Source organism: Geotrypetes seraphini, chromosome 2 (assembly GCF_902459505.1).
Source record: "Geotrypetes seraphini chromosome 2, aGeoSer1.1, whole genome shotgun sequence".
Classification (NCBI taxonomy): domain Eukaryota; kingdom Metazoa; phylum Chordata; class Amphibia; order Gymnophiona; family Dermophiidae; genus Geotrypetes; species Geotrypetes seraphini.
Window position 1 is genome coordinate 325639653 of NC_047085.1, and position 72089 is coordinate 325711741.

The 72089-nt window shown below is 41.0% G+C and overlaps 1 protein-coding gene across 2 annotated transcripts; it reads left to right on the forward strand.

The window, feature by feature from the left end:
* Window positions 1–22378: 22378 nt before the first annotated feature.
* LOC117353798 lies at window positions 22379–26604 on the forward strand. Of its 2 annotated transcripts, XM_033930157.1 has the most exons (4): window positions 22379–22700; window positions 24764–24849; window positions 25271–25406; window positions 25516–26604. In XM_033930157.1, the coding sequence occupies exons 3-4, from the start codon at window positions 25384–25386 to the stop codon at window positions 26489–26491; spliced, it is 999 nt and encodes a 332-aa protein (XP_033786048.1). In that variant the 5' UTR covers window positions 22379–22700; window positions 24764–24849; window positions 25271–25383; the 3' UTR covers window positions 26492–26604. The 2 variants fall into 2 exon arrangements, with proteins under 2 accessions (XP_033786048.1, XP_033786050.1); XM_033930159.1 differs by lacking the exon at window positions 24764–24849.
* Window positions 26605–72089: the final 45485 nt, after the last annotated feature.

Sequence of the window (72089 nt, forward strand, 5' to 3'; positions counted from 1 at the left end):
ACTTTCCTCTCCCTCCACCACCCTTCCATACATGTATCTTGCTCCTTTCTCGCTCCCTCCATCCCAGTGCCATGGAGCAAGATCCAATGACTGTGGCTGCCGTCTCTGCTCTGGAACAAATAAGTAATGTTGGAAGGAGGTGAACCCGGCAGCCATGGCAGAATAGGATGGGAAGTTCCAGACCCAGCGTGCACCCAGGGCAGGCCCCCCCCCCCACCCCTTCCCTTGGTACACCACTGCTGTCAGGTACTTGTGACCTAGATTGGCCACTGTTCTTAAATAATGAGCTGATAACCAAGGTTAACTATCAATAATTGGCACTAATTACCCACTAATTAATTATTATGGGACACTTTAACTACCCCAGGATGGACTGGAGTCTTGGAAGCTCAAAATGCGCTAGGGAGACAGAATTCCTGGAGGCTATACAAGATTGTATCATGGAGCAGCTTGTTAGAGAACCAACGAGAGGAAATGCCACTCTGGATCTAATCCTAAATGGGTTAAGGGGACCTGCAAAGGAAGTAGAGGTAGTGGGACCATTGGGAAACAGCGATCATAACATGATCAAGTTCAAGGTTGAGGTAGGAATACCGAAAGAAAAGAGAACCATAGCGACAACTTTCAACTTCAGGAAAGGAAACTACGAAGCAATGAGGGAAATGGTAAGGAAGAAACTTAGGAACACTTCCAAAAAATGGCAAACGGTAGAACATGCCTGGTCTTTTCTGAAGAACACGGTGAGCGAGGTGCAAAATCTGTATATCCCCAGATTCAAAAAGGGGTGCAAAAAGAGTCGAACAAAAGACCCAGCGTGGATAACTAAAATAGTGAAGGAAACGATAGGCAATAAGAAAAATTCATTCAGGAAATGGAAAAAAGGACAAAACTGAGGGAAACTGAAAACAGCACAGGAAGTATCAAAAAGAATGTCACCGAGTGGTTCGAAAAGCCAAAAGAGAGTATGAAGAGAGGCTAGCTAGGGAAGCATGAAATTTCAAACCGTTCTTTAGATATGTTAAAGGGAAGCAACCAGCTAGGGAGGAGGTGGGACCGCTGGACGACAGAGACAGGAAGGGAGTGGTAAAGGAGGAGAAAGAAGTGGCAGAAAGACTTAATTTGTTATTTTCGTCTGTATTCACAAACGAAGACACATCCAACATACCGGAACCTGAGCAATTCTTCAATGGAAATCAAGCAGAAAAATTAACATCCATGGAAGTGAGCCTTGAAGAAGTACGCAGGCAGATAGAAAAACTAAAAACTGACAAATCCCCGGGTCCGGACGGAATCCATCCAAGGGTTCTAAAGGAATTAAAGGAGGAGATAGCGGAACTACTGCAACAAATTTGCAATCTATCCCTGAAAACAGGCATGATCCCAGAAGACTGGAAGATAGCCAACGTTACGCCCATCTTTAAAAAGGGATTAAGAGGTGACCCGGGAAACTACAGACCAGTAAGTCTGACCTCGGTTCCGGGGAAAATGGCGGAAGCACTGATAAAAGAAAACATCGATGAACATTTTGAAAGAAACGAACTTCTGATAACCAGCCAACATGGTTTCTGCAAAGGAAAATCGTGCCTAATTTACTTATTGCACTTCTTCGAAGGAATTAACAAACGGATGGACAAAGGAGATCCCATAGACATCATATATCTAGATTTCCAAAAAGCTTTTGACAAGGTACCCCATGAACGCCTACTCCGGAAACTGAAGAACCATGGGTAGGAAACAGAGGGTAGGAGTGAAGGGCCACTACTCGGACTGGAGGAGGGTCACGAATGGGGTCCCGAAGGGCTCGGGCCGCTGCTATTTAATATATTCATAAATGATCTAGAAACAGGGACGAAGTGTGAAATAATAAAATTTGCAGACGACGCCAAACTATTTAGTGGAGCTCGGACTAAAGAGGACTGCGAAGAATTGCAAAGGGACTTGAACAAACAAGGGGAATGGGCGACGAGATGGCAGATGAAGTTCAATGTTGAGAAATGTAAAGTATTACATGTAGGAAACAGAAACCCAAGGTACAACTATACGATGGGAGGGATGTTATTAAATGAGAGTACCCAAGAAAGGGACTTGGGGGTAATGGTGGACATGACAATGAAGCCGACGGCAGAGGGCGCAGCAGCCCCTAAGAAGGCAAACAGAATGCTAGGCATAATCAAGAAGGGTATTACAACCAGAATGAAAGAAGTTATCCTGCCATTGTATCGGGCGATGGTGCGTCCGCATCTGGAGTACTGCATCCAATATTGGTCGCCGTACCTTAAGAATGATATGGTGTTACTCCAGAGGATTCAGAGGAGAGCGACGCGTCTGATAAAGGGGATGGAAAACCTTTCATACGCTGAGAGATTGGAGAAACTGGGTCTTTTTTCCCTGGATAAGAGGAGACTTAGAGGGAATATGATAGAGACTTATAAGATCATGAAGGGTATAGAGAGAGTAGAGAGGGACAGATTCTTCAAACTTTCGAATAATAAAAGAACAAGAGGGCATTCAGAAAATTGGAAAGGGGACAGATTCAAAACGAATGCTAGGAAGTTCTTCTTTACCCAACGTGTGGTGGACACCTGGAATGTGCTTCCAGAGAGTGTAATAGGGCAGAATACGGTACTGGGGTTCAAGAAAGGATTGGACAATTTCCTGCTGGAAAAGGAGATAGAGGGGTATAGATAGAGGATTACTGCACAGGTCTGGACCCGTTGGGCTGCCGCGTGAGTGGACTGCTGGGCACGATGGACCTCAGGTCTGACCCAGCAGAGGCATTGCTTATGTTCTTATGATATTCTATAAATCACTCATGTAACATCCGTAGCATGAAACTGCAATGGGGGTATAGACCAGGGGTAGGGCATAGTTGGGTCAGAGGCATACCCAGAACTTGTGCACACATATTATAAAATATGTGCAGTTACGTGCCTAACTGCCTACAGATAGGTACAAGCATTTATACCAGCCTTTGAGATGGAATGGTACAGTTTAGGGGGTGAAGAAGTTTTGTGCATGAAAGAGCAACAGGACTTGGGTGTCATAATATGTGATGATCTAAAGGTGATGGCAAAAGCTAGAAGGATGCTTGGGTGGATAAGGAGAGGAATGGCCATTAGGAAAAAGGAGGTATTGATGCCCCTGTATAAGACTTTGCTGAGACCTCATTTAGAATATTGTGTACATTTTTATAATATAATTAAGTTTTTCACTTCACTCTGCATTTTGCATAGACTCAAATATTTTCTGTTTTCACATATTTATGATATTTATCACTTTTTTCACCAACTCATTTTTATTAGTGCCATTTACATCACTGTGTCCTTTATCACATATCTTTCATACTCTTTGCATGTCAGATATCATTCACAGTTTCACATTATATCACCACTACTATTCATAACTTACATGCATTCTTAATGTACCCCTCATTATTTATAGGACCCCTGAAGAAGACTTTTTGTTGAACGCGGACCGTGTTGGGTCCTGTATCCCTAGTGGACTAAGTCCTTTAAGGCTCTTATGTGGATGATTTATTTTTATGTGGATGGAATTATTTTATGTTGATGATTTCAGTGTACCTTTGGAACTTTGACACTTTCAAATAAAGTCCATTTAGGAACACTGTCACTCCACAGAGTTTTTTTGGTACAATTCTGGAGACCACACCTTCAAAAAGATACAAAACGAATGGAGTCGGTCCAGAGAAATGCTACTAAAATGGTTGGTAGTCTTCGTCATAAGGCATATGGAGACAGACTTAAAAGATTCAATATGTAAACTTTAGAAGAAAGGCGGGAGGGGGGGATATGATAGAGATGTTTAAATACCTACATCCACCTATATATTTTTCAAGCCTGTGCAAAAATTATTATGGAATCTTCGCCTGATCTTAACTTTAGCAAATCCTCTGTTGTTGAACCTCTGTTCTACTAATATTTATTTATACTCTGGAAATCAGGACAAATTTAACATATTGTCAAAAACAAACTGTTATCATGCAATGGACATTTTAGTTCTGTCTAATATGAAGACAAGCTATTTGAATCTAATGGGTAATTGGTCACAGCATAGAATAAATTGATGAAAGTTGAATCCAGTTACAGCTCTAAGCATGCCAAGAAAAAATGAAGACTAATGTCATATATAATTTATAATTAACTTGTCAATGCAGAAAAAATGTCATGCATTAGAACTGGGAGTTATGGTGAAAGGCAGCATAGGATCAGTACTAAGGAAGAAAGAATGGGACAGTCTGTAGTGTTTTTATTATTTTAAATGCAGTGTCTTGGCGACTGGCTGTAGTTTTTTTTCTCTATTTTATCTGCGTCTCTACCATCAAATGCTCTGAAGCAGATTCTGGGACTGCACAGGAAAGTGTAGTGGTATTCTGGCCCCATATCCCTGTGTTGACATCATCCATCCTCATCTGAAGATCACCATAAAAGCACACCAACTTTGAGGCACGCTGCCTCAGGTGCTCTGTCGAAGGGGCAGAACAAAGTGAAGTTATATACATAACTACAAATTAGTGTCAATTTTCACCAACAATCACCATTTAAAGGTGATTATTGGTACGTAAAGTCAATTGACCTCAGACGAGGGGCGGGACCACGGCAGAGGAAAGAGCTCCGAAGCTGTTTGCAAACATTGCTAACACTGCGATCTTCTGTGCAGGCTGCTCTTCAAAGGTAAACTGTGTGGGAAGGCCAGAGGGGAAGCCGGACACCAGTGGGAGGCTAGGGGGAACTCGCAGGCCTTCCGGGGGGGGGGGGGGGGGGGGCGTGAGCAGTCTTTCGGTGTGGGGGGTGGGACAAGCTTCGGGGGAACAGGCAGGCAAGCCTTCAAGGGGGGAGATAGGCAGGCCTTCAGGGGTAGGATGCAGGCATTTAAGGGGGGACAAGCCTTCAAGGGGGAGACAGGCAGGCCTTCAGGGGGGGAGACAGGCAGGCCTTCAGGGGGGGGAGACAGGCAGGCCTTCAGGGGGGGGAGACAGGCAGGCCTTCAGGGGTGGGATGTAGGCCTTTAAGGGGGGGAAACAGGCCTTCAAGGGGGGGAGGACAGGTCTTCAAGGGGGGACAGGCCTTCAAGGGAGGGGGCCCTGGTGTAGAAGTACACGGAGGGAGGGAGGGAGAGAAGGGGGTTCAAAGAGACGTGCTTATGCTGGACTTTGGGGTGGAAGAAATAATGGGTCTAAAAATAGAGGAGAAGAAGGGAGATGATGGGCAATGGGATTTAGGGAGGGAAGGAACAGAAAGGGAGAGAAGTTGAACACAAGGGATGGTGTGGAAGGGGGACAGAGATACTGGATAGGAGGGTGGTTGAGAAAAGAAAGGGAGAGATGGTGGACCCTGGGGTGGTGGGGAAGGAGGGAGAGATGCTGGATGAAAAGGTAGTTAAGAAAAGGTGTATCTGTGGAGGGAGAAGAAAAAAAGGAAAGATGCCAGAGGACAGAGATGGCAGGTGGATGGTTAGCACGGAGAAAGAAAAAAGAAGGAGACCCTGGCAAGCAAGTTATCAGAAGACATCCAGAGCCTGGGAGCAACAAGATTTGAATAATGACCAGACAACAAAAGGTAGGAAAAAAATTTTTATTTTCTGTTTTGTGATTACAATATGTTAGATTTGAAATGTATATCCTGCCAGAGCTGGTGTTAGACCACAAAAGTGAGCTAGGATTTAACAGAGAGATGAAAAGTCTTTTTTGTTTGTTGATTTTGTTTACACCACAGCGCCACTGTTGTTAGGAGAAGGCAAAGGGGGTGAAGAGGCTATAAAATAAACCCACCAGGATGTTTGAAAAAAGCACCCAATTAGGAAGGAAAATCGATGCATTGAATCGAATCAAAAAATTTTTTTCTTGCATCGGGCAGCACTAGGGTGTGATAATCAGTTAGTGCACCTTAGTAAAAGAGGGGGTAAGTGTTTGTGTCCTATATATGTACCTACATGCTTATAATGCCAGTATATTGCCTAAGTGCTATTCTGCAAATACCTGCTTCACATACATAGTTCATATTTACAACGGGGGTATGTACAGGGGTGGAGCATGGGTGGGGTATAGGTAGGGACATGACATAGCTTATAGAGTGGCATAGCATACAGTGAGGGCTTCAGCGAATCCCCAGGTCTACAGCCCTGCTTTTAATTTTTTTTGTTTACTTTTTTGCTTGATGCAGTTTGATTTGTTGAGTAGGCTCTGATGAAGGTATTGACGTCTCTGAGAAAGGGGGACCATGTGTACGACACCATTTGCTTGATACCCCTGAGAGAATTAGGAGAGAAATAGAAAAGGATGCTGGGGAAGGTGAAGGAGAGAGATTGAAAGCATATTATGGCACAATACTAAAATGCTTTAATTCACAGACCGCTTTAGTTTAGAGATTGAACACGACCTGCTGAGTACAGGCTTTTCTGATACCAGTGAAGCAAAGTGAAGTATCTGATACTGGTCAAGGTTGTAATGTCTGGAAAAGAAGACCCTGCGGATGTGGCAGTCATAACATAACAGTAGGCTATAGTTAAAAGTCATAAACAACTTATAAATAACAGAAACACATGCTAGTGATCAAACTGACCTGATAATATCAACCTGTTCCCTTGACAATGCTTGGGAAGCAAAACTTATCTGTTAATATGAACTAACCTATTTTTCACTTACTAAGTAAGGGGAAAATATTGATGAGCTTATAGTTATGAGAAACCATGTGATTGTAATTAATGCAAGTACATTGCTGAAGTATGCAATTTGTAATTGGATGGTATTTTTGAGCTTGTAATTTGATTGGAGATTGAATTAACCATGCATGTTTACTAATGAATGAGATGATGTCAGGATATCAATAAAAGGGGTAATCCTCAGGGTCTGGGGTGGCTCTTAGTTGGAACACTGCCATCTAGCAGTTTCCTAAGAACTCCCAGTGAGGCCTTATTTAATCTGAACATATCTTGGTGTTTCTTAGAATTTGGAAGAAAAGTGCTGAGAATTTCCCCGAGAGTCTCCTGTTCCAAACAGCTCAACAGTTTGACTGCTCAACCAGTCAAACTGCATCAAACACAAAGGAACACCCCTCCCTCCCAAAAAGTAGGGCTCTTGGACTGGGGATTCTCCGAACCCCCCTTAAGGCCCTGACAGTACTGATCTGAACTTGATTGGCTGAGCAGCATCTGCTTGTTGCCTGCTCAACCAATCAAATTCATAACAGTGCCCTCAGGGCCTTTAGAGAGTGGGGCAAATCCCCAGAAGGCCCTGACCGAATGCCACTGGAATACTGTAAGTCAAGTGATCCCTGCTGTATTTAGGCACCCATGCTTATACCAAATCTATGATTAGTGTAAGTGTGAGTGTCTAAGTATTTCAAATGCCAATATCGGGTTATTCAAGTATGCTATAATGAAACCTAATTATCTAGGTTCCATTATAGAATAATGTCCTGTCACCTGCTTTCAGGGTTCCTAAGTGGAGGTGTCCAGCTATAGAACTGCCACCCAAGTAAATGCTTAGAATAGCAGCTAAGCACTCAGATAGCAGGAAATAACCCCCAGATTCTATATGGTGAGAACAAAAGGATCACTTGACAGACTGTCACTTCTGTCTGACAAATGTATCTGGTTTCTCTGGTAAAAATAAGAAATCAATTGAATATTCCAGTCGTCCTTCAGCCATGAGACCAGTGCCTCATGATGACGGTCCTCCGGTATCGAAGCCACCAGAGAAATGGAGCTTAAACGAAACCGATGAAGAATCTGCAATGCTGCAGCCAATCACCGAGTGACATTGATCCTGATTTTGAACCATGTACATCTGGTTGAGCTTCATCTTGTCAGAATTAAATGACCCGGTCAGGGACTTAGGTTTGTCAAAAGCAAAAGCAGAATTATTGGGTTCAAGACTGCAGGGATGGTGCTTGCTCTCACCAGGTCTGAAAATTTCTATCTTTCGAAGCCAAGATGATTTAACACATTTCTTTGCACAGGTTGAAAACCTCTTTATTTGCACTGATATTGAAGGGCTGTTCACAGCTTTGGGCTGTAGGCATGATCCACAGGAGTGGCGTCTTTTTATTGATTCATCAGTGTTAAGCCTCAAGGCTGTTTTGTTACACAGTGGCAATGTCTACCCATCAATACATATTGGCTATGATAGAAACATGAAAACATGGAACTTCTGTTAAAGCATATCCAGTAGACAAAGTACAACTGGAACATCTGCGGTGACCTTAAAGTAATAGCTCTGCTACTTGGAATGCAGCTTGGCTATACCAAGTACTGTTGGTTTATTTGTGAACGGGACAGCCGTGCTAAGGAGTTGCATTACATTCAAAAGAACTGGCCAGTACGTAAGAATTTGGTTCCAGGACAGAAAAATGTGGTACACGAACTACTTGTTGATCTGATAAAGATATTTTTGCCTCCTCGTCACATAAAACTTGGGCTGATGAAAAATGTCATAAAAACGATGAACAAGGAAGGCAGAGGTTTTCTTTATCTAAGACAGATGTTTCCAAGAATAATTAAAAACTGATTTGTTTGACAAATTTGTAAACTGATATTCCAGAATATCGACTGGTAAATTGCATATTGATCTTATAGTTAGTACCTGGTTGTGGAATTTTTATTATATTTTAGTAAACTGTATTTTATTCATTTATTGTATAATCTTAGCACTGTTTTTTTTAGTATATTGCATTTTTTATTCATTAATTGTATAATTTTAGTACTGTATGTGAACCGCCTGGAACTATGTGGTAGGGCGGTATATAGAAAATAAAATTATTATTAACTGATGCCAAGATTAAGGAAGGCATTTTTGTCAGTCCACAGATCAGACACATCATGAATGATGAGAGATTTGAAGATCTGTCAGTTAAGCCAGAGAAAATCACCTGGAAAACTTTCAAGGATGTCGAGAATTTTCTTGGCAGTTATTGAGCACCAAACTATATTTAACTGGTCGACAAACTTCTTAGAGCAAACAAAACCATGAAGTGCAACATGGCATTGAAGATGAATTTTCTACATTCACACTTGGACTTCTTCCCTGCAAATCTTGGTGCAGTCAGTGACGAAAATGGCGAAAGTTTTCACCAGGACATTGCAACTATGGAATCCATCAATGCTGGCCTATGTTGGACACTGCAACGAGATGCACCGGACACTGAGTACGAATGAAAATCAGCAGGAAAACACTTTTAGCCACGGCAAACTACCGCAGCATATCAGAAACTGTGCATTAAAACATGTTATAGTCAATTAAAGATACCATCATGTTTCTCAAAATTCCTACGTGATACAGTCAGTGGGAAATTATATTTGTGTTTATTTTGAAGGGGACTATCATAATCACCAGTTTGTATTAAGGAAGCAAAACCTTTGGAAACATTTGTTGTCCAGTGTTATTGAACTTAATTGCCACCCATAAAAATTTGCACATGCATTGGGCTGCGCACTATTCTATAAGTCATGATGCCTAACTTTACTAGCACAAATCTCAGAAGGGAGTGTGGCCATGTGCATTTCAGGGACACTCTGAAAAGTTGCACACATAGTTACAGAATACTGCCTCAGTTCATCTATTTTGGGCACCAGCCTTTATACTAAGTTTCAGCAAGTGTTAAGTTTGGCGCCCAAAGTTAGCTGCAGGAATTGGCACCAAGTGCAATTCTATAAAGGGCACATGCTGGGGGGGGGGTCTCCAGTACCAAATTTTGAGGACCATTTATAAAAATTTCCCCCTCAGTGCTGTCCTGTAAAGGAAGAACAGGCACAGGCATATACAGCATAGCCTGCACCCATAAGCACATCCAAAAGGGGTGGAGAATGGGCATGAGCTGGGAAGGCAGGTCTGACAAGAATAGAAGAAAGATGTCTCTAATGAAGAATGACAATTAAGTTCACAAACTCATCCTAGAAAAAGTGCTACATACCTCATTGCTGAATATCACTATGGTCACCTTCAAAATACTCCCCTTGGATAGCTATGCACCGAAACCAGCGCCTATTCCACCCTTCAAAGCAATTTTGGGACTCTTTTTCTCATATGCCCATCAGAGCTGTCGTCGTATTACCACTGATGTTCTGAATGTCATCAAAATGTCTTCCTGTGAATATTTCCTTTATCTTTAGAAAGAAAAAAAGTCATTTTCCAATAAATAATTATTATTATATTCCTCCAAAAAAACTTGAATCTGCCCAGGGGGAGGACCATCTGACCACACCAGAGGTAAATTTGACTGAATTTCTAGAAGACACACAGGATGTGATTCAGACTCGGTCCACCCTGGTAATAACATGCATGAGCGAGATGGATAAAATGTTGATAATGAGACTTTATTTCAAAAATAGGTTAATGAAATTTTGTGGGGATTTGGTCAGGATTTTTCCGGATGTATCCAGAACCACACAGCTGAGGAGGAAAGAATTTTTGAAATTGAAGGATAGAGTGTTGGCACTGGATGCATCCTTTTACCTGAAATTTCCCTGTAAATGTATGATTAAACTACAAGATATCGAATATTCTTTTTGGGATCCAATACAACTACAACAATTCTTAATTGCAAGAGAAAAGAAATAGAAATGAGATTTGTTTCACCTTACTGAGAAATATGAGGAGAATAAATATAAATAGTATTCCAGTTTAGGGAATGACTCCGGGTTCATTAATATGAACCAAGAATCATTATCCTTTATATTTCTTGAATTTTATTTTATTAGAAATAGCAAGATAACTCCCCATTAATGTGGGCTTGAAAGGAGCTTTGTATGTATGATTTGATTATGTATTGTTTTATGTGATTTCCTTTTTTCTTTTGAATTGTTGGATATTGTAAAGTATTCCAAATTATAAATAAAAAAAAGAAAGAAAAAAAGTCATGGGGGGGGGGGGGGCAGGATCAAGTGAATAGGGAAGGTGTTCCAATAAAGTTATTTGTTTTCTGGTTAAAACCTCCCTCACAGACAGTGCCATGTGAGCCAGTGCATGATGCAAGAGCCATGAGTTGTTGGTAAAAAGTACATGTCATTTTTGTCTAACTTTTTCACGCAGCCATTTCAGCACTTCCAAATAGTAAACTTGGTTAACTGTTTCTCCAGTTGGTACAAATTCATAATGAATAATCCCTCTGATATATATAAAAAAAAAAAAAAAAAGTTAGCAACGTTGCTTTGACTCTTGCTTTGGACTTACTGAACTTTTTTGGTTATGGAGAATTGATTGACTTCCATTGTGCACTTTGACGCTTTGTTTCAGGGTCATATTGGTACACCCATGTTTCATCAGTGATAACATGGCCCCCAAAACATTGTCTTGCTTCTCCAAAAGACCTTGGCAAATGTCAACTCTCCTGTGCTTTTGTTCATCGGTGAGCTCCTTTGGGACCATTTTTGCATACACCTTTCTCATGCCAAGATTTTCAGTTAAGATTTTCCTAATTGTTTACTTGGTCTACTAAGCTTTTAACAGTCAGCTGATGGTTTTGACAAACAATTTGATGAATTTTTGAAATGTTTTTGACCGTTCTGCTTATTACTGGCTTCACTGACCTTTCTTCATCAATGATGCTTTCTCCTCACAAAAACACAATAGCAGGTGGGAGTTATCTCTGATATATAAACTGATTTCATATGCGTAACGCAACGGGATATCAGATATGACCTACGAGTAGTAGCACTCTTCGGTTTGTGTTTATGTCATTTCCTCATTCATCCCTGCGTAATGCATTTTTTTGTTTTATATATAATGCTTTTTTTTGTGATTTTCTTATTCTTTTATACTTAAGGAGTGAATTAAATAATTTAAATAGGTTAAATGAACTTAGCTTCATAGCAAACATGCTTCAACTTTAGAATGAAGCTCCCCAGTGCCAACGCGTTTCGCACATCTTTATCAAGGCTGGGGATAAAGATGTGCGAAACGCGTTGGCACTAGGGAGCTTCATTCTAAAGTTGAAGCATGTTCGCTATGAAGCTAAGTTCATTTAACCTATTTAAATTATTTAATTCACTCCTTAAGTATAAAAGAATAAGAAAATCACCCCCCCAAAAAAGCATTATATATAAAACATAAAAAAATGCATTACGCAGGGATGAATGAGGAAATGACATAAACACAAACCGAAGAGTGCTACTACTCGTAGGTCATATCTGATATCCCGTTGCGTTACGCATATGAAATCAGTTTATATATCAGAGATAACTCCCACCTGCTATTGTGTTCTTGTATTCATATATTTATCATAAATATTAAAGAGTGACAAGGATGGCTCAATTCTCCTCACAAAAACATTTAATCCATTTGTACACTGCCGTTTTCTTCAGGGCATTATCCCCCAAAACTTGGACTAACATGTCTCCGATTTCACTTCCAATCTTGATAAGTTTAACAAGAAATTTAATGTTTGTTTATTGCTCTAATTCAAGCTGACATTCTCGCAACAGCACACAAAAGCACGCAATAACAATAATGAACGTCACTTAGCAAGACACCGCCACATGTCGACATGAACACAGCTGTAAGACACCGATATACCAAGGTTATGAAACCTTAATGAGTTGTTTGTACAGTGCAGTCAATGTAATCACACGGAGGTAAGTTCACAAACTTAATTGCCAGACCTTGTATGTATTCAAGCACTGACTGGTGTTAGTTTGTTTTTTGTTCATTAGGTCTTTTCTACAATTTTTATATGTTCTTTTCAGATTGGTTTCACACATTCATTTTAATAAAATTGATATGCATTTAAATTTAATGCAAATTAAATGACAATGTGCATTTAATTCACAAGTTAATGCATGTTAAATAAGAACATAACATAAGAATAGCCTTATTGGTTCAGACCAATGGTCCATCAAGCCCAGTAGCCTGTTCTCACGGTGGCCAATCCAGGTCACTAGTACCTGGCCAAAACCCAAGGAGTAGCAATATTCCATGCTACCGATCCAGCGCAAGCAGTGACTTTCCCCCATGTCTTCTCAATAACAAACTATGGACTTTTCCTCCAGGAAATTGTCCAAACCTTTCTTAAAACCAGCTTCGCTATCCACTCTTACCACAACCTCTGACAATGCATTCCAGAGCTTAACTATTCTCTGAGTGAAAAAAAATTTATTCATATTGGTTTTAAAAGTATTTCCCTGTTTCTTCATCAAGTTTTATTTTTTATAATTGTTTCTACTATTTTCTCTGGCACTGAAATAAGGCTTACCGGTCTGTAATTTCCCGGATCTCCCCTGGAACCCTTTTTAAAAATTGACATAACATTGGCTACCCTCCAATCTTCAAGTACTACAGACAATTTTAGCGACAGATTACAGATCACTAACAGCAGGTCAGCAATTTCCTGTTTGAGTTCTATTAATACCCCGGGATGTATACCATCCAGTCCTGACAAATTATCACTTTTTAACTTGTCGATTTGGCTTAGTACATCTTCCAGATTCACCAAGATTTCTTTCAGTTCCTCTGCATCATCATCCTTGAAAAACATTTCCAGTTCAGGTAGATCTCTAACATCTTCTTTCGTAAAGATTGAAGCAAAGAATTCATTCAGTCTTTCCACTATGGCCTTATCCTCTCTGAGCACCCCTTTCACTCCTTGGTCATCCAACGGTCCCACAGATTCCCGCATAGGTTTTCTGCTTTTGATGCACCTAAAAAAACTGTTATGAGTTTTTGCCTCTTTTGCAAGTTTCTCTTCATATTCTTTCTTAGCTGCCTTTATCAATGCTTTGCATCTAACTTGCCAGTGCTTGTATTTCTTCTTATTTTCTTAATTCGGATCCTTTTTCCATTCTTTTAAAGGATGTTTTTTTTAGCCTCTTTCACTTCACCTTTTAACAATGCCGGCTCTCATTTCCTCTTCTTTCCACCTTTGCTGATACGTGGAATACATCTGGTCTGGGCTTCCACGATGGTTTTTTAAAATAACATCTATGTCTGGTTTACAGTCCTAACCTATGCAACTGATCCTTTTAGCTTCTTTTTAACCATTTTCCTCATTTTATCATAGTTGCCCTTTCAAAAATTGAACACCCCTGCAGTAGATTTCTTTTGCAATGTTACTCCCAGTATCAGCTCAAATTTGATCACGTTATGATCACTGTTTCCCAGCAGACTCAACACAGTTAACTCCTGTACTATGTCTTGCATTCCACTAAGGACAAAATTTAAAATAGCACCCCACCTTGTCTGTTCCCAGACCAGTTGCTCCAAGAAGCAGTCATTTATAACATCTAGGAATTTTACCTCTCTAGCATTCCCCAATCTAATTTAACCAGTCAATGTGGGGGTAATTAAAATCATCCATTATTATACTGTTGTCCATTTCTCCAGCTTTCCTAATCTCTGAAAAAATGTCTTCATCTGCCTGCTCATTTTGTCCCGGTGGACGGTAGTATAACCCAAACTTTTATATTCCTTCCCTTTACACATGCAATTTCTATCCATAAGGATTCCACACTGCTATCTATGTCATGCAGAATGTTTATTTGATTTGATTCAATTCCCTCTTTAACATATAGTGCAAGCCCCACCCCCTCCAATTTGATCTACTCTATCCTTGCAATATAATTTGTACTCAGGTAACATGGTATCCCATTGATTGTCCTCCTTCCACCAGGTTTCTCAGTTGCCTGTTATATCTATCTCATCATTCAGTGCTATATATTCTAACTCTCCTTTTTTATTTTTTAGGCTTCTAGCATTTGTATACAGACAGTTCAAATTGTGTTTTTCCTTGCAACTACAGGCTTCTGAGAAGACAGGGAAAATTTGAGTCTTTTATTCTGCCTTCCTCTTATACCCTCCTGCCTTTCTTTTACCATTATTTGAACCTCTCTACCAGGACTCCCTAAATATCCTGTTTAGCAAATATTTAAAAACCAGTGTTAAAGCCCGTTACATTAACGGGTGCTAGAAACAGCCCCCTTTCCCTCTCCCCCTCCCTGACTGTCTCTCTGTGGGCCCCTAGTATTTACATTAACGGGTGCTAGAATCTATGTCTGTCTGTCTTTCTTTATTTCTGTCTCTCCCTCCCACTGTTTTTCTTTCTGTCTGTCTCTCCCTGGCCCCCTTTGTCTCTGTCTTTCTGTGTCTCTCTCTGCCCCTGTATCTTTCTTTTTTTTTTCTGTCTCCCTCCCTCCCACTGTCTGTCTTTCCTTCTATCCCTCCCCCTCCATTTTTCTGTGCAGCAGCAGCAGCAGCAGCAGTATTTTCCTCCCCCACCCCACTTCCCTGTGCAGCCACACAAGCATTTCCCTTCCCCCCACTTCCCTGTATAGCAGCCGCACCAGCATTCCCTCCCCCTCCATTTCCCTTCCCCCACACCACTTCCCTGTGCAGCAGCAGCATTTTCCCCTACCACCCCTTTCCCTTCCCGCGGTCTGGCTGACTCCCTTAGTCCCTTGCCGCCCCCCTTCCCTTCCCGTGGTTCCGACAAACAGAGATGCAGCAGAGCAAATCAGGGCAGTAGAAGACCCCGAAGCAGCATGTAGAGTGCTTTGGACACTGCTGGAGTGGGCAGGTTTGTTGGGGCCGCAGGAAGGGAAGGGGGGCGGCAAGGGACTAAGTCAGTCAGACTAAGTCAGTCAGACGGCGGGAAGGGATGAGAAGGTCATATCGTGATGGGAGGATCAACGGTCAGGACCACGGGAAGGGAAGGGTGGCGTCAAGGGACTAAGTGAGTCAGTCAGACGGCGGGAAGGGATGAGAGGGTCAGACCGCGATGGAAGGGTCAACGGGAGTTCAGGTGCTTCGAGGAGGGGTGCGAGGGGGGATTGCTGACAAAGAAATTACTTACTGTGAGTGAGGGGGAGCCGGCAAGACCGCAGGGACCATTTTATGCGCGCAGGGTGCTAGAGTAGATGTCTGTCTGTCTGGTTTATTTTTTATTTGTCTCTCTCTCCTTGGATGCTGTTATTCTTTCTGTCTGTGTCTTTTCCTGGCCCCCTGTCTATCTTTATTTCTAACTCTATTCTCTTCCCTCAATCCTGCATGCTGCTCCCCCTGTCCTCCACACTTCCATTCAGTGTCTGTCTTCCTCTCTCTACCCCTTCCATCTACTGTTCACCCTCTGTCTTGCCCCTTCCATTCACTGCCCTCTCTTCTCTTTCCATCCAGTGTCCGCCCTCTCTCTCTCTGTTCCATATGGCCTCTCTCCATCTCCTCCTTCCTTTTCCCTTGGTCTGGCATACCTTCCTCCTTCCCTCCATGCCCTGCCATCTCTTCTTCCCTCCAAGCCATTCTCTCCCCCTCTGCTCCCTTTCCTCCTTGAACTACTTCATCGGGCAGCAGCAGCATTCACAATTCATTGCTATTGCTGGCTTCAGGTCTTCCTCTCTGGCGGGTCCTGTCTTCATGAAAACAGGAAGTAGGCAGGACCGGCCAGAGAGGAAGGCCTGAAGCCCCAACAGCGAATTGTAAACGCTGCTGCTGCCTGAAGCACCCGAGGCAGACGCTTCTCTCCCCTCCCAGCCCAACCCCCGCTGACTCTGCGACCCTCCCAGCGAGATGACTCTTAATAACAAACCTCCCTCCAGCTTTGGCAGCCACAGCACGTTAAACAGGCTGCTTCCCGGCTTTCTTCTGCCGTTGAGTCTCTCTGTCGCGTCATTGATGACATCATCAGTGACGCGGCAGAGGGACTCAACTGCAGGAGAAAGCCGAGAAGCAGCCTGTTTAACGTGCTGCGGCGGCCAACGCTGGAGGGAGGTTTGTACCGGTATGTGCAGAAGCGATATGTACCTCCCCCTCTGGCATCCCTCCGGCGCATCCTCCCACGATCCTGAGTCGGCCACAGCGCTCGAGTCTGTTTCTCGCGCTTTGTCTGGCCGCCGCATACGCATCTGGCCACGGACCTACAGATCACGGAACAGGGATCACAGACCACGCAGGTCTGAGTGCGCATGCGCGGCTAGCGTTTTATTATATAGGATGTTGGTATAATGCTAATGAATGTGCATCCCTGTTGCCTAGGTTTGTTAATCCTGGTGGCTCCTGCTAAGAAGCAGAGATGACATAGGGCTGAAGCTATGATAGAAGCTATTGCTCTATTTTGCTTACTGCAACGGAATCAGTGTTCCTTTCACATGTTTGACTAGGCACCTGCTTTAGATTCACTGGACTATGAAAAGGATGACTAGTGTAGGAATGATGACTTTTTTTTTTTCCAACCATCACTGGGGAGTCATTTGGCTCAGGCTGAAAAGGAGCCTCCGGTGGCATGCATCACAGTCAGGAGGAAAGAGCTCAGCTTCTTCTTGCAGTCTCATTTTTGTATTTTGTTTAAAATAATATAAAAGAGACATGGTTTCTTTTCTTTTGTTGCGTGATACCTTTTGTGATAATTCCTGGCATGAATGATACCATAGATGAATAAGAACATAAGAAGTGCCTCTGTTGGGTCAGACCAGAGGTCCATCCTGCCCAGCAGCCCACACATGCGGCGGCCCACCAGATCTAAGACCTGTATAGTAACCTTCTATCTATACCCTCCTATCCCCTTTTCCTTCAGAAAATTGTCCAATCCCTTCTTGAACTCCAATACCGTACCTTGTCCTATCGCGCCCTCTGGAAGTGCATTCCAGGTGTTCACCACCCATTGGGTTAAGAAGAACTTCCTGGCATTGGTTCTAAATATGTCCCCTTTTAGTTTTGACAAATGCCTTCTCGTTCTTTCAGATTTCAAAAGTTTGAAGAATCTGTCCCTCTCCATTTTCTTTATGCCCTTCATGATCTTGTAAGTCTCTATCATATCCCCTCTAAGTCTCCGCTTCTCCAGGGAAAAGAGCCCCAGTTTCTCCAGTCTTTCAGCGTATGAAAGGTTTTCCATACCATTTATCAAACGTGTCGCTCTCTTCTGGACCCTCTAGAGTATCACCATATCCTTCTTTAGGTACAGCGACCAATATTGGACGCAGTACTCCAGATGCGGGTGCACCATTGCCCGATACAATAGCAAGATAACTTCTTTCGTTCTGGTTGTAATACCCTTCTTAATTATACCTAGCATTCTATTCACTTTCTTAGCAGCCGCTGGCGCACTTTGCCGACGGCTTCATTGTCTTGTCGACTATTACCCCCGAGTCCCTTTCTTGGGTACTCTCACTCAGTAACAGCCCTCCCATCGTGTAGTTGTATCTCGGGTTTCTGTTTCCTATGTGCAAGACTTTGCATTTCTCTACATTGAACTTCATTTGCCATCTCATCGCCCATTCCTCCAGTCTGTTCAGGTCCCTTTGTAAATCTTTGCAGTCCTCTATAGTCCTAGCCCCACTAAATAGTTTGGTGTCATCTGCGAATTTTATTACTTTGCACTTCGTCCCTGTTTCTAGATCATTTATAAATACATTGAATAGCAGCGGTCCAATCACCGACCCCTGCGGAACACCACTTGTGACCCTCCTCCAGTCCGAGTAGTGGCCCTTTACTCCTACCCTCTGCTTCCTACCCGCCAGCCAATTTCTGATCCATCTGTGTATGTCTCTTTCCACACCATGTTTATTCAGTTTCCGAAGTAGGCGTTCATGGGGTACCTTGTCAAAGCCTTTTTTGGAAATCTAAGTATACGATGTCTATTGGGTCCCCTTTGTCCATCCGTTTGTTAGTTCCTTTGAAGAAGTGCAATAAGTTTGTTAGGCATGATCTTCCCTTGCAGAAGCCATGTTGGCTTGTTTTCATAAGTTTATTCCTTTCTAGATGCTCCTCGATGCTATCTTTAATCAGCACTTCCACCATTTTCCCCAGAACCAAGGTCAGACTTACCGGTCTGTAGTTCCCTGGGTCACCTCTTGATCCCTTTTTAAAGATGGGTGTAACATTGGCTATCTTCCAATCCTCCAGGATCATGCCTGTTTTCAGGGATAGATTGCTGTAGTAGTTCTGCTATGTCCTCCTTAAGCTCTTTCAGTACCCTGGGGTGGATTCCGTCCGGGCCAGGTGATTTGTCAGTTTTTAGTTTTTCTAACTGCCTGTGTACGTACGTCTTCAAGATTTACTTCCATGGATGCTAATTTTTCTGCTTGTTCTCTTTTTGAAGATTTGTTCAGGTACTGGTATGTTGGATGTGTCCTCATTTGTAAATACTGACGAAAAGAACGTGTTTAGTCTTTCTGCCACTTCTTTCTCCTCCTTCACCACACCCTTCCTATCTCCGTCATCCAACGGTCCCACCTCCTCCCTGGCCAGCTGCTTCCCATTAACGCATCTGAAGAACGGTTTGAAATTTCGTGCTTCCCTGGCTAGCTTCTCCTCATATTCTCTTTTTGCTTTTCTAACCACGAGGTGACATTCTTTTTTATAATTCCTGTGTTCTTTCCATTTTCCTCGGTTTTACCCTTTTTCCATTTCTTGAATGAATTCTTCTTATCACCTATTGACTTGGATATGCTTTATAGAGACGTCAGGAAATCATGACAACATCCAATGACAAACACATTATTTATTCATTCAATTTTCTATACTGTTCTCCCAGGGGAGCTCAGAACAGTTTACATGAATTTATTCAGGTACTCAAGCATTTTCCCTCTGTCCTGGTGGGCTCACAATCTATCTAATGTACCTGGAGCAATGGGGGATTAAGTGACTTGCCCAGGGTCACAAGTTAAAAGGGGATAGATTCCGTACAAACATAAGTTAGTTCTTCTTCACCCAGAGAGTGGTGGAAAACTGGAACGCTCTTCCGGAGGCTGTTATAGGGGACAACACCCTCCAGGGATTCAAGACAAAGTTAGACAAGTTCCTGCTGAACCAGAACATACACAGGTAAGGGCGCTGGTCTTTGACCATAGGGCCGCCGTGTGAGCAGACTGCTGGGCACGATGGACCACTGGTCTGACCCTGCAGCGGCAATTCTTATGTCCTTATGGGTTTGAACCCACAACCTCAGGGTGCTGAGGCTATAGCTCTAACCACCATGCCACACTCTTCCCAAATTAAAACCCAAAGCTTGGATATGCCCCTTGGAATTAAATTATCTAATCTTTCAGATTTCTGTTCCTAATCAGTCTATGGAATGATTTTTTTTCTTTTTCTCATTTTTGCCTATGCTCTCCACCCTCCCTCCTTTGACTTTATCCCTCCCCCTTGCAGCTTAGGAATTTTAGCTAGAAGACCATGAACTATCCAGGTTTAACCTTAGTGCTTCTTACCTCTGTATCCCTTTGTGATGTGCTTCCTGCTGCTCAAATCATCGTTCTTCTTTGCCAGAAAGATGGCAGTAATCCCAGACAAAAGGGAAGCGGGCAGCTGGGTCAGGAAGTGTCCTCTGGAGACTGGAACTGTTGGACCTGCCAAAAATAAATCTTTGCAACTACTTCTGATCCCCATTATTCTAACTCAGCACTGGTTCAATCCTGGAAGGGACATGGTACCATCACTATAGAGTAGGAGGAACTTCCTGTTCTTAGAGATGCAGAACTGGGTATATATATATATTTGTCTCAGTGAAAAAAAAAAAAAAAATAGTTTATGTGCAGGCCAAGAGTATTGAAAGATCTAAAGCAAACCAAAAAAAAAAAGGGAAATGCTCTGACTTACCCCAACAATCTGGTTCTCTGTTTGAAAGGGAGCGGACATAAGTTGTTTATTAATAATAATAATAATCATTTATTTCTTGTATACTGCCAAACCAGTAAAAGGTTCTAGGCAGTTCACAGCAAGATAAGACTGAACATCCAGCCGATTTACAATACAAGAAAAGCTATTTCTAGAAGATACGTGATGCCTATAGATTAAAAGCATTAACATTAGAACACTTAAGTTACAAATTTATCAAATAGTTGTGTTTTTAGTCATTTTCTAAAATTATAGTAAGATGGAATTTCTAGCATAATTTTGCCAAAACAGGTATTCAATTTAGCTGCCTGAAAAGCGAGAGTTCTCTCTAAAAATATCTTAAAACCACATAATTTGACAGGAGGGTATGTAGATAGGATTTTATGCGTAGGCTTGTTTGAGTAATTTAAAGAGAAATGGGAAACAAGGTAACCTGGAGACATACTGAAAATTGATTTGAAGCAGATACATGAAGATTTTAATAAACCTCTGGCCTCTATCGGAAACCAATGTAATTTTTGGTAATAGGGAGTAACATGTTCCCATTTTTTTTCAAACCAAAAATCAATTGAACAGCAGTGTTTTGAACCACTCTTAGTTTTTTGAAAATTTTCTTATAGGCACCCATGTAAATTATATTGCAATAGTCAAGGATACTCAATATCGATGACTGAACCAACAGATGAAAGGAAACTGTATCAAAATATGTCTTAATTGTTCGTAGTTTCCAGAGACCTGAGAAATATTTCCTGAGTAACAAATCTGTTTGTGAGCACTTGATACTTGATTTAAAGTGTGTGTGTGTTGGGGGGGGGGGGGGGATTTGAACTAAAGTGCGGGTTTGAGTGAGTTTCTTGTGAAATCTGAACCAAAGTGTTATTTAAATCTGACACAAGCGTTACCAAGGAGGTTTTTTATGCCAATGAGGTTGTGTCGCATTAGCGGCTTTATCGCGCCGTGACTTTTTATCACGCGCTAACTCCCGCGCTAGCCGAAAAACTACCGCTTGCTCAAGAGGAGGCGGTAGCAGCTAGCGCGGCTGGCAGTTTAGCATGCGCTATTGCATGCGTTAAACCACTAACGCAGCATCGTAAAAGGAGCCCTTTATATCATTGCACAAACCATCGTATCAATTATTATATAACATTTTAGTTTAATGTTATACTGCTGTTAATTTGCTTACTTCTGCAATAAATAAAGATAAAAAATAAAAATAAATAAAGCATGCACTTATCTAGAGCAGTGGTTCCCAACCCTGTCCTGGAGGACCACCAGGCCAATCGGGTTTTCAGGCTAGCCCTAATGAATATGCATGAGAGAGATTTGCATATAATGGAAGTGAGAGGCATGCAAATCTGCTTCATGCATATTCATTAGGGCTAGCCTGAAAACCCTATTGGCCTGGTGGTCCTCCAGGACAGGGTTGGGAACCACTGATCTAGAGGAAAGAAGGGACAGGGGAGATATGATACAGATGTTTACGTACTTGAAAGGTATTAATTTAGCAACAAATCTTTTCCAGAGAAGGGAAAATGGTAAACCAGAGGGCATGAATTGAGGTTGCGGGGTGGCAGACGTAGGAGTAATGTTAGGAAATTCTTTTTCATGGAGAGGGTGGTTGTGATACGTATGGGACATACCTGTAGTCTGAGAGTTTGTTTTTTTTGTAACAATGGCTGTTTAAGAAACCATCTGCCATGCAAAAAAGGATCCTAATACCAACTAACAACTTTCTTTTTTTAAAAGGGGAACTAGAGTTCAGAAAGATAACTTGCACCTGGCAAGACAGGATATGGATGATTCAATCGAGAGAAGGGGGGGGAAAGACAGGATGTGCATAAATGGTTAGTGAACTTGTCTGTGATATGTTCATGTTTGAACACATAGATAAACCGGATCCTGACCATAATACTTTGAGTATATGTTCATGTTTGAACACATAGACAAACCGGACCCTGACCATAACTTGTCTGTGATATGTTCATGTTACAAACCGGATCCTGACCATAATTTGGGCATAAAAGGACAGGCAGAACTCAGTGGAATCAGGACTTCTCCACTGCTGACGAGCCGTGTGATGCTGATATGAAATGAATGCGCTGCCTCTGATAGTCGCTGGTCCTCCGATATCAGGGTGATGATGCAATATATGGTAACAAATTATTGATTCCTTACTGCATGATTTCATTATTATAAAATTGTATGAATAAACCTATATTATGCTTTCAGTCATCTGTGTATGCTATTAATTTTCCCAGTCAGGGAGCTGGTGAGGGGAAGGGAAAGTGGGATATAGCATTACCCTTAGAAAAATAGCAATACATTAATTGGCGTAGTCGGCAGGATCTCCCTAAATAAGACCGAACAATGTTCCGGCGTAAGGAGAAATCTAAAAAAGAACCTGCAGGGATACCTGGCTGGACCGGGGACCCGTATGAAATAATAGCGGCAGAAATGGCCAATCATGGATTGGCGGAATCATGGGATAAGGAGTTAAGGGAATTTGAACCAAAGAATGTGGTACAAGTACTTGAAACAATCCCTGTAAAAACAGGTGAAGCAGTTACCCTGGCTCGAAGGAGTTGGGTGTTGGCCTCTGCATACCGTGGGGTGCACAAGCGGTTGCAGATGGCACTTAAAGAGAAAGGGAGAGTAGAACAGAGTAGGTTAGAATTAGAGGGACGGTGTCTGGTGCTGGAATGTAATAGTAAATTATTAAAGGATAAACTGGAACATTATCAGGATGTAGCAGAAAGAGCAGCTGTAAAAGTGGCACAAAATAAGTATAAAAAAAGGAAAGGGAGGATTAGAAGGGATTGGGATGATTGCCCCAGGGACCCCACTGTCCGGACCCTGAAATAGACCCACCATCTGTAATAAAAAGAATGCAGCCCATTACAAGAAGGAAAAGAGGGCTTCTGTACGCTAAGATCAGCGTAGTGAGAGATCAGAGTTTGCATAGCTAAGGGATTCTTGCTGTGTTGAGAACAATAGAGATAACTTTTTTTTTAGTGTTTAGACGACCATGTGGGTTTGCATCCCAGTAAGAATAAAGAGTGAATTTTTCAAACACAGGTATCGATTTATGCTGTTGTAAATATTAGCTAGCAGAGGGATTTCAAATGTAGTAACTTGCAATTACCTTGTTAGCAGCAGGAGGATTTTTAGATTTTTAGAATGAAAACTTTACGAGCACACATAGGGAAGAGTTTTTGCAGTGTAGATCTGTGCTGTTAAGAACAATTAAGGTATTTTAGTAGTTTAGGAGCTGTTTGTCTGAAAGTTCTGTACGAGAATGTAGCCTGAATTTTTCCCTTGTTTATTAGAATGTTGAAAGAAAGGTAATGCAAAGTATGTTAGAATAAGGAATGTGATTTGAGACAAATAATTTTGTCAAGCCAGATAGTTACGTGTTCTGGCAGTTGTAAGAGTGCCTGCTGGTTTATACAGCACATTTGTTTGAAGGTAAGGTATGTGAAAGCCGGATCTCAGGCATGTTACAGTAAAAGAATACTTTTCTGAAAAGAAGAAAGATTTATTCTAGCAATAGATGCCATGCTTAAAAGAAATATTGTGTTTGTGACGGTGTGCAAAAGAAAAAAAGTTTCTTTGCCTTTATCTCAGTGTTTCAAATTAGTTTTGAATATGAATTTTTGTGCCCCTGCATGGTTTATAAAGTATTTTTTGAAAGTATGCATTGCCCGAAATGTATGATTAGGGAGTAATTAAATTTAAATGCATTTTAAAATTAAATTGGGAAGTTTAAAATAAAAAGATTAAGAAAAATAGAGGTTAAGTACCTATATATATTTTTTTTTTTGAAAATCGAAATAAATGTGAAACAAAAGGCTTGTTAACCTTGTTACCGGAAAAGAATAAGTATAATAAACTTTTATGTAAGTGGATGGATTCGGAATTGAAATTTTGCTTACTTTTTACAAGTAAGCTCTTCAGGATAGGAACCTAATAAAGAATCTGCCTGTTTAAATTTTCCTGTGGCCATATTTGGTGCCACAGGACCCTGAAATAAGTCTATTTAATCTGTGTGTTTTGTGTTTCAGGAAAAAAAAAACCTTTTTTGAATCTTTTCAACAATTCAACACAGAGACGGTAACTCTGCGATACAAGAACTAGTCATGTTTAACAGAGGGGAAAACGTTTCATGTGTTTCTTTTCTTTGTTCTTTTTGTTAATGACCATATGCTTTCCTTCCAGGATTTACACTACCAGCAGTACCACATTCCACCACTAGAGCTGTGGAGAACACAGAGAAAATTCCGAAAGAACATTATGGGCAATTGGTAACCAGATCCAGTTATGCCTCAAAAGGAATAACTGTCTTGGGAGGGGTAATTGATGCTGACTATCAAGGGGAGGTTAGGATAATACTAATTAACTTAGGTGCGGAGGAGGTAATAATAGCACAGGGGGAAAGAATTGCACAACTGTTGCTAATTCCTATATATATAGCTCCGGTGAGAGAAACCACAGCCCCTACAGAATTGACGGTTAGGGGGGCAAAAGGGTTTGAATCCACAAATACTGTAAATGTTGGGGCCAAAATATGGATTAGCAACCGAAATGGTCCCCCTCTCCTGCTGAAGTGATAGCAGTGGGACAAGACCGTACGCTCTTGATAATGAGGCCCGGTGTAGAAAAATGGGAATATGTCCCACAGGAGAAATGTTACTTACGGGAGTAATACTGTGTTTAATTTTACAGGAAACCCTAATCGTCCTATGCGTATTCACAGTCCTTGGTATCGTATCTTTGGGTCACGTAGAAGGATGGACTCCGGCTAGGCGTCTGGTTTTGGATGACAATGCTCGATTTCAATGGGGATGGAGAAGTGCTACCAGCAGACGACAACAGGAAAAGTTTAGTTGTGAAAAAAGGACAGAGATGTACAATAGCTAACATCACAACTAATGTGGATATATGGAAAGGCCCTCACAATGACAGAAGAGGCAGCAACAACAGAAAAATGTCTTTCAAACACAACTTTTGACAGCAAATGAACAAGTGTGGAGGACCGTCTTTTCTGATATAATCCGTGCAGGCCATTGGCTACAAATACCTAGTTCGGGGATAAGGTGTGAGGAAACCCTATGTCAGGGATATTTTACCATTTACAATGTAACCAAACAGAGTATAATGTGTAAATACATAGTGATGCCTTTACTAATTGGGTCAGCTCCTAATCAACACTTTTGGACCCCCACCTTTTATGGACAGGTGATAGATATGCATAATCGTACTCATGATTTAACTTTTTGTGATAACACTTTAAGTGGAAAAGTTTGTAAATTACAATCTGCTGTATATGAACCATGTTTATTGCAAAATACTGTAAACAAATGTGAATGGACTATTATGCCAATAACCTATAGGTATATGGTCGAAATAGCACCACAAGTAGTATGTGTAGTAACTGATCAACCAGTGATACCAGGAATGGCAGTGCCTTTTTCGGGATGTATTCATAACATTTCAGTATTACACTGGGAAAATGACACATTCATATTAACATCCGATGTAGATAAGGATGTAGCTATCATTTGGAATAGCACTAAATGGGATGTTCCAAATTGGGATGTAAATTTGACCAGATTTAAGAACATATTAACTCAATCAACCAAAATACAGAGTGCCATCCAATACCTAAATCAAAGTATTATGGCTCATCAGCTTACTACCACTATTGCAGCAGACTCGATAGTGACAATAGGGTCAGGAATAGCTGATGCTACTTCACATCATTGGTGGGATATATTTTTAGGATACTCACCTTCAGCCAAAACGACTCTGGATTGGATCATCCATCCTCTGTTAATAGTTGTTATTCTGGTAATAATTTTATCTATCTGGAATTGTTATGTGGCATATGGCATTTGTTGTAAACAACAAAAAGTGATGATGGTTACATACAACACTCATTGTTAAGGACCGAATGTGATACGTATGGGACATACCTGTAGTCTGAGAGTTTGTTTTTTTTTGTAACAATGGCTGTTTAAGAAACCATCTGCCATGCAAAAAAGGATCCTAATACCAAATAACAACTTTCTTTTTTTAAAAGGGGAACTAGAGTTCAGAAAGATAACTTGCACCTGGCAAGACAGGATATGGATGATTCAATCGAGAGAAGGGGGGGGAAAGACAGGATGTGCATAAATGGTTAGTGAACTTGTCTGTGATATGTTCATGTTTGAACACATAGATAAACCGGATCCTGACCATAATACTTTGAGTATATGTTCATGTTTGAACACATAGACAAACCGGACCCTGACCATAACTTGTCTGTGATATGTTCATGTTACAAACCGGATCCTGACCATAATTTGGGCATAAAAGGACAGGCAGAACTCAGTGGAATCAGGACTTCTCCACTGCTGACGAGCCGTGTGATGCTGATATGAAATGAATGCGCTGCCTCTGATAGTCGCTGGTCCTCCGATATCAGGGTGATGATGCAATATATGGTAACAAATTATTGATTCCTTACTGCATGATTATTATAAAATTGTATGAATAAACCTATATTATGCTTTCAGTCATCTGTGTATGCTATTAATTTTCCCAGTCAGGGAGCTGGTGAGGGGAAGGGAAAGTGGGATATAGCATTACCCTTAGAAAAATAGCAATACAGTGGTCGATTCCTGGAATGTTCTCCCGAGAGAAGTGGTGCTTGCAGAGGAAAACAGTGGCAGAATTGAAAAAAGTATGGGATGGACACAGAGAATCTCTAATTAGAAAATGAATGGTATAAATTGAAAGACTAAGGCTGGTACACTGAGCAGACTTCTACAGTTTTGTCCCATATATAGCAATTTGGATTACAATGGGATGGGGAGGGCTTCGACGGAACATGAGGACAGTGCTGGGCAGACTTTTATGATCTGTATCTCACAGATGACAAGATGGTTTGGATAGGTTGGAATGAGCTTCGATGGGAACTCCAGTAGCTGGAACCTAAGGACAGTACTGGGTGGACGTCTATGGTCTATGTCCCACAAATATCAGAGAAAAAAAGACAGTTTAATCATGGATTGTTCAGGTCTTTATCTGCTATCATGTACTATGTATGTTACTACAGCATGTATTGTATATATATTTACACATTTTTCTGAGCAGGTGTAAATGTACATGTATTAACATTACCCATGATTTGTGCAGGCATTATTTTGTTGTTTTATAAAGACAAATAGATACCTGCATGTCTTTATAAAATAGGCCCAAATTAGGTGACCACTTGGCCTCCCTAGATATGTGGCTTGGTATAAAATTATCCTTATATAATGTGAATGAGAGGCGAGGGGATAAGAGAAAGGATTGGGAGAAGATGAAAGAGGAGAGTGAGAGAAGGAGTGGAAAAGGGATGTGTGTAGTGGGATCAAATGGACTACACAAACCCTCCAGAAGTGTGTGGTAGCCATATTTTCATCCCCCCCTCCCCCCCCCCAGTGGTCATCTGGTCAGTTTGGGTACCTTTCTGTCTCTTATTCATTAAAAAAAAAAAAAATCTCGCAGGTCTAAACTAAACTAAACTAAACCTTAAGTTTATATACCGCATCCTCTCCATGTAAGTAGAGCTCTGCATGGTTTACAAGAACTTAAATATAAGAAGAGACAGGAAAAGGTTTACATGAGCTTATAAATAGAGTGGAAGAGTAAAGGGGAAAATAGAATTAAATGTTAGAGAAGAGCCAAGTTTTCAGTTGCCTAAAATATCCAAATTGTGCCCTGAATATTTTGTAAAATGTTTGATTATTGCAGTAAAACATCCAGTGCTAAGCCTGCCAGAAACACGCCTCTATCACATCGCCTTAAGGTTTAGACGCACTGCAGATAAAACGACTAGAAAGACCTCTAGAAAGTCAGTTTTAAAAATACCCACTTGGACATTTTGACTAGTAAGAAGTCCAAGTTTATGCCGTCTTTTGGATGCCTATCTTTTTGAAAATGAGCCCGATAGTCACCCTTATTCTCCTCCCACCCCAGCTCCCAGCTCAGCAACCTTTCTCTGAAGGGGACCTTGCCACAGCCCAATTTTCATGGTGGTTTTAAATGTACCATGTGGTCCTTCCAATGAAAGATTGGGGACCCCTGTTATAAACGAACAACCCAACATGTGTTTCAGCTATTTCCATTTAGCCTGTATCAAGGTTGATCCTGTAGTCTTCAAGGACAAGAACTTAATACTGCTGGATAGCCATTTAACAATAAATTGATGTAGTTTTGCTACTTGTTTTGTTCTTTCTCCTTTGCTGTTAACAACATAAGAATAGCCTTACTGGATCAGACTAATGGTCCATCAAACCCAGTAGCCTGTTTTCATGGTGGCTAATCCAGGTCCCTAGTACCTGGCCAAATCCCAAGGAGTAGCAACATTCCATGCTACTGATTCAGGGCAAGCAGTGGCTTCCCCCATGTCTTTCCCAATAACAGACTATGGTCTTTTCCTCCAGGAACTTGTCCAAACCTTTCTTAAAACCAGCTACACTATCTGCTCTTACCACAACCTCTGGCGTTCCAGAGCTTCACTATTCTCTGAGTGAAAATTTTTTTTCCTCCTATTGGTTTTAAAAGTATTTCCCTATAACTTCAGCGAGTTTTCCTCTGTATTCCTGTTTGTACCTCATTCTTTCTTGGTTTCTGATTCATGCTCATTTACCCTCTTGTCCTATGCTTGTAGTCTGATTTCATATCTTGGTCTGTCTATTCTTCATACACTGCTTTTCCCAAAACTGACCCCTATATATCTGATTCAGGTGAGCATAACAGCAGTGCATTTTTTCTAGCAAAAAAAAAAAAAAGTACCAGCCCTCAAATGCCAGGGCAACCTTCAGGAGTTGGGTAATAACTGTGGAACCTGCCCCACAATAGCCAGGCCCCCTGCTACCAGCCACAGAATCCACGAAAAGGCAGCACTGATGCGCAGAGCCTGAGCTCCTTCATTAATACCTGGGGACTATGGATCAATTATAGCAGACAATAGAAAAGGTGCCAGTACTCTGTACCCCCGAGTACCCCCTGAAAAAAAGCTGTGCATCGCAGTAACAGGGGAAGGAAAAAAATCAAGTTGACATTTTGAAGATTCAACACTACATCCTTCTACTCCAAACATAATTAGTACTCTTTTTAAAGCTGGCTGTTTTTGCCTTCACTGCAAATTTAAAATTAACATTTGAACACTTGCAGATAAGAAGCAGGCATGCAGCCTTTAAAGAAGGCTTCATGTGGAGCAGATAAGAGAGCAAAAAAGAACCAGACAGCCAGCAGCTTTGGCTGAGACAGTGAGAATGCACTTTGCATGTAAGTAACATAGAAAGTGACTACTGAGTTCAAGCCCAGACTGGAAAGTACTGAGCAAGAATATTGCAGCACCGAATACACATGAATGAGAATATGCAGGGGTAAAACTGTGGAATGGTCTTGTCGGTCAAATTCGGAAATGTGGGGATAGGAGTTCATTTAGGAAATTGCTGAAAATGCAATTATTTAGTGATGCATTTCTTTGAGCATTTGGCCTATTGCAAAGATTGGATCTTTCTGCTTTTGTCCTTATCTGTTCTGACCTGTTTCAAAATTTTACGCAGGTTATTTTATTGTAAATCATTTTGGAATAAAACAGTATAGAATTTTTTTAAATAAAATAAATAAATGTGAGTAGCAGGTTCCACTGTTGCCAGTGTTTTAGTATTGCAGTTTAGTAAGAGTACATAGTCTCCCTATCCAGCCATCCTGCTTCAAAAAAGTCATAATGAAATAGCTGCAGGCAATAAGATAGTGCTTTAAAGCAGTGCTTCTCAATCTAGTTCCCAGGGCACACCCACCTAGTTGGGTTTTCAGAATGCCCACAATTAGAATTACCACATGGCTCCAGAAACAGGAGGTTGGATGGAGACATCCAGGTTTTACTTCTAATGGAAGTAAAACCCGGATGTCTCTATCCATCCTCCTTTTTCTAGATTCATATTATAATAATAATAATAATAACTTTATTCTTGTATACCGCATTACCATGGAAGTTCTATGCGGTTAACAGATGAAGAGACTGTACATTTACAGCGAAGCTACAATTTCGTTAATGTTACATTTACATAATAGACTATACATTTTCAGTCATGTTACATTTACATTTTAGACGTTAACTTTACGGTGAAGTTATTTTTTACAGCTAGGTTATATATACGGAGTAGTTACATTCGCTATAAGTTACATACAGCGGTGTTACAAATGGCAGTGTTACATACGGAGGTAAGGAGTCTGGGGTGAGTCGAGGTCAAAGGAGGAGGAAGGTGGAGGGAGGGTAGATCAGAGGAATTTGTCAAAAAGGTAGGTTTTGATTAATTTCCTTAATGTTTGATAGGGGGGGGGGGGAATTGGAGATGAGAGTAGAGAGGCATTTGTTCCATTTGCCTGCTTGGAATGCTAGGGATCGGTCGAGGAATTTTTTGTAAAGGCAGCCCTTCAGGGAGGGAAAGGAAACAGGAAGGTATTTCGAGTACGAGAGGGGCCAGCAATTTCGAGGTGCTCAGATAGGTAAATTGGTGAAGAGCCTGCTAAGGTTTTGAAGCAGAGGCAGGCGAATTTAAAGATGATTCTTGCCTCCACCGGTAGCCAGTGGAGTTTAGTGTAGTAGGGGCTAACGTGGTCATATTTTATGAGGCCTAAAATGAGGCGGACAGCAGCATTTTGTACTATTCTTAAATGTTTGATGGTGTTTTTATAGGCTCCCAGGTATATGATATTACAGTAGTCCAGTATGCTTAAGATACTGGTAACCCTGTCCACAATGAATATGTATGAGAGAGATCTGTACACGAAGGAGGCAGTGTATACAAATCTCTCTCATGATTATTCATTGTGTATATGTTTCTGTTTGTTAAAACACTTTATATGCCAAGTAGCTAAAAATAAAAGATTAAAGCAGTGTATAATATAACCAATAATAATAAAATCAGAAATTGAAAAAAATTCCATACAAATAGGAAAGATCACACACTTTTCTGCCCCATTATCTGTTGGCATTTTCTTAGTTCTTGTATAAATCAAGTATACTGTATGTTCTTATTCTTAGATATGTAAATAAAGTGTGCTCTGTGGACTTAAATCCCTAGAAAGCCTTGTTTCTCCCAGAGAGCCTGGCTGCAATCACAGAGCTTTTATGCACAAGGCATACCCCAGTCCAATATACTACACTTCTTAATTTAAAACCTATTTTCAGCTAAACTTACTGTAGGATCCTGAGAAGTCAATATTCCAAAAGGTTTATTATGGTCTTAATTTTCAGAGCTTGGCTCCTAAACCTGCCTGTCTTAGGGGTGGGCCGGGTTACATTTGGCATAGTCAAAGGCAGGATTTTTGGCCTTTCTGAGTTCAAAGATTCTGAAAAATCTCATTATTGTGAGATAGGACCTGTGAGCAAATTTTTTTACTGTTCTTGTCAGATTTAGGCATGGATCTGCTTTTATTACTGCATAATTTATTGATTAACTGTAAACCACATTGAACTTTTACTTGCTAATGTGGGGTATAAGTGTCAATAAATGTAAATGTAAAGATGGATGTTTGGGGGGGGGTAGTGTAGTGGATGCTCTTAGGAAGGTCTCCAGGACTGTGATTAATCACAATTAAAAGTTTGCAATCAACTGATTATTTGCAATGAAGCATTTTGATTCAACAACAGCTACAATTACCGTATATACTCAAATATAAACCAATCGAAATATAAACCAAGGTAACCTCCCCCCCCAAAAAAAAGGGGGGGATAGAAAGGTTGACTTGAATATAAACCAAGATTAGAAACTTGGGTTATCACTGTAAGCCAATTTACAAAGACTAGACATTTTTGCCATAAGTTTTAATACATTATTTAACTTTACAATGTCTCATTTTAACCTCTTTGCTTCCCTGATATAAACCTGAAAAATATTAAAAAGTTTTTGTATGTAACACTACACAAAAGACTGAGACATAGAAATGTCTCACAAATTTGCTTGAATTCTTTGAAGGATTGAATAAACATGTGGATAAAGTGTTGATATAGCGTATCTAGATTTTCAGAAAGCTTTCAATAAAGTTCCTCAAGAGAGGCTCCTGAGAAAATTAAAGTGTCATGGGATAGATGAAAAAGTTCAGTTGTGGATTAGGAATTGGTTATTGGATAAAAACCAGAGGGTAGTGTTAAATGATCATTTTTCTCAATGGAGGAGAGCAAACAGTGGAGTGCTGCAGGACTGGTGCTATTTAACTTATTTATAAATGATCTGGAAATTGGAACGACAAGTGAGGTGATTAAATATGCAGATGACATTAAACTGTTCAAAGTTGTTAAAATGCATGCGGATTGTGAAAAATTGCAGGCGGACTTTAGGAAATTGGAAGACTGGGCGTCCAAATGGCAGATAAAATTTAATGTGGACAAATGCAAAGTGATGCACATTGGGAAGAATAACCTGGATCACAGTTACTGGATGCTAAGGTCCCACCTTAGAGATTAGCGCCCAAGGAAACGATCTGGGTGTTATTGTAGACAATACGATGAAATCTTCCACCCAATGTGTGGCGGTGGTCAAGAAAGCAAACAGGATATTAGGAATTATTAAAAAAGGGATGGTTAACAAGACTAAGAATGTTATAATGCTCCTGTATCGCTCCATGGTGCGACTTCATCTGGAGTATTGCATTCAATTCTGGTCTTCTTATCTCAAGAAAGATATAGGGCTCCTTTTATGAAGCCGCGTTAGCGGGTTTATCGCACGCAACTTTTTAGCATGTGCTAATCCCCGCGCTAGCCAAAAAACTACCACCTGCTCAGGAGGATGTGGTAATGGCTAGTGCGGCCAGCAAAGTCAAAATCATAAAGATAAAATCAAGCAATATGGCACTTAATGTATAGCAAAGCTGAAACATAAATTTAAAATATCTTAAATAATAAAATGCTAGCCGCGCATGCGAACTCGCGCCGTGTGTTCCCTAATCCCTTTTCCGTCGGGATGTGCAACGAGAGTGCGCATGCGCGCTTAATATGTCACCAGGATAGACTCCACAAGCTGGGACCGCAGCCAGCTGATCGCCTCCAGAAGCCCGCTCCGCTCCTCCAACAGCGGAAGGCCCCGAGCCCGAGTCGGCGAATGAGCTGGTCCTTTGCCGGCTGCTGCCGCTCATGCTGAGGAGTGCGGTGTACAGGCGCTGAATGGCGGCAGCTCCAGGGCTTCTCCTCCCGCACAGGCCTCTCCCCTCTCTGCCAAAGACGCTCCAAGCACAGCGCGGTGCTGTGTGCGAAACCAAGTCCCACGCTCGACACCGACCAAACTCCCACCTGACCAGTCGCGCGAGGCTGCAGCGATCTTCCTCCCATGAGGCTGTCAGCTGCGGCGGCTCTTGGCTGCAGGCCATGGCGTCTGTCGGCTACGGAAGCTGCAAGATAAACCCTCCAGCACTCCTCATAATACTGCAGGGAGGAGAGAGGCCTTCCGATCAATTCATTCTGAACACTTAGGGGAGAAGTTGAAAGAGGAAGATGTGTCAGGCAGTAAGCGGAGGAAACGGTCGAAGAGTAACTGCCTAGCATCAGGTGACTCTGTAGGGGGCTGGCAAAAGAAACGCAGGAGGTGGAGGAAAGAACTTACAACCCAGGCTTCTCCCTTAGAAACAGCCAGGCACAACCTGGCAGTAGTGCTCCAGGACCTTGCAGGCCAAGAACCCGAAGAGGAAAAAGTGGAGATAGCAGTGGGAAATGCTGGTTGGATTACATTAGTTACTGTATCTCGGGGGGGGGGATCAGGGGGACAGGAAAGAGGTGCTGATGGACAGGGGAAGAGATTGGGGGGGAAGAAAAATGAAGGGAGACGGAAAGGAGAGAAGGAGCAGAGACGCTGGTGAGGAGGAGAGGAGTAGGCCGACTGACCGCAGGACGTGCCTCTTGCCACAACAGGCACGTCCTTAAGCAGTCAGCTGGCGTCTCTCCTCCTCACCAGCATCTCACGGCACACCTGGAATCTGCTAGGTTACACAGTTTTCAACACACTGGGTTAATGTAAAGGCCCACTTTTGTGGGCCGAAATCGAGACCGAGGCCAGCCCACTCTGCCCCCCAACCCCTACCCATTTCCTTCTTCCTATGACTATAAAGGGGACAGGAAAGAGGTGCTACTGGACAGAGGGGAGATAAAAAAGGGAGAAGGGCTGCTGCTGAATAAGGGGAGCAGTGAAGGGGTGTTGGTGGACACAGGGAAGGTAAAAGGAAGGTAGAATGGGTGGACAGCCGAGGAAAAAAGACAGAAAGAAAGACAGAAATACAGAAAGCGGCTAAGGAGAGAAAGAAATAAACACAGACACACACACATATATTCTAGCACCCGTTAATGTAAAGGGCTATAAGACTAGTTACAGAATATAATAATACAATAAATATAAGAATAACCACAATACTAGCAGATAACTACTAAAATGACATGCATTATGCTTGTGTACCATGTTACACCCTAGAGGTAAAACAGCATTTAAGAGAAAACACAAATCAAAGACATGAAGCTGGAGCAATAGAACATAGCATAAAATTCAACAATGCCATTACTGTATAGACAGCAGAGATAGCATGTGGGCACATGCACAAAAATGTTTTCCTAGACTATCAATATCCTTTCTTCCTGTAGCCGTGGAGGGGCATAATCAAAAAATACTTCTAAGTCCGTTTTGGGCCTAAGTCGCTAGTCGCCCAAAGTCAAACATGTCAGAAGTATTTGTTTAGCACGTTTGCTTTTTCGTCATCACTCTCCACATATCGGTTCATAGTATCTTTTAGCTTTGCAATTCCATTTTTCATCTTCCTCCTTTCACTTATATATCTGAAAAAAATTTTGCACCCCTTTTTTACATTTTTAGCCATTTGCTCTTCCGCCTGCGCATTTGCCAGATGTATCTCTTTCTTGGCTTCTTTCAGTTTCACCCGGTAGTCCTTTCTGTACTCCTCTTCTTGGTTTTTTTTTAATATTTCAGGAACGACAACTCTTTTGCCTTTATTTTCTCTGCCACTAGTTTGGAGAACCATATCAGTTTCCTTTTTTTCTTGTTTTTATTTGTTTTCTTCACATAAAGGTCCGTAGCTATTTTTATTGCTCCTTTCAGCTTAGACCAGGGGTGTCAAAGACCCTCCTCGTGGGCCGCAATCCAGTCAGGTTTTCGGGATTTCCCCAATGAATATTCATGAGATCTATTTGCAAGCACTGCTTTCATTGTATGCCAATAGATCTCATGCATATTCATTGGGGAAATCCTGAAAACCCGACTGGATTGGGGCACTCGAGGAGGGACTTTGATACCCCTAGCTTAGACCATTGTTTTTCCATTTCTCTTATGTCCTCCCATCCTAACAGCTCTTTCCTCAGGTAAACCCCAGGCTACTTAAGACAACTGAATAATGCTCTACTAGAATTTTCCATACCAGGTGCTGCTCTAGAAGAGGGAAATTCAGGTATCTTAAGTAGCCTGGTGAATGGGCTAGTAAGCCATAGAGAAAAGAGGACCCAGGACTATAAGCCACTCTAATCACTACAGTTATGGTAGATAGGTAAGCCCACCAAAATCCTACTATACTGCCATATAGATGCCACCTGCAGCTATAAAGGCTATTGGGGTGTAGACAGGTGGGTATAGTAGGTTTGGGGGAGTTTTGGAGGGCTCACCATAGATTAGAAAGGGGTTATAGTGAGATGTACTTCTGGCACCCTTTATGTGAAGTCCACAGCAGTGCCCTCTTAAGGTGCCTCGCTGTTCTACTGGCATGTCTATGTGGCCAGTCCATTACAATGCTGGCCCCCCTCCTATGTCCAAACGATCTGGATTTAGACATTTTGAATTTGGACTTTTTTGTGGTCGAAAATGCCCCATAAAAGTTAGGCATCCTAAGGTTGGTCATCCTGACGGTCAAGTTGTCTAAGTAGGTGATTTGGGGGAAAATAATTTGGTTTTGAAAATGGACATTTCTCCACCCTGACTTTTGGATGTCTTACAGGAAACATCCAAAGTTGGACTTGGATGCACTATTGAAATGGCCCTCCACATGTTCTCTACGTGCAGAAGGCTGTATGTAGAAATGCAAAAATAATGAAAAATACGCCAAAGCTACTTACTTGAGCAAAAGGGAAGAAGAGCCTGCAGAAAACAGATATCTCTCTCAGTGTAATTTATCTTTCCTTCGGTAAGACAGTAACAGGTTCCATCATTTGATTTATGAAGCTGAAACCAAAATCAAACTGCTGACTATTACACCTAGTGGACCGTGAATAAAACTCAAATGACTGTTTAAAAATACTTAAACATGACATCCTGAAATGAAAACACACTTCTCAAGCTGATGGACGAAAAATGGTTTGAAATGCAAATTGAAGCAGTGACCTGTAATTCGCGTGGCTATATATTTATCTTAGGGTCAGTTCACCCAATTCCAAGCTGGAAAAAAAGGCTGAACAGCTAGCTATTAAGAAGAATGGAATGAATATTTTAAACATTATTGGCTCAATATTCAGTTAGAGCCTGATTCTTTATACAGGCAGTCTCCGAGTTATAGATGCCCGATTTAGCTAGATCCCTAGTAATACAGGGTGAAGAAAAGCAAGCAAGGTAAGGAGAGAAGTAGAGGTGGGGGAGGGGAGAGAGATAGAGGTGGGGTGAGAATGAGCAGCCCCTTTATAGTAGAGCCTGATTCTTTATACAGGCATGCCCGATTTAAGTACGACTTGTACTTAAGAACCCGGTTGTGGCTTCATTTGATTTCACTGAGCAGTATTTCCAGTGGCCTAGACTCCTATAATTCTCCTGCAGCAGATTCAGGAAAGATGCATGGCCGCATTAAGAACAGTGTATGGTTGTAAATGCTGTACCTTAGAGGGAACACTGTTTCCTTTTGTCAGCTGGGAGCGGAGGTAAGCAGTAAGAAATCTTAAAATCTACAAGTTCTGAGTTACATACAAATCCGACTTAAGAACAGCATTAAAAACATAACTCGTTTGCAGGGCCACATTTTGGATTTGTAGGTACTTGGAGGGCCTTAGAAAAAATAGTTAGTCTTATTGAAGAAATTACAATTCTGCATCAGGTAAAACTCTTTATAGTTTATAAATCTTTCCTTTTGGCTAAGTCTTAATAATAATATTGTAATTTATAGCTAAAGAGCCATATGATCAAGAAACTGTTTTATTTTACTTATGTGATTATGATAAAGTTTCAAGTTTATTATAAAATTTGACTAATCGCTTATTCCAAATTCTAAGCGATGAACAAATCAATAAAATCACAAAATTGGGGAGACTAACAAAAAAACCTAAATCTTACAAAATATAATAAAGACTAATTTTATACAGATAATAAAACATGAGGAAAGAATGGGAAAAGAAATACAATCTGCTTAATAGAAGGAAAGACATTTAAGGTTAAAAACAATAGGAAGGGAAAGAAGAAAGAATCTCAAAAGATATGAAGATAAAATGAAACTCCTAGACAGTTCTTTTAGTCATTAAATGCATCTTTAAAAAGAAAGCTTTTGAGTTTGTTCTTAAATTTCTCCAATTTTTTTTCCTCTCTTAAGTAAATTGGAAGGGAATTCCAAGTTTGAGGAGCTGTAACAGAAAAGATGAAGTCTCGTCGTGTATTAATAATTTTAAGGGAGGGGATGATTAATAAATGATGGTCATTAGACCTCAGTAATCTGGATGAAGTATAAGGAATCAATGATTTGTAAATGAAAGCCGGGGTTTTATATATCAGAGATTTAAAGGTAAGCAAACTTAATTTGTACATTATGCGATGTGCGACAGGAAGCCATTGTGCTTTTTTAAGTAGATGAGTCACATACCGAGGGCCTCAAAATAGTTCCTGGCAGGCCGCATGTGGACCCCGGGCTACGAGTTTCAGGTCACTGGTCTAGGGGGAGCCGCCTTTTTCTTCACAAAGCATGTATAGTTTGTATGAAATGTATTCTTTTGATGTGGGTGCATGCGATCAACCTCCGTCCTATTGGCATTGGAGAAAGATGTTACAGTTTATTGACTTGGGAAGCTAGAGATGCATGTCTTACTTATAAGCATAAGAAACGATTTGTCCATTTGGAAATATTATATTGAGGCACTTCCTTCCAGATCTCATAGTTTGATACTTAAGAAGTTACATTTATGAATTATATCTGGAAATATTATTTTGATTTGTTTTTTGTTGTTTTTTTTTTCATGTATTCATTTAGCTTAAAATGCAAGATGTTTTTCAGCAACTATGCATCCACTGTTACCTGATTATACTTTGTTGGGGATGGGGTGGGGTGTGGGGATTTTCTTCATTACGATAGCTGTTTATGCTGGGTTTGAGGGTGGGGCTCTGTACATTTGCTTTGGCTTGTTATATTTTACTGGAAGTGGGGGGTTTGTAGGGTGGCATATATATTTATACTTGTTTTCAAAAAGGGCAAGCTGTGCATTGTGGGTTCCTTCTGATCCCATTGCCTTTATTGTATTTTTACGTTGCTTACCCAATAAAACAGTTTTGAATCTAAAGAGCTTCAGCCAAGATTTGCCATTTGTACATTTGTATTGAGACAATTTATCTTTATTATCACTAGTTTTCTTAGCCCGTTACATTAACGGGTGCTAGCAGCCCTTCTTCCTTACTTTTTTCTACCCCCTGCCCAGCAACACCCCCCCCCCTTCTCTGCTCCCACTGTCTAGCAGTAGGCCTTTTCCCTTACTTTTACCCCCCCTGTCCAGCAGCATCTCTTCCCTGCTCCCCCTGTACAGCAGTAGAATTTCTCCCTAACTGTTCAACAGCACTCTTTCCCTGCTCCCCCTTGTCCAATAGTAGCCATTATCCTTTCCTTTTACCTTACCCCTGTTCAGCAGCACCATTTGTTCCAAATTCCAGCAGTCTCTCCCTATCATCGGGCCCTTTCCTCCTATTCCCGTTGCCAGGGTGCCTGCAGTGGCGCCTTATGTGGAGCTATCTCCAGCGCTCACACTCTCTCCCTGTCCTCCTGCTTCAGGATGCTCGATTTCTCCCCCCCCAAAAAAAAAACGGATGTTAGAGTTGATTGCGTGACTGCGTGCTTCCTGTTTGTCTTCGTGGGCAGCTGGTTTTTTTTCTTGCAGGCCGGCATTGTTTATTTATTTTTCGTTGAGGCCAGCTTCCAATTGCCGCGTGCGCCGCGCACCACAAACAGCTGCACGCGCCACAAATAGAATATGGCCATGTAGGCACACATCACGGTGGCAGGGATCACGGCATTGTAAGTGCGCATGCGCGCTTAGGGTTTTATTATAGAGGATATTACATGACAGTATTTAGAGAGTTGGTGAATAGATAGATTTATGGGTATAGCGTGAATGCCTAAGTTACGGAGTGCCACATCATTTGATATAAAACATTGCCCATGAGAGCTGGGTTTTAGGGACAGGTGTTGGCACTAGGCTCTGGACTTTGCATCTACTCTAAGATAAGTAACAGGAAAACTGCAGCAAAGAGGAAGCCCATCTCCCATATTGAGCACCCAGTTTCTTCCCTCAGTGAGGTGCCAGACAAGCAACCCCATCATCCATTAAAACACGTCACTGTGGAGGAGTGGGGGGTAGTATTTGGTACATATTTTGTATCCTCCCCCCCCCAAAAAAAAAAAAAAGAGAGAGAGAGAGAGCTTGAAGCAGAATAGTATAAGTATATAAGTCAGACAAGTTTACATAATCCTCAGCAACAGCACTTAGGGCTCCTTTTACAAAGCCGTGCTAGCTGTTTTAGCACACGCTATCCGGAAATCTACCACCTGCTCAAAAGGAGGCAGTAGCGGCTAGTGCGTGCGGCAATTTAGCGTGCACTATTCCGCGCATTAAGGCCCTAGCGTGGCTTTGTAAAAGGAGCCCTTAGAGTTCAATACATATCATTACTCTAAGCTTTACCTGTTAGATCGTCATCAGATCACGAAGAAATTTCATTTAATAAGTTTTTATTTCATTTTAGACTTTAAATCATTTTAAATAGTTAGTTTTTAAATAATTCAATAGGTAGAATACTTTTTCTTTCATATATTATATTTTGAATAGTTAGGACTTAGCTTTCATTCGTGTGGTCTGAATCAGGGACATAACATTCACTGACATGTTTCGTTAATAAGCTTTTTCAAGGTGAAGTCCTTCAGATTTAAGTCGCCAGATAACCACTTCATCCACGAAAATATTTTATGCTCAGTTGTGGGATACCCTAATATCATCACTACTATTGAATAGAGTGCTTGAATTTGGATATAAGTCAGACAAAGCATAAAAGATCAGCAATTTACAGCAAATGCCAAAGAAAATAATTGTATCTTCAGGCCTTTTCAGATTGTTTCTTAAATCTATTAATACTAGTTAGTATGTCTCCAACATAACATATGCTACTGCTCCTGGGCAGTCACCGGCTGGTAAGATCACTGCAACACCTTTTGTATTCATCCACTACAGAAATTGGTCTTTATAATCATGTTCTCTGGAAACTGTATTTTGAACTGATCAATAGTCGTTACATTGTGAGAAGACAACAGTATAGATGACCCCTCAGGCTGCATTTCACCAAATTTGTTTTCAAAACAGGGGCCTTAAATTCTTTCCTGTGAACTTTTTCTGGAACTGCAGCAGAAAATAAGTTGATTCTGTCAAATTCTTCAGGTTAAATCTGGCTATGGAAGCACCTGGACACTTAAGAATTAGAACCTAAGGATTGCCATACTGGGACAGACCAAAGGTCCATCAAGCCCAGTATCCTGTTTCCAACAGTGGCCAGCCCAGGTCCCAAGTACCTAGCTAGATCCCTAGTAATAAAACAGATTTTATGCTGCTTAGCCTAAGAATAAGAAGTGGATTTCCCTAATCCATCTCAATAATGGCCTATGGACTTCTCTTTTAGGAAATTATCCAAGCCTTTTTTAAAACCCTGCTAAGCTAACTGATTTCACCACATTCTCCAACAACGAATTCTAGAGTTTAATTACACGTTGTGTGAAGAAATATTTACTCTGGTTTGTTTTAAATATGCTACTTAGTAACTTCAACGTACAGCCCCTAGTCTTAGTATTTTTGAAAAGAGTAACACCTAGATCCTTTTTCTGGGCAGTGACTCCTAACAGAAACCAGCATCATGTAGCTATAGTTTGGGTTCCTCTTTCCCACATGCATCACTTTGCACTTACATTAAACATCATCTTCCATTTTGTTGCCCAGTCTTACAAGGTCGTTTTGCAATTGTTCACAATCCTCTTGTGATTTAAAAACTTTGTGTCATCAGCAAATTTAATGATCTCATTCAACAAGATCATTTTCCACAAAACCCAGATCCTAACTTAGCCCTGTTGGTCCCTCTTTGACCCATTTCTGACTACACATTAAATTATATAGTGTATATTCAGTCACTCTAAGGGATGGGGGAAGGTGCTGAAAAGTTCTCAGCCCAACCAATCGACTTCCTAAATTCTGAGCATTTTCATGTTATTGACGCGGAAATAATTTTCTATCTTGTTCTCCCCAGTAAGCTCAGAACAGTTTATAGGTTGACATGGAACAATACCTCCAATGAAGATACTCTAACAACATTTTATAGTTTCCTAATGGTATAAGTACATAAGAGCATCTCCAAATTTTCTGCTTACGGCAATTCTCCCTTTACTCCAGGTTCACTTTCTCCCTATTTTCCACACTTGGGACTCCTGTTCTGCGCCCCCCCCCCCACCCCCACCCCCAATGCTGACCGTGAGAAAAATTAAAAAAGAGATGCTCTTACTAAAAAAAGAAAAGAAAAAGAGAGCAGGCCACTGGCTGACTGTTTAGTTGTCTGAAAAACTGATAAGTTGGCAAGAAACTTTAAAATATCAGACTCCTTTTATGTGACAGAGAGAAAATGGGTTCTGCTATTATGAAATGGATAAAATAAGTTGTTCTAAACTTTACTGATTTACTTACCGAATGTTATTAATTCAGCATTGGCCAAATTACACTATTATATAACTTAGGGCTCCTTTTACTAAGGTGCGCTAGCGGTGTTAGTGCGTGCTTAGCACGCACTACAATACTGCACGCGCTAAACTCTAACGCCTCTATAAAGCTTGCATTAGTATTTTTCGTTTAGCGCGTGGTTAGCACGCACTAAAAATGCTAGCGCACTTTAGGAAAAGGAGCCCTTAGTTTAAAGAGGATTTTGGTCCATCAAATTCAAGCCTTCTCCAGCTGTCGATGTGGATCAAATATTTTTCTACAATAATCTCGGGGTTATGCAAATTAGGAACGGTGCATTCGTTACCCAGTAGCGTGTGAATGCAAAGTGATTCATGCATGCTCAATTGTTTGAATGCCCACACTATCGGGAAAAGAGTATGCACTTTTTCGAAATAGTAAACATTCTTTTCCAATAGTGTGTCCATTCAAACCATTGATCCACAACGGCATATAATAAACTTCAAAGTGCCTACTTTCTTTTTTTTTTTTTAGTTCAATAATTTTATTGAATATTATAAGAATTATAAACAGAAAGCAGCTCAAACACATAGAATCATAATAAAAATCATGTATCAAATATTCGTATCTACAATCGTTTGAATAAAACTAGATTAATGAAAAGGATCCAGAGTATCTGGAACTGCTTAGAAAAGGAACAGAAAAAGACAGAGAAGCAGGAGGGATAAGAGAAAGAGAGAGAAAGAGAAAGGAAGAGAGAGAGAAAGAGAAATAGAGAGAGATAGAGAGAGAGAGAGAGAGAGAGAGAGGCAGAAGTGTCTATAGAGCAGAACGAACATATAAATCTAAGAATGACCAAGGTGATTTGTTTCGTGTCAAGTTTGTAGAGGATCGAGAAAACAATTTCTTTTCATATGCATAAGATTCAAATTTGTGGTACATACTTAAAGAGTTCCACCAGAAGGTGTAATCTAGTAATGAGGATGATTTCCAGTTTTTCAGAATATGCATTAGAGCTGTCACAAAAGTGCCTACTTTCTAATCAATCTTTTTTTCTTTAGATAATACCTTTCTAAGTACCTCTATGGTCTTCAGTTCCAGCCAACCACCCGCCAAATTATTTGAAGGCTTGTTTCTCTTTCTGGCATTTATTCATCATCAGGCCGCGGTCATCTTTGCATAGAAGAACACACGTCGGGATGCTGTGGAGCAAAACAAAAGGGGTAATTATACTTCTAAAACTAGAACTGCTAAGATATTGAGTGATTAGTTTAAAGTTTTAGAACAATGAAAAGGATGTATTTACCAGCTCTTGCCTCTTATTTGCAGGGGACCCGTTCTTGAAAAAGCCTCCGGGTGAAACTTGTTAAACCTTAAGGTCCTTCCCGAGGTTCAAAAAAAGAATGAAGAAATAGCTAAAGCTAAGTACATCACTTTTAAAGTTGTTTAAGAAAAGCTTATTGATTTGCACAAAACATAGAATATAGAGCACAAGCACTTAAAAAAATCTAAGGTCTGATGATGAATAAAAGCCAGAAAGAGAAACAAGCCTTCAAATAATTTTGGGCTATTTTTAATACATTCAAACCATTGTGCATACGTGAACTATCACACCCATGCAAAACATTGTAAATAGTGTGCACTCTTTAGAAATACTGCACACTTCTTGGAAAACAAAAAACATGAAATATGTGTGGGGGGAGGGGGGTGGGGGGGTACTGCTCATTTTAATTCATTAGCCACATGCAACAATAAGTTCCATAATCACTATAGAGGTTCTCTCATGACTATTTAACCAAGATACCTGTTCTCATTAAAAATGAAAGTATACATTAGTTTCTTTCCCTTAAAGTGGTGGTTACACAGTTGAACAGAAAGGAAAACATCAATTATTACTATGTGATAGCTACTGAAACCCATAAGCTTCCCATCTAGCAAAGGACGGTTTAAATTCTTCTTCCATTGGCTTTCCTCCATTCAATTTCATCTTCCTTTTAGCTACAGCTGTGCTTATAATTGCATTAGTGCTCCTTCATATAGCCACACTTAGTAAGAAATGTCATTGCACTTGATAAGAAAATAGTTTGCCATTTAGAAAAATTCTTAGGTCAACATGAAATGCCACATTTCTCCTGCTTCCTAAGTTGTTTACAATGATCCCAGAAACCATGAATGTATTTATCCATTCATTCATTTATTGACATTGGTTATCTCATACTTTGGCACTGGTAACACACAGCAAGTTATAGTCATATGCATAACGTCTTTTAACCTCAGTATTTGAAATGAAATATGTGTCTATATATATATATATATATATATATGCTTAATCACTTTGAGAATGCTTTTGTCATTTATAATCTCTAAACTTAACATAGTAACATAGTAGATGATGGCAGATAAAGACCCGAATGGTCCACTAGTCTGCCCAATCTGATTTGATTTAAATTTTTTAAATTTAAATTTTTTCTTCTTAGCTATTTCTGGGCAAGAGTCCAAAGCTCTACCTGGCAGTGGCATACCAAGGAGGCGGGGCAGGGGGTAGTCTGCCCGGATGCACGCCCCAAGGGGGTGCACAACTGGCCTGCCGCCAGGAAATAGGCTGCCACGGCGCCATTGGGAACAAACCAGCGCCAAGTTCTCCCTCCCTGCTTCTCTTCCCCGTGGGGCCGACCAACTCTCGCCACCCGACGTCAATTCTGATGTCGGAGAGGACGTTCTGGGCCAGCCAATCACTGTCTGGCTAGCCCGGAACGTCCTCTCCAACAATAGAATTAACGTCGGGCGGCGAGAATTGGTTGGCCCCGCGGGGAAGAGAAGCAGGGAGGAAGAACTCAGCGCCGGCCTGTTCCCCGGCGGCGGTGGCAGCAGCATGTTTCCCAATGGCGTTGGCATGGGGGAGGGCAGGGAGAAAGAAAGGGGGCAGGGTGAAACAAAGAAAGAAAGAAATGGGGCACAGAGAGAGAGAAAGACAGACATAGAGAAAGAAAGGGGGCATGGAGAGAGAAAGAAAGAAGGGGGCAGGGTGAAAGAAAGAAAGAAATGGGGCACGGAGAGAGAGAGAAAGACAGACATAGAAAAAGAAAGGGGGCATGGAGAGAGAGAGAAAGAAAGACAGACATACAGAAAGAAAGGGGATAGGGTGAAACTAAGAAAGAAAGAAAAAAATGGGGCACGGAGAGAGAGAAAGACAGACATAGAGAAAAAAAGGGGGCATGGAGAGAGAAAGAAAGAAGGGGGCAGGGTGAAAGAAAGAAATGGGGCACGGAGAGAGAGAGAGAGAAAGACAGACTACAGAAAGAAAGGGGGCATGGAGAGAGAATAGAATAAAAATGATATAAAATTACTTGCTTGTTTTTATGTTTTTGATGGTGATATTTAGGTAACTTTATTCTTCATTTATATTATATATTATGTTATTATTAAATGTAGGAAATCTGAAAATATGGAATGATATATATGTTACCTGTACAGATACTAGTGCAATGTATGTAATATCTACTGTTCTTTTACTTGTTTAGCACTGTTTTTAGATTAAAAATCAATAAAGATTAAAAAAATAAAAAAAAATGGTATTTTCTTATTTCTCATTATTTGTTTTATTTTTATTTGTTAATTTGTAAAGTGGTGATTGTTATGTATCAGTTTTTTCAAATTTACATCTACTGTCTTTATATTTTGCACAGTATTAGAGGACATGTGTTACTGTTTTTGTGGTGTTGTGGTGTTGCATTGTATGCAGAGTCTGGTTTCTTGGTGGTTCAGTTTAACTTTTGTCTACATATTTCTATTTTTAGTTTGTGATTATTCCATATTGGGCAAGGGTGTATCTCTGTTCTGTGTGTACGAAAAGAACATAGTTTTCAGTTGGCATTGACTGCAGGATCAATTGACTGTGTGAGATCTGGTTTGTTTAGTTTTACAATATATGTGTTGGTGTTCTAGTGCTCACTGCAATGTTTAAGATGCTGTCTTTTCCTAGGTACACTCTTGTGCGATATGTGGATTGTTGCTAAAAATCATATTTTTCATATAGATGGGGGGTGTCAAAACATGATGGGCCCCGGGTGTCACATATGCTAGGTACGCCACTGCTACCTGGTACTGTGCTTGGGTTCCAACTGTCGAAGTCTCCGTCAAATCTCACTCTAGCCCATCTACACCCTCACAGCCACTGAAGCCCTCCCCAGCCTATTTTCAACCAAAAGGCCATATACAGACACATACCATGTAAGTCTGCCCAGTATTGGCCTTAGTTCAATATTTAATATTATTTTCTGATTCTAGATCTTTTGTGATCATCCCACGCTTCTTTGAACTCCATCACCATTTCCTCTCCACCACCTCTCTCGGGAGCGCATTCTAGGCAACCACCACCCTCTCCATAAAGTAGAATTTCCTAACATTGTTCTTGAATCTACCACCCCTCAACCTCAAATTATATCCTCTGGTTTTACCATTTTCCTTGGAAAAGATTTTGTTCTACGTTAATACCCTTCAAGTATTTGAACGTCTGAATCATATCTCCCCTGTCCCTCTTTTCCTCTAGGGCAGGGGTGTCAAAGTCTCTCTTTGAGGACCGCAATCCAGTCGGGTTTTCAGGATTTCCCCAATGAATATGCATAAGATCTATTTGCATGCATTGCTTTCATTGTATGCTAATAGATCTCATGCATATTCATTGGGGAAATCCTGAAAGCCCAACTGGATTGCGGCCCTTGAGGAGGGACTTTGACACCCCTGCTCTAGGGTATACATATTCAGGGCTTCCAGTCTTTCCTCATACGTCTTCTGGCGCACATCTCCTATCATTTTCATTGCCCTCCTCTGGACCGCTTCAAGTCTTCTTGCGTCCTTTGCCAGATACGGTCTCCAAAACTGAACACAATACTCCAAGTGGGGCCTCACCAATAACCTGTACAGGGGCACCAACATCTTCTTCCTTCTACTGGCTAAGCCTCTCTTTATACAGCCCAGCATCCTTCTGTCAGCAGCCACTGCCTTGTCACACTGTTTTTTCGCCTTTAGATCTTTGGACACTATCATCCCAAGTTCCCTCTCCCCATCTGTGCATATCAGTCTCTCACCTCCCAGCATATACGCTTCCTTCCGATTATTAATCCCCAAATGCATTACTCTGCATTTCTTTGCATTGAATTTTAGTTGCCAGACATTGGACCATTCCTCTAACTTTTGCAGATCCTTTTTCATATTTTCCGCTCCCTCCTGGGTGTCTACTCTGTTACAAATCTTGGTATCATCCGCAAAAAGATAAACTTTTCCTTCTAACCCTTCAGCAATGTCACTCACAAACATATTGAACAGGATCGGCTCCCGTTCCAAACCCTTAGGGACTCCACTACTCACCTTTCCTTCCTCTGAGCGACTTCCATTAACCACCATCTTCTGGCGTCTGTCCAACAGCCAGTTTCTAACCCAGTTCACCACTTTGAGTCCTAACTTCAGCCCTTCAAGTTTGTTCAAGAGCCTCCTATGAGGAACCGTATCGTATCAAAGGCTTTGCTGAAATCTAAATAAATTACATCTAGCATATGTACTCGATCCAGCTCTCTGGTCACCCAACCAAAAAATTCAATCAGTTTAGTTTGACAAGATTTACATTTAGTAAAGCCATGTTGCCTCGGATTCTGTAACCTATTAGATTCTAGGAAGTTCACTATCCTTCCTTTCAGCAACATTTTCATTATTTTTCGAACAACCAAAGTGACCACTTTTGTGAATAGAGAGACCACATCCACTCTTCTCCAGTCCCCAGGAACCACCCCCGTCTCCAGAGATTTGTAGAACCAGTCTTTAATAGGATTCGCCAGAACCTCTCTGAGCTCCTTTAGTATCCTGGGATGGATCCCGTATGATCCCATTGCTTTGTCCACCTTCAGTTTTTCAAGTTGCTCAAAAACACTTTCCTCCATGAACAGCGCAGAATCTACTCCATTTTCTCGTGTTACTTTGCCAGACAATTTTGGTCTTTCTCCAGGATTTTCTTCTGTGAACACAGAACAGAAGTATTTGTTTGCTTTTTCCTCATCACTCTCCACATATCGGTTCCCAGCATCTTTTAGTTCAGCAATTCCATTTTTTCATCTTCCTCCTTTCACTAACATATCTGAAAAAATCTTTGTCTCCTCTTTTACATTTTTAGCCATTTTCTCTTTCGCCTGTGCTTTCGTCAGACGCATCTCTCTCTTGGCTTCTTTCACTTTCACACGGTAGTCCTTTCTGCACTCCTCTTCTTGGGTTATTTTTATATTTCATGAATGCCAACTCTTTTGCCTTTATTTTCTCTGCCACTAGTTTGGAGAACCATATCGGTTTCCTTTTTCTCTTGTTTTTATTTATTTTCTTCACATAAAGGTCCGTAGCCATTTTTTATCGCTCCTTTCAGCTTAAACCACAGATTTTCCACTTCTCATATGTCCTCCCATCCTAACAGTTCTTTCTTCAGGTACTCTCCCATTTTATTAAAGTCCATACATTTGAAATCTAGGACTTTAAGTATTGTGCGGCCGCTCTCCACTTTAGCCGTTATATCAAACCAAACCGTTTGATGAGCACCCACTCGAACATTAGAGATACTCTCTCCATTTGTGAGGACCAGATTCAATATCACTTTTTCCCTCGTGGGTTCCGTCACCATTTGTCTGAGCAGAGCCTCTTGAAAGGCATCCACAATCTCCCTACTTCTTTCCAATTCCGCAGAGGGATCATTCCAGTCCACATCTGGCAGGTTGAAATCTCCCAACAGCAGCACCTCTTCTTTCCTTCCAAACTTTTGGATAGCCACAATCAGATCTTTATTAATTTGCTGCGATTGAGTCAGAGATCTGTAGACTACACCCACATAGATAGAAGTTCCATCTTCTCTTTTCATAGCGATCCATATCGCTTCTTCCTCTCCCCAGGTCCCTTGCATTTCATTCGCTTAGATATCGATCTTTACATAGAGAGTTATTCCTCCACCTTTTTGACCATCTCTGTCCTTCCTAAAAAGATTATATCCCGGTATCCCATCCAAGGGATTCACTGAACCATGTCTCTGTGATAGCGACAATATCCAGATCTGCCTCTAACATCAGGGCTTGCAAATCATGAACCTTGTTGCTTAGACTGTGAGCATTTGTGGTCATCGCTTTCCAGCTATTTTTCAGCGGTAATCTCCTTTTTTTGTATAGATTTTTGTTTCGTTTCACTTACCGATGCAATGCTAATGAGTGAGTTGCTGATATTGTTTATTTTGCAATCTTTACTACCATCACATTTTGTCTTTTGCCGGGAGTGGTCTCTATAATTGTCCTTCATACATACACCACCCCCACCTTCTAGTTTAAATGCCTTGAAACATATTGTCTAAATTTCTCTGCAAGGTTTCTTTTCCTGCTGTAGTAAAATGTAGCCCATCAGTGCAATATAGCTTCTTGTCCTTCCATGTATTTCCCCACCCTCCTATGTACCTAAAGCCTTCTTGATGACACCAGGCTTTGAGCCATCAATTAAAGTCCTCTCTGGTTTTTACTCTTTGCTCTCCCTTTCCATATGCAGGCAGTATTTCAGAAAAAGCTACAGTCTTTACAAAAGGTTTCAAGCCCTCACCAAGCTCCCGAAAAGCTTTTTGTGCTGCATGTGTAGAGTTGTTGGCCAGGTCATTTGTTCCCAGATGGATAACAACATTGGTGTTAAAATCTTTAGTTTCATCCTTAATTATATTCAGTATTTGCCTAGAACTCCTGGTAGCTGAGGATTTTGGAAGACATTTCACTATTTTGGTCTTCTCGCCTTGTGTTTCAAGGTTAATACCTCTGATGATGGAATCCCCTAACAGCAATAATTTTCTGTTTTTGGCTTTTTTATTTGTGCTTAGGGTGCGCTTGTTCTCTCGAGTTGCCTTCATTGGTTCCAGTCCTACCTTCCTTCTGTTTTCTTGAATATCGAAGTGCATTAGTGGAGCAAAGGAATTCTATAGAGGTAATATTTGTGAAGGTGGATGTTTCTGCGTTACATGTCGCAGTCTTCTTGAGCCTGCTGTGACCCATTTATTCCTGGGCTGTTTTATTCTTTGAGGTAGAGGTAGAGGTAGTAAGTTGGTATGATTTTAGGAGTGATGGAAGCTGCTTTAATTGTATTCAATTCCTGTCTAAGTTTGCAGAGCACCTTCTTAATATTAGCAAGTTGAAGACAGATGGGACAAGCCTAAAGCACCACAGTGATTGCATAGAATAAAGGTCATCTTGATTGGTTGTGAAGTGAATTAATTTGAGTAGTCCTGATTATTTGGTTCTCTATATAGGAGCAGTGATCCCTGGGGGAGGGGGATGGGACTATAAGTCTTACCCTTTTTTTATAAGGAGGAAAAGGAAACAAGATATAACAGAGGACAGAGAAGGGGTTTTTTGTTTGTTTGTTTTTTAAAAATAAGAAACACGGAGGAAACTGGTGGATGGGAGGAGAAGGATATTTATCTTCTGCATTGTTATTAATGGAATTTAAGCACTTATTTTGTTATTAATGTCTGTACAATTCATGGCACTTTGTATTAGCTTTGAAAATTAATAAAGATTATAAAAAAAACAAAAAAAAAACCCCAAAGAAAGTGAAGCCACATCTGAACACAGTTCAAAACTCTGAAACAGACAATGGCAACAAGCAGTCTTTTCTCAGGGGCAGAAGCTTGGAACAAACCAGCTTTTGCTATTATTTTGATTTAACAGTTTGACCTAGGTCAGTGGTTCCCAGCCCTGTCCTGGAGGACCACCAGGCCAGTTGGGTTGTCAGGCTAGCCCTAATGAATATTCAGGAGGGAGATCAGCATATAATGGAAGTTCCAGGCATGCAAATCTGCTCCATGCATATTCATTAGGGCTATCCTGAAAACCCAACTGGCCTGGTGGTCCTCCAGGACAGGGCTGGGAACCACTGACCTAGGTAACAGTAAACCCCTTGAAGCTGAACATGATTTTTTTTTCTTTTTGTCAAGCCCTTGGTAGACTGGAACTGCCCTGTAAGCAGCATAAGGGGATAACCACCTAGGATTATTCTAGCTTGGTGCCCAATTGGGATGTGCCCAGGTGAGGAGTTAGGTGGGCTAGGTTCAGCCCTGAAGAATTAATTACCCAAGTTTCAAGGTAAAATAAAAGGAAATCATATATGTTTCAATTTTTCCTTCCACCTAAGCAGCAAACTGAAGGGCCAATTCTCAAAGCTACGTAGTTAATGCTGGGTTCACATACACATTATTGTGCATTGAGGGGAAGATTCTCAAAACTTCACAGTAAAATCCAATGGGTCACTGTTGCAGGAATAAATATAATAAATAGTTTGCAAAAGAGAGTCATTCTCAATAACCTGCATATGCAAATGAGATTAGCGGAGAGTCGCAGAGGGTCGCAATATTTGCATGTGACGAGTTGCTGGTGATAGAAATTGGCATACATGCAGAATACGCCCACACATTAAAAAAAAGACCCCCAAATTAATGGACGGCAGGAGGTATGTCCACTCCCTTCTGAAGCCAGGGTCTCTGTCCCCCCTGACATCCCCAGCAGAAGGGATGCCCACTCCCTCCTGCTACTGGTGATTCCCAACCCCTGACAATCCCTTCTAACAGGAGGGATGTTGGGGGTGGTGGAAATAACCAGCCGCAGAAGGGAGTGGTCATCCCTTCTGCTGGGGGCGTCGGGGGTTGTCGGGTGGATGGGGGGAAAATTTTCTGGCAGGTCTGAGCTGTCAAAAGCCTTACTTTCCTGTCAATGCCTGAGTCAATCAGCGCTCAGGCACTGTCCAGAAAGTAAGGCTATGACAGTTCAGACCTGCCAGAAAATTTTGCCCGCAAATGTAGGACAGCGAGGTTAGGGAAGTACCCGAAGATAATAAGGAATCGCCCAGAGTGCTTGTTTAAATATTAATGACCTTGTTATAATACATTTGCATGGCAGAGTCGGAGTCTGCCAAGAAGCTCAGAAAAGAACACGATGAGCCCTTTTGAGAATTGACCGGCAGAATACTTCTATGCTAAACCAGTTGGAACTGGTTTAGCGACCATCATTAAAGTCATGGTGGGTTTTGAGAATCTTCCCCTAAATGCTCAGAAGGCTTGAGCACAGATGGACACAAATTGTATTGAAATGAATTAAAATGGGTGGTAATGAGACCAGTATGTGTTCATTTATAATGCACAAACCAACTTGCTGCAGTGCACAGAAGGAAATGATGGCCCTCTGGGCTTTTTTGTAAACAAAGAAGCAAGTAGCAGGGAAGAAATATTCTGCAGAATAGCACTTGGCCACTCTTCAAAGAAGGCGCTTGACATAGTCTTATTCAAAGGCAAGGAAATAACACTCCAAAGATGACTTGTTCATGCGCTCATTTTCTCATTGGCAATTACAGATATGAAAGCTGGACACTATGAGGTACATAATAAAAAATAAAAAAGTCTAAAAACCCTCCTAAATCGGCACTTGGATGCTCAAATAGACAAGTCGTCCAAGTTCCGATAATCAAACAGGGTTTTAGATGTATCTAAAACCAGCTTAGGCCTTTTCACTGCCTCTCTGCGCCCAGAGTATAAAGGAGTGGGTAGGGCAGGAGGTGGGCAGGATGCAAGCCGACCTAGACTTAGGGCTCCTTATACTAACACTCCCCACCTAGTATCTGTAGATACCACTATTACTCATACTTAATAATACCACATAGTTTATTTAGGGTTCCTTTTACTAAGCTGTGCTAGCGGTTTTAGCGTGAACTAGACGCTAATGCCAGCATTGAGCTGGCGTTAGTTTTTGGCGCTTAGCGCAGGATTAGCGCACGCGGCAATGTAGCACACGCTAAAAACGCTAGCGCACCTTAGTAAAAGGAGCCCTTAAAGTCTAAGTCACTGAAGCCTGACTTTAAATCCTTCTGGTTTGTCTTAATATTTCCGACATGCAGACAAATTCTCTCTGGCAGTCTTGCAGGAGCTGAAACGAGAGACTGACAACACAGACAAACAAACATAAAAGAGAGAAAAAGTCTTTGGAGTGGACAATGGTCCATAACGTCCTCATCTCAGGTTTCTTCACAATGTAGGAAAATTAAATTGGTGACTGGTCAGATGAAGGTCTTCGCTGTTCCTTGGTTCACAGTCTTAATTTCTAGCTTGCAAAATTTCCCATCCTCACTGGGGAAGGTTTTGCTGATGAGGCCCATAGGCCAGCTGTTATGCTGAGCTTGACTGTCCTTCAGCTGTACAAGATCTCCTTCTTGTAAGTTCAGCCGGTTGTCTTGCCATTTATTCCGTGGTTGAAGAGTAGAAAGGTATTTCCTATTCCAAGATTTCCAGAAAATGTCAGCAAGATGTTGCACTTCCACTGATATTTGTAAATGTTGCCACCCTTAAAATCTCCAGATGGAGTAGAATTGGTGTTAGTTTTCTGTGGAAGTCTGGTGTTCAGGTTCCCAGGTGGTGCTAAGTTACTCTTTGTGATCTGAAACTCTGTCTCTGACTGCACTTTGTTGATAATTGTCTGGTCTTACATCAGTTGGTTGATCAACTCATCAACCAGCTGTTGATGTGTTGCAATATGGATCAGGCATGCTATGGCCCATCTGAGTGATGACCAACTTGAGAAACAAGAAAACCAATGAGCTCTCAAGTTGCTCTCAGTTCCAATCATTATGGCAAGAACAGTCATGTCTGGATGGATCTTTGTGTCAGACTCAGGGTCTATGAAATCCAAGTGGTTCTCTTCAGCTGACAGTGTATGACCAGGTTTTAAGAGAAATTCTGGTCCTGTTAGCCAAGAAGTTTCCATTAGCCAGGATGCTGGCACGAGTCTGGTCGCTTAGTCCACTGGATTCTGATTTGTTGGCGCGTAATGCCACTGTTCTGGTTGTGGACTATTACCAAAGACATGAACTTTCATTCTGTATTCTGCAATCTCCTGAATGAGGTCATGATTGTGACACCACAAGAATCTCAAGCAGTTTTTCGTCTGGATGTACTAAAAAGCAGTAGAACATTTGCTGTTATGGCTCTAGGTTCTTTCCTGAAGCGAATCAGGACTGCTAGTAAGCTGTTGATCATATCCCACCTTTTTGATACAGCCTTCAATCCATAAACCTTATTCTCCACTGCCCACCAACCCAACCAGCATATTAACTGTCCCTCTTAACTGTATCCATGACATCCTGTTTGTCTGTCTAGATTGTAAGCTCTTTCAAGCAGGAACTGTTTTCTTTGTGACTCTGTACAGCATTGTGTACGTCTTGTAGCGCTATAGAAATAATTAATAGTAGCAGTAGTATATCAGGCCCAGAAAACATGAATATGGGAACATAACATATGTTTTGAAATCAATGATGTGCTGGTATGGGTTCCCAGGTGCTGCTTCTTAGATCACTTTATGAAAATGAGATGATCTCACTGAGTGGAAGAAAAGAGGTGAACTTATAAAAATGGTCTTTTTTTCATAGTATTGTCTTTAACCTCCCAATTTTTTTTTAACAGGAACTGCTCATGCCAAACGCTTGCTGTGCTGCTATGATATAATGAATCCTTATAGCCTTTAAAAAGAGATTTTAGATGATTTTTTTTTTATATATAATTATGCAAATCTGGGAGGCATCCTATAATTTGAATGAGAGTAAAATGCATTTGGGCACATTGTTTGGCAAGTAATTGCTAAGGCTTTTTTTTTTTTCCTTCCTGTTCTGCTTCTATTGAAGCAAATGCATTGTATTATAAGGAATCCATTATGTTAAACAGCACAGAACTTAGCACATTCTATTAGTGCATGCCCGTGTTAACAGTTAAAGCAACAGTTTGATACATAGGGCTCCTTTTACTAAGGTGCACTAGCGTTTTTAGTGCACGCACAAAATTACCACGTGGTACACTTCTAGAATAACACCAGCTCAATGCTGGCATTAAGGTCTAGCGCGCGTGGCAATTTACTGTGCCCTAACGCACCGTAGTAAAAGGAGCCCACAGAGGGCAGGTCTACAAAAGAGCACCTATAGTTAGGCACTTTGAGGGTGCCTGGTAGAATCCTATTCTATAGAGCAGGGGCATTCAACCTCGGCCCTCACCAGGTCAGGTTTTCAGGATTTCCCAAATTAATATGCATACAATGGAAGCAGCGTTAAAGCACTGTTCCAATCGTGGTACTGGGGTTATTCCATAATAGTTACAGTCAATAAGGAGTATAAGCTTTATAAACCCTATGTGATAACACTCTTATTCAGTTTATATGATCCTCAGCAACACCACTCAGAGTTCAAGAAGTTTCATTACTCTACGCTTTATGTGTTCAATCTTCATCGGATCAGCAAAAAATATTTGTGTATATAAATAAGTCAATTTTAGATAGATACATTTTTTAAATATTTAAATAGTTATATCATTTAATAATTAGATCTATATATTTTAAGTTAGCTTGTACTAAGCTTAGTTGTTGTGGTCTAAATCGAGGACATGAATTTACCGACATGTTTCACTAGTAAGTTTTCTCAAGGTGAAGTCCCTGCAGAATAAACAGAAATTAGAAAATTAACTACCTGTTCTATATAAACATGTGAGAAAGGAAAACAAAATATCCTACCTCTGATTCAAATCACCAGAAACATAGACCACTTCCTCTGTGAAGATGGCGGAGGCGTTCTTAGAGCTCATTTATATCAACCTCAGCAGCAGTCAGCTGATAACCCGGAAGTTCGGGAAATCGACTAAGGGTGATGAGAAGGGTCAATATTATTTACTTCTTAATCTAAACGATTAAACTGAATAATTAGATATGTGTACAAGAGAGAAACGGACAACCCTCCTTCCCAAACTACATTAGCGAAGCCCATTCTAGTTCTTCATTCAGGTCAGAAGGATTAACTGATTTAAGAACATAAATCCGCCACTGTTCAAGATTTCATGCAAATTTATTGGGGAAATCTTGAAAACCCGACTGGATTGCGGCCCTCGAGGACCGATGTTGGACAATCTTGCTATAGTAGAGGAACTTAGGTGTCTAACCAGATATCCATGCCTAAAAGGCAGGCACAAGCATTTATGCCAACCACAGAACTGGTGTAACTGTTAGTGCCCAATTGCCACAGAAAAACATGTAACATAGTATCTACATGTTGCATGTGTAATTTTGAACCCCTGCCCAATCTCTACCCATGTCTGAACCCCCTTACAAATGTTCTCTATGAAGGTTACCCCCAAAAAAGAGAACTAATTGGGAACTATAATACTGAAGGTTAATCTAAAAATCTTCCAAATGAATATTTAACAAAAAAGGACCACCAAATATCTCATTGGAAATGATTTAACCATGTTATTATAAGTGCTTAGAACCTTAATGGTAGAAAGAACACAACAGGGGACGCACCCTTAAATGCACCTCTCTTAGTCTTTCACTGCACTTTATAGTACTATTATTATTTAACTAGAAGAAATATTCATTGTTTAAATAAATGATAAATAACACAAATCTTAAATTTGTTCTGGGAAGAGTATTCGGGTTCTGATGTGTTTCGCCAGACCAGCTTCCTCAGAGAACCCAATTTTATTTTTTCTTAGTTGTGTCATAAAAAATGTGCATTAATTAGCTGTAGTTTAACTCCTCTCTTTACACAACATTCTCGATGCTAGTGGAAGGTATCTTATGACCTTATAAAAGTGCTTCCTCTAAGCTTTTAATATATGCACTCAACATTTGCCTTGTTTAAATCCCGTTGACACAGGAAATGACATCACTCTTCAATGCAGAAACACCCACTCCTCGATCTCACAATTGAGGCCGAGTGGAAACACCATATGCCAATAATATATCCAGGATTGTTCTTTCTTCCACAGATATGCTGGCAGGTTATCGCCATACTGTAGAGTGGGTGCCTCTAACACTACAAATTTAAGGTCATCCAGGGTATGAGCTTTTTCTTGCCAATGAGATGTTAAAGGGGCTGTAACATCCCCACATCGAAGCTTACTTAAATGCTCAACTATTCTGACTCGGATCGATCTTGTTGTATATCCTATGTAAAACAACTGGCACGGGCATTTGATGACTACTGTCTCACAATTGGTGTCAGTCCTCAAAATGTGCATTCATTGTAGGCGTGGATTGAATCATTTCCAATTAGATATTTGGTGGTCCATTTTTGTTAAATATATGTTCTATGTAGGTTAAGTAGCTATTTATAGAATAGCATTTAGGCAGAATGCCGGCATTTACACAGATATGTGCACACATACCTGTGTAAATGCCATTATTCTAAACATTTATGCATGTGAATCAGTGTGTAAATGTTAGCACCAGAGGCATGGCCAGACCGTAAATTGCGTGGGCCACTGGACAAACTGGGTGGGCACATGTGGTTTTCCTATCCCCCTCCCCCAGGGTCAACTCAATGTATTAAAAATACTTGAGATGGTGGGGATCCCCGAGCCCCATCAGCTGCAAGGCTTCTCCGGCGCTAAGAACTCTTCCCTCTCATACTTGTTCCAACTGTGGTTCTGTCCACATGCTGCCACTGCCCTAACCTTCCCACTCATGCTCAGTCTTCTCACATACTCCAAACTGAACTTGTGCGGCAGGAGGAGGTCAGCACAAGGGCGTGAGGATTTTAGGTAGGATTGAGCCTAAAGTGGATGGGACCAGGCCCATCTGGGACCATGCGTAGCTATGCTACCGATTAGCACCTATATTATAGAATTACCCCTTTAGAAGGTTTTGCACAAAAACATTTATTGTATCGAGTGAAGCCGATGTCACCTTTTGACTTTCGTACTGTTGTACAGGCAATGGTCTTGTCGCGGCTTGATAATGCCCTATACCTTGGAATAACTAAGACATTACAAGTAGTATAAAATGCTGTGGCCAGATTGATAACGGGAACATCAAAAGATGCTCATATTACACCTTACCTTCGACAATTACACTGTCTGCCAGTGGCCTTTAGAGTTCAGAATAAAGTAGTGATGATTTGCTAACATTTCTGTATGGTACAATCCCAGAATTTTTCAAGAGCAAGATGACTAATTGTCAACCTAAAAGATCATTGTGTTCTGAAAATTCTGCTCTGTTAAAGGCGAATGCTAATCCAAAATATGTAGAAACCAACGCAATGACCTTTTGTTGTGCGGGGTAAAACTGTGGAACTCACTTGTAGAGCAGATACGGAAATGTGTTGATAGAGGTACATTTAGGAAACTATTTAAACGCAATTGTTTATAAGTGCCTTTTTATAGGGTCTGATTTCTTCTGATTGTAGATTTTATGAGGAACTAATCATTGATATCCATTTGTCTTTTGATTTGTTTTAAATTTTATGTATGTAATATTTTGTAAATCGTCTAGGTTTAAGATGGTATAGAAAATTTTAAAATAAAATAAATGCCTATCTATACTTGTGGCATGAATCTCAAGTCCAGCTTCCAAAGTCACAGTCTTAAGACCAAGTGAATATCTGGCTGTCACATATATCCACTAGGTACTCTTCTGAATGTATCAAAAGTAACTTCATAGCTCTGGAAGAGAAGGTGAAGCAGACAAGTGTGTAGGTGGTGCTTCTCATCAATCTTCTCTGTTGAGGATAAAGGCCAAAGCAGAAAAGCTGAAGATGAATGCACAGTTGTGTGGACGGTGTCGACAGCATTTCAGTTTACCCCTACACTGTTTTCCCAGGATCTAGGAAAGTACTTTTGTATGCAAAAGAGGCGGGAGTTTGGTGTGAGAAGCAGCACCCCGAAGGGGAGGAGAATATGAAAGAGTGGTTAGGAAGCAGGATGGTGGGGTAGGGAGAGTGTGGCAGTGTGGTGAAGAGAGGAAGGCAAGGTTGAGGGGAAAGGGAGGGTGAGGATGGGCTTATGAGATAAGGGGGAATTAATTGTGTCTGGGGAGAGAGGGCAGGTGACGGTGATATGGTCACGGTGAGCATGTAGAGGTCAAGCACAGAGTGGTTAGGAAATGGGAAGAGCCTATATGATGTCGGTTTTTGTTTGTACACAAACTTTGACTTGCTCAGAGATGACTTTGAGGTTAGGCGGCATGCATTGTCATCTGTGGTGCAGAGGAAGGGCTACAACTCTTGATAGAAATGGTGAATGGCTTCCTTGTTGAAGCAAAAGCACCCTATGTGCTACTCTTCGGTGAGGTCAAGGAGCTGTGTCTTAAGCTTATATATCCTGTGATAAAGATTATTTTATTTATTTTAAACATTTATATTCCGTTTCAAACCTAAGCAGATTACATCTGAAAAAACAACCATATTACAAGTTTGCATACTGTGACAAAGATTTAACAGACATAATACAGTATTCACTTCAACTCCGAGTAGATCACCCACATCTTACATAAAAACTGCCTAGCTCTCTTAACAGTCATCTGCTTGGCCTCATTAAACTCTGTACCCCAGACCATACAAAAGTTAATAGAAAGCTTTAACACAAAAATGAGTCTTCAACATCGTAAAGCTCGTCCTATTGCTGCATAGCCTCAAGACACCAGGCAAAGCATTCCACATATGTGGACCAGCCATTGATATTGCTGATGTCCACATTTGCATGTCAAAAAAAACCTGGCAAACACTTCGTATCAAACTCTCAAGATCTCAACTGGTCAAATACAGAATACATTACATATATCATGCTGAAGATGGTTTAAATCATACTTGGGGATTCTCGAAACACCACCCTGATAGAATAACACAGCGTGGCAGCACTCTTCACTGATTCCTCCAAATTTGTGTGAATTTTTCTTGTGCAATATTATGCTTTAACTCGCTTCATATTATATAACACAATTTTTATATTTTTGTTTTTTCTGTTCCTACTAAATCTCTCTCACAATTTTCTATTCCTACTTCATCATCTCTCACAATTCTTTTGTTCTCATAGCATAAGTTAACTATACCTTAGCTTTGCAATGTTGTGGGTTGGGCCCGGTGGGAGTGGGGGCTAAGAACTGCATCTTACACTTAATATGTGCTAAATAATGTGAATTTACTCTTACCGCAGCAAATAATGTACAGCAATTAATGCCACCTCAATAGATGGTATAATGTGCATCGGCATACCATGCAATTAATCTGCCTTAACTGTATTGCCTCTGTGTGAATTATATGGGAAATACTGGGCACCCCCCAAAAAAATTAACACAGAAGCTTTGCAGCTTTGTAAGTTAATTTCATCCATTAATATGCAAAAATTGCAAAAAAAAAAACCCTTGCACATTTTTTATTAAAAGGGGCCCTCTCTGTACTGACATATTATCCCATGATATGGATCCAAAGTGGTTTGTATTATATAATATAAAAATATATCAAGGCAGCATAGAATAAAGCACACAAAATAAACAATCCCAAGTGCAGAATGCATTTCTTTGCACTCTTTTCAGATGAAGTAGGAGAAATTATTTTTTTAAAGCATCATTTTTGTGTAAAATTTCTCTTTCACTTTACTTTAGCTCTGATGTCTCTGAAGTTCTTTGTGCAATACAGTAGATACTGAATTACTGCTTCCTTCAGAAGCACTTTTACTGTCAAACAGACAAGTGCTAGTTTGAGAACCTGGCTGTTCTCTACAGCTCGAGGCCTTTTCAGCTTTTCTGTCACTAGCAATCAGTGTTTGAAAAGATAAGACATTAATGGAATATAATGGAGCCAATCCTTTTTTTTTTTTTTTGCTTCAAAAGAACCATTCCACAGTTGTTGCCCTTCAGTGACTTTGGATTTCAAAACAGAAAAACCTTGCATGAGTTTAAAATAGCTGTAATCATCCTTCTGTTACCTATCAGAATTTTGAACCTTGCAGGTAACTTGCTTATGTCAACATTGTTATTCTTATATCAATAATACAGTCTGGCTGCTTCTTAGCATTTCATATTCAGGAATCATGGGGAATCAAATAAACTATAACTATTAAATCTTTGTGGGACAAATCTGCTATATATATGGCTACACTCTTACTGGTGAACATTCAGTTTGAAATGAGTGGCAAAAATGACTAAGAAGTCCTTTTTGTGTCATTTTGCTTTAAATGAAATAAATGGCCATGCATCCCAAAAGAATCAAAAATCATTCAATTCCTATTCATCTCATTTTTCCCCTTTACTTCCTAGCTGTAGGAATGCAAGAAAATTAAATAAAAAAAACAGAATAAAAAAAACATCAAAGCTGGTGGAAGGGTTGGGGGCTACCAGTGGTGTGAACTTGGTCCCTAATTATGGCTTAATAGGTTCTGCTGTAGTGTGAAATTGGGGTAATGTTTTGTTGTTTCATTTGCATTCCTAAAGATAAGAAAATTCATAGCTCCTGAACTTCAAAACATAATTAATATTTTTGTTAAATTTTGCTACAGATGCAAATGAGTCAGCAGCTCTGTTTCTGTAGCTGAAACACTCCCTAGCAGTTGGAGAATTCTCACCTCTAGGGAGGTAATACTGTAATGTTTAGAGTAGAGAATGACACGGTGAAAAAATTGGTCCCCGTCACCGCCCCGTCCCCGTCTCACCATCCCCGTCACCGCCCCGTCCCCGTCTCACCATCCCCGTCACCGCCCCGTCCCCGTCTCACCATCCTCTTCACCGCCCCGTCACCGCCACTGCCACCCCATTCACCGCCCCGTCACCGCCACTGTAATCCCATTCACTTTTCTTTATTTACGTATAAAGGAAACATTCTTTAAAACTTTAAAACTTTAAAACTTAGTTAAATATTAGTTAATAACTATACAAAAACAAAACACGCAGAGAAAAAATTAATTAATATAAATTCTCAAAACTGACACATTTTGATCACTAAATTTAAAATAGTTATTTTTCATACAGTTTTTCAATCACTAATCTTCCACCACCCCTGGGGCTAGCAATGCAAAAACAAACACGACATGTACTTTAAATGCTTACAATGTTAGCCTATATGGTAATTAGACGCGGCCGCTGTACCTAATCGCGGCAAAGATCTCCCTGCCGTGATTAGCATAGTGACCGCGGCTACGGCTGCAAGTCTCCCCCAACGGCCCTCCCGACAATCGCAGCAGAAGGGTACCCAACCCCTCCTGCCAGTCCTCCCAATGGCCTCCCCTAAGATCGCCGGCAGGAGGGTACCCAACCCCTCCTGCTGGACCCCCCCCCCAACGAACCCTCCCACCCCGGAACCCCCTTAGTCTTACTTTCCAAGTTGGACCGGACGGCTCCTCACACGTATGGCCAGCAGGCTTGCCTCCGTCCAAATGAGGCGGGCCCGCCCCTACCCTGCCCAACCCACAGGATCCTAGGGCCTGATTGGTCTAGGCACCTAAAGCCACTCCCGCTATAGGAGGGGCCTTAGGTGCTTGGGCCAATCAGGCCCTTGGATCCTGTGGGTTAGGCAGGGGAGGGGAGGGGCGGGCCCGCCTCATTTGGACGGAGGCAGGCCTGCTGGCCAGACGAGCGAGGAGCTGTCCGGTCCAACTTGGAAAGTAAGACTAAGGGGGGTTCCGGGGTGGGAGGGTTCGTTGGGGGGGGGTCCAGCAGGAGGGGTTGGGTACCCTCCTGCCGGCGATCTTAGGGGAGGCCATTGGGAGGACCGGCAGGAGGGGTTGGGTACCCTTCTGCTGCGATTGGCAGGAAGGGTTGATCTGACAAATGAGGAGCACGGTGAAACACAGGTAAATAGCGGTTCCTAGAAGGGGGTACATTGGCCCGCGGGGACAAACCTGTTCACCATTTCCGCGGTTGGTGAATGGCCTTGTCCCCGTCACCGCAGCGACTGCTAGTTTTCTTCCCCATTTTCGGCGGTGACCCGCGGCTTAAATGCGGTGGCCGCGGGTAAACCGTCACCGTGTCATTCTCTAGTTTAGAGTTCTCCTGTCTGGGATTTGGAGTCCAATGTCAGGGCCAGCTTCACTGGGATGCCGTTGGCTGACTTGCAGTCAAGTCTAGGGATTGTTCTGGATCAGGAAAAGTATACTAAAATCTTGATGTGGCACAAATCAATGAAAACACTGTGGAGTGACGATGATCCTGAAATGGACTTTAATGAAAGATTCAAAGTTCTAAATATACAATAAAATAATCCATATGAAAAAATAATAAATAATCCACATACAAATCAAAAGTACCAAGTCCACTAGTAGCGCAGGACCCTACACAGCCCGCGTTTTGATAAGATGTCTTCTTCAGGGGTCCCTAAGAGTTCTATGATGATGAATACATGGAAAAACTGGTATGTGGAGAGACAAACACTGCTTGAAAGCAAAGGATTATTTTATTGTATATTTGGAACTTTGAATCTTTCATTAACGTCCATTTCAGGATCATCGTCACTCCACAGTGTTTTCTTGGTTTCTCTTGGACTCTTTTCTCTGTGGATTCCTTGGGGTCAATTCTCTTTGGTTTGTACAATCAATGAAACTCAGGTATAGGTAGTCTCCCATAAGCCGAGGTTAGCCAATACTTTACCCCTTTTCACTTTTTACCTCTTCTTCCTTGGATAGAGACCACAGATAAAGGCTGCAGGTGCTTTCCCTTAATCCCTTAGTTCTCCTGGATTCTACTCCTATCAAACTCTTTGGGGCCTTGAGCAACAATGGCACACAGTTATAAACTGGTCAAGAGACTTTATTAGTGATCTTTACACTCATCTACTTTGTTTTATTAAACTCTTTAAAAGTCTTTAATCAAAGGACCTCAGACACCTCAAGATATCTTAACTACAAATGGGTGCACATCTCATTCATAGGTCCTTAAAAAAAAACCCTCTCAGTTTTATATGTTTTATAAAAGTGAACTTGTGCTCGTTTCACTCAATAGCACATTTTTTCAAAGTGTTACTTTCCGCTTACATAAGACTTGCATTTCTATTCAGTATTCCCACATATTTCCCCCCCAAAAGAGCACTTCTCTCATACTTCCCAAAAAAGAGCACTTGTAACCCAACAGATATCACCATTTCACCAATAAAGGCTTTCTCAGGAGTAATTTCTCTGCTCCAACTTATTCTTGTTGACATGCTTCAATGTGCTATTGCCAGTCTCCACATTATTCATTGAATCTTACTTAGTCACTTCCTGAAAAAGTTCATAATGAACAGATACAGTTTGCAATGAGTGTTACTAAATAGTCTCACAACAAAACTCTTGCTCTGGCGACTACTCACTCATCCATACATATTACAAGTTCAAAATGATGTTTCATTTTAGAGATGACACCAAACTTTGTATGTACAGGGGTTGTGCGTCCCTTCCATCTCACAATCCAAATGGATATTCTCCTATTGCTATTATCACCCCTCTTGATGTCACTCAAGTTTGGCAAATGATGGCTGTCCATAATACTTTGCTTATAAAAATACAGCTCAGTCTTTCACACTGTTTAAGCCCATAGGCTCAAAATAGTTCTTTAAATTTAATTCGTGTTCCAACACCCTGAACATGAACATTCTTGATATTAATCCAACATAGATATTCTGACAAGGACACATCACCACATACTGTAGATTACAAAATCAGTCTTCAATTGCTGAAAGTATGCAATTTATAAACCTTCTGGTCTAAAGTATCTTCAAATTCTTTAATTTGTAGTGATACCACAAATAACAAATGAGCCTCCTACAGTATCAGTTTCGTTCAGAGGTATAGAAATCATGGCTGGATAACAAATCCTTCAAATATTGTTCACAGGAAAAAGCGATCCACAACTAATTGTTCATGAACACTGAATGTGATTGTACTATGTCCCATCTATTCCTAATGATGTTTGCTATGTATGATCCATATAAAGGATATGTATTTAAATAATTAAATGTGAAGTGCTCAGACCCACAACCAAACTATTCAGTGTAATCACCAAACTGAGGTTGCCGTTGGGACCATCATCGCCTTCACAGCCCCATTCTACCAACATATGATATTCAAAAAAGGAACTTATCTTGTATTCCTTGGCAGTCTATTGAAATCTCAGTAATGTTGAGACCCCCCAAACACCCCCAAAACCCACTATACCCACCTGTCTAAAACCCCAATAGCCCTTATGACTGCAGGAGCCACCTATATAGCAGTACAGTAAGGTTTTTTATGGGGGGGGGATTTGGGGGCCTATTTTCCACCATAAATAAAGTGGTTATAACGGCTTAGGTGCCTGGTCACTCCTCTCTGTTTCACTAGCCCATCTCCCAGACTACTTAAGCCACCTCTGTGCAGCTCTACTAGGCTTTCCTATGCCAGGTGCTGATGTTCTGGAGACAGGTATGTACATTTCTATTCTGATTTTTATGGCGGTGCAAGAGGGTCAGTGATCACTGGAGGAGGTGGGGTCTGTACTTTGTCTCTGCAGTGGTTATCTGGTCACTTTGGATACCTTCTGGGCACTAAGTCGCAACGTATAAGTTCCGTCCAGGCAGCCTCGTCAAACTTTCGATTATCCCTGCAGTACGACTAAGTCTAATAATAATAATAATAACAGCTTATATACCGCAATACCGTGAAGTTCTAAGTTCTAAGTCTAGGTTACCCACATCCCGTACACATCCTGCCCTAACCACTCCTTCAAAAATGCCCCTTTAAGCTCTGAGCGCACAGCGGGATTCAAAGGCCTAAAAAGTCCCTAGATACGTCTACAAACCTGTTTCGATTATCGGCACTTGGATGACCTGTCTTTATGATCGTCCATAGTGTACAGATTTCGTATCTATAATTGACCACTGAGAAAATGAGTGCATGGATAATTCTGTTCTTTGTTTGGAGTGTTATTTTCTTGCCTTTGAATACTTTGTTGAGAGCCTTCATTGAAGAGCAACCAAGTGCTATTCTGCAGAGTATTTCTTTCCTGCTAGTTGCTTCTTTGCGAGAGTCCAGGAGATTGAAATCCTTTACAACTTCTATTATATTGCCTTCAAGCTCAAAATCTTCATCATTTTCCATGTTCATGATCTTTGTCTTGTTTGTGTTTAGTTCTAATCCCATGTTATGATTTTTGGTGTTGACTTTTTTTCAGAAGATATAGCATGTTTTCTTAGCTGCTGGTGATGAGCATTGTTTCATCTGCATAACACAGGTTGTTTCTATTTCAGCCACTAACTTTGAAACCAACACTCTCTTCTTCCAAATTTGCTTTTCTGAAGATGGCTTCACCGTAAAGGCTGAACAGGTAAGGTAACAAGATGCATCCTGCCTGACACAATGTATTATTGGAAATCAATCAGTGTTGCTTCTTGATTTTTGTAGAGGCTCTTTATCAGCCGAGTTATGCGTTTGGATATTCTCATTTGTACTAGAATTCTCCATAATTTATCATGATTCATACAGTCAAAAGCTTTGCTTTAGTCGATAAAAGTATAGAGGCTTTTGGTATTCTTGTGCTCTTCTCCAATATTCATCTAACATTGGCAATGATGTCTTTTGTTCCTTGACTTTCTCTGAAACCAGCCTGAACTTTGGGTAGTTCTTGCTGAACGTATGATTGTAGCCTTTACTGTATTATTTTCAGCAATATTTTGAAGGTATGAAAAATTAATGTAATTGTTCTGTAGTTCTTACAGTCCTTGGCATCATCTTTCTTCGATATAGTTACAAGAGATCTTCTCCAATTGGCTAGCTATGTTTTTCTTTCCAAATCTGTTGACATAGTCGAGTGAGGGTCATGAAAGTACCTAATGAGCCTTTAATGCAATTGGAATACTGTTGATAATAGGTGACTTGTTATTAGATAAAGCTTTAATTGCTGCTATGACTTCTTCTTTTAAAACATCTGGTTCTTCTTTGACATCATTTTCCAGTTCAATTTCCCCAATATTATCTTCATTGCCTTTTTTGTATATATTTTCCATATATTCCTTCCATCTCTTTTTAATGTTTTCTTGATCATTCAATATCATTCCATTGGCATCTTTAAACATTCCCAATCAAGGTTGGAATTTCTGCCACAATCTCATAACATCCTGAAAAGCTAATCTGGTTTTCCATTTACATGTTCCAATTCAATTTTCTGACAAACATCCTTTAGATATCATTCTTTGTCTTGCCAAACTTGAAGTTGAAACACTCGTTTCATTTGTGATACTTTTTCTCTATTACCAGAAAGTTTTGCTTGTCTTCTTTGTTCTGCTACTTTTCTGGTTTCTTCTGAGATTCAAGGCAATTTCTTGGCTTTCTTTCTCTTCTGGAGTGTGTTTTTAGCTTCATTACTAGTTACGGTTTTAAGGTCATTCCATAACTCCTGTATTAAGAAAGGCAAATCTGTTGTCTAGTTTTATCCAATAATCTGATGGAATATTTTCAATGTCATATTTTGGGAGGTCTCTAATGATTTTCTGTTTGTGAACCTTTACTTTGATCTTGCATGTCAAAAGCTCATGGTTTCTTCCACAATCAGCTCCTGGTTTAGTCCTTGCAGTCAAAACTGCAAATTTCCATCTCTGTCGTATGCAGATGTAGTCAATTTGATTTTGATACATGCCAATTGAAGAGGTCCATGTGTACTGTCGATGTTTGTGGTGTTGGAAATACAGTACATATTCATGATTGACAATTGGATCATTTTGCAAAACTGTATTAACTTATCGCCAGACTCATTTCTTTCTCCTATGCCATGCTTTCTAATCACTGCATCTTCAGATGTACTTCCTACTTTTGCTTTGAAGTCCTCCATAATGAACAGTAGATCTTGTTTCAGCATTTAATCTATTACATATTGACGCTGTTCATAGAACAATTCTACATCCTCATCCTCAACTTCTGTCATTGGAGTATATACTTGGATCAAAGTGACTTTGACTGACTTTCCCTGTAGATGAACTGACATAACTCTATCACTGATAAAAATGTACTTTAGTACCATCTTTGAAAGCTTATGTTGAGGATGAATGTCACACCATTTTTCCTGTGTGTTTCATGAGCAGAGTAGCAGATTCAATGCTCGTTTGATTGAAAATGGCCCTGTCCTGCCCATTTGAGTTCACTGATCCCTATCAAATCAATTTTTTTCCATTTGATCTTTAACAATTTCCAATTTTCCCTGATAAATACTTCATACATTCCATGTTCCTATGTTGAGAATATCTTTACAACTTCTGATCTCCCTTTTCTGTGCAGCAACTTCAGCATCAGGATGTCCTGGTGGATTTGATCCATCAGCTTCACAAACACTGGGCATACTCTGGGTGATGATCAGTTCTTCCCTAGTAGCGTAGTGAGTGCTTTCCAACCCAGGGGACCATCTTCCAGCACTATACATCGATTTTTTATGACTCGCCATCATCATCAAGTTTAACGAAGTAGATTGCTGGGCCTTTCTTTTGTGCAGTATAAATTTGATTTTGTCGCTGTTGTCACATCAAACATGATCCTCTGCCTCCATCTGCTGCCCAGATTGGTCGTACATTGTTAGTCTGACATCTCCACTGAAACCTGTCCACTTTGGGAGGCCCTGCTGGTAGTGAAACTGCCAATAGCATAGCTGAAGAGCCAGACATGGTATTGTTAATAAAGAATTTGGCTTTATTCATATAATAGCCAGACACTATGTATGAATGACTGAAGTAGCAAAGTGCCTTCCTGATGCAGCTGATAGGGCGAAACATAATGCTATATCAGAGGCTCCTGCTGAAATTGAAGAAATAAACCTTAGATGATAAGAAGGTTTCATGTGTGAGGATCGTGTGTGAGGAAAAACGTTGCAACATTACAATTAAAAAAGCTTGAAGACAAGTACATTATTTATGATGTTAGAATAAGTAATCTACTTCAGGGGTGTCAAAATCCCTCCTCGAGGGCTGCAATCCAGTCGGGTTTTCAGGATTTCCCCAATGAATATGCATGAGATCTATTTGCATGCACTGTTTTCATTGTATGCTAATAGATCTCATGCATATTCATTGGGGAAATCCTGAAAACCCGACTGGATTGCGGCCCTCGAGGAGGGACTTTGACACCCCTGATCTACTTTAATGGACTATGATAAGAAATGAATATGCTCTAAATATATATATATAACTGAGGACTAATGAGGATGAGCAATAGATCCATATTACTCTGTGCTTGGACCAGAAAAGCTTATATATCTGAAGGACCTTGGAGGAAATATTAATGGCCTGTTGATTTAAAAACTAATGGGATAAACTGAATTCTTTATTAACAACATTCTGAGGCCCCTTACTTCACAGAATCAGGAACCAAAAGGAAGCAGTCTCTTAATTCAGAGGGAAGAGTCTGGAGATAGATCTCTGGATGCAATGCCCCAAACACAGTCTGTAAAGTCTTTCTTTTCCTCTCTCCCTTGGGTTCAAGGTTTGGCCTCAAACAAGGCTTCTAAGCATTCAATAGGAAAAAGGGTTGGCTTACCTCAGCCACGCAGAATTGCAAGATGCATGCAGTCAAAGCTTACTGGTGATCACTCTCCTTAACCCAACTCTTGCCCTGCCTTTTATTCTTCCTGGCAGCTGCTTTCCTGGCTCCACCCTTCCCGTCTTACTTCCATCTTGGGAGGGGCTATTGAAATTAAGGTGGCCCTGACACTATGAGGGAGTATCCATCAAGGGGCATTGTAGCATCCTATAGACTCCCTCACAGGGACTTATTTGGGGGTTTCAAGCTATGCTGAACTTCGAACTCAGGATATAATGATTTTTATTTGCTTGAGCCAGCAAATATGTTTGCCAGAGAATGTGTCAACGTATGAGCAGAGGGGAGTGAATCATTCCTTATGTTACTTTTTTTTTTTTCAAACTACTATAGAACAACTGAGTTTTGCTTTATTTAAAGACTAAGAATAAATTTGTATTGGCAAAAAAAATATGTACTTCCATGGATGATTTGTTCTTTGGTTCTAAGGAAGCTGAAAGAATAGAATAAGATGAACAATTTCAAGAATGTGCAGGGACATAAATAACGATCATTTATTTTAATTGCAACATCAGCAGCTATAGCTAATGTGATACTCTGCCAGTAAGAATATATACAGTATAATTTTTAAGGTGCTTAGTAGTGTTCTTTTCAAATTAGCATTATGCAGATGTTTGTTTATTGCCTCTAATCTATAAATATGACTTTCCTTCAATGGCATGTGAAAGACAGGCCAAATTCACAATGCGTGAGCAAGATTATAAACAATAAAGTTTTGTTTCATTTTACACCACAGAATTCTTTAAAAAAAAGAAGCTTTTATATATTTGCAGCTCAAAACTATATTCTTCTGGATGTCATTATTGTGACATCTACCAGGATATAGGCTTGTGCAGAGTTGTGGAAGTTGTGGTTTGCATGTGCCAATCACTGGTGATAGCAATAGGCACATGAGCAGAATAAACCCACAAAAAAAAAAAATTGAAGATCAGCTGGAGGGATGCCCGCTCACTCCTGCCACTGCCGTCAAACAACCCCTTCCCCCTTCGGCAGCAGGAGGGATGCCCACTCCCTCCCACCACCAAGCAGCACCTCCCAGCAGTGGGAAGGATGCCCACTCCTTCCCACTGCTAAGCAACATCCAAAACACTACCCCCAGCAGCAGGAGGGATGCCCACTCCCCCCTGCCACCAAGCAACAGACCCTCAACATTTCCAGCAGTGGGAGGGATGCCTATGCCCTCCCACCATCAAGAAAAAGCCCTCCCCACACACCCCTGGGCCTCTACCTTGTTTACAAAAGCCAGCCGGAGGGATGCCTATTCCCTCTGGCCAGCAGGCCCACCTCTTCAAAATGGCGGGTCTTCCTCTCCCCAGTGCATCCTGGGATGCTCCAGGGAGGGGCCTAAGGCTCTGATTGGCCCAGATTACTTAAGTCCCCTGCTATGGAAGGGGCCTGAGGTGTCTGGGCCAATCAGAGCCTTAGGTCCTTCCCTGGATGCATAGGGGAGGGGCTCAAGCTTGTTGACCAGCAGAAGGCCTGGAGGTATGAGTGACCAGGAGAGTGAGCAACTGGGAGAGTCCTCACAGAGAGTGACTGAGGGACTGGAAGGAGTCCTCAGAAAGAAACCTCAGACAGAGACTGACTGGGAAGGGCCTGGAAGAAGGAGTAGCCAGAGGGCCCAGTAGAGCTAGGAGTCCGGGGGGAGGGGCTCAGGCTTGACTCTAATTGACACTGCTGGTAGCCAGTGGGACCAGTGAAATATTCAGGACCTGTGGGGATCCAAGAGGACAGGGAGAAAGGGAACAGTGGTGGTGGTCCTAGGCTGACAGGGACTGATGAATGACCAGTGGAGGGACCGGCAGGACCAGTGGCAACCAGCAGAGAGACTGGTAATTGTACCGTGAGCTTTCAGAAAACCCAGTAGAAAACATCTTGTAGATCCAGAGATCAAAGGCCAAAGGTGACTGGTGAGTGACCAGCAGAGTGACCAGCGGGGCAGGTGGCAACCAACAGAGAGACCAGTAATGGTACCAAAAGCTTCCAGAAGACCTGGAGGACCAATGAGGATCAGGGAGAACCTGGTAGTGATCAAGAAGACTTGGAGGGACCTGGTCATGGAATTTAGAAATGTTGTAATGGACTGTATGTATTAACAAGACTGTGAGTGCTGTTTTGCTATAGCAGAGCAATAAGGAAGTCCGGGAAATGCTGGAGACAGATGTGTGACAGGTAATGACCGCTCGGCCCGAATACATGATCACAGCACT

What these genes read in the sequence shown, in the direction of transcription:
- LOC117353798 (XM_033930157.1), top strand. Translation starts at nt 25,384, where the DNA reads ATGGGGATGGAGAAGTGCTACCA. An exon ending in GGGATGGAGAAGTGCTACCA is followed by an intron (nt 25,407 to 25,515) that starts GCAGACGACAAC and finishes ATGACAGAAGAG; the next exon opens with GCAGCAACAACAGAAAAATG.